Source organism: Medicago sativa, chromosome 1, assembly GCF_051527215.1.
Source record: "Medicago sativa cultivar Bolivia chromosome 1, Bolivia_mono, whole genome shotgun sequence".
Taxonomy (NCBI): Eukaryota; Viridiplantae; Streptophyta; class Magnoliopsida; order Fabales; family Fabaceae; genus Medicago; species Medicago sativa.
The window spans coordinates 71479428-71547393 of record NC_140749.1 but is presented as its reverse complement, the minus strand read 5'-3'; the positions used below and the strand labels follow the sequence as shown (position 1 = coordinate 71547393).

Sequence of the window (67966 nt, the reverse complement as noted above, 5' to 3'; positions counted from 1 at the left end):
TATCAAACAAAATAAATGTTGTCGACCCAGTATTATCTATCACTTGTACGTGAACTTTGAACCTGAAATAACATTGAAAGAACTCGCGGAAATCAAATTATATGAATGATCCACACATACAACGTAACTAACAACCAGCGATGGTTACTTGCCTAGGAACAGCTGTTCTGGGCATCCGGCATTTATCACAATACATGTTCCCCCCAGCAACGGTCACCCTTGATGCACATTTGGTGCATGCTTGATAGAACCATCCAAGGTCAGTTTCAATTTCACATGTTCTTGCAAGCACAGACCCAGCACATTTCTAAAGAATCATCATTACATAGGTATTAGTTAAAACCTGCGGAATTATCCCTTTAATAAGCTACGACAAAACTGGAAGCATATAGTGTTATCTAAACAAAATGTAACCTCATTGGCTTCTATGAGATCTTCAATTGTCATTCTTTGTGTCTGCAACAAATCTTGAGCTAGAGTTAGCAAGGTCGGAGCAGTCATTTGACTGACAACTTGTGTTAATGCAACATCAGTTTCATTCAACCTGCAAAAGGATGAAAATGTTATTCACTTTCCATATGAAAGGGTAATTCAATTAATACTTCTTTTTATATTCTTCAACATCCGGTAAATCAGCATTCAACAACAACTTAGTACCATAAAACGCATTAGACACTCCCATAGCACCTAATGAAGACAATCAAATGGTCAGCTACCTAACATAGGCTTCAATGATTAAAACTACATTGACATAATATCACTCCCCTCCTTCCTTCCATACAATGCATAAACAAAAACGCACCAAAAAACTTTTTCAGCTTGCATAGTTGAAGTATCATGATGACAGGCTGTGCTGAATCATGTGTGTCCAGAAACTGTTGCATCCTTTCTGCATAGTTAGCCCATAAGGTACAGTGCACTCTATTACTCCTGAATGGACATTCATTGTGTTCTCATTAGTGACTCTTTTACAGATCAAATAACTATACTAAATAATGTACTAATTCTGTCCAAACAACTTAGCGTACTCCAAATCTTCGAGGGTGATGTCCATGACTTTACTCTTTTTGCCATTCTTCTCTGTTTCTTTGATTGAGTCCTTCTCAACTACATGTCCAATGACATCTACATTGCCCAACAATACATTTATGCATAGTCAGCAATTCAAGATATACACATGCTTCTGACATGAAAGTTAAATTGTTTGTTTACCAAGCAACCTGTCCTCTCTGGTAGCAGACTGAATCTCCAAGAAGGGTACAAAGCTGAAATGGGCTTTAGGGATGGTGCCAGATGAGACCCTCCAGACCTTTGTACATCCCATGAAATTAAGCTTATACTTGTGATTAGTACTCTTATAAGCATGATCATTAGATCCAACCATAAACTGCTCAAAAACATAGGTTGAACCCTCCTCTAGATCCTCCTTGAACTGGCTTATAAGGTTCTTCCTTATGCTAGCATGAATCTTCCCACACTATATAAGACGACAACAAATTTCCACAACCAACATAGTAAATTTATATTAAGAATCGTTAAAACATAAATCTAGTAGTGGTAGCTCCTGCTCCCAGCAATGGTTTATAAGGTTTTAACTAAATACCATGAGTCTTCACACACTATATAATATGTTGTAAAATTTAAGCACTATTGTTAAAATGTGAATCTAACATGCTATGTTTGAATAATCTACAGTTATGTCAATCTAGCATATAAGTGTAAACAGAACATATCACAACCAATTCAATTATCATGGTCAATCACAAACAGACTTTACATTATAGTAAACAATAATCAGTAGTAACTACTCTGTACATCTTTTATTCAGGCTCAAAAACATGATTGACAATAACAAAATTCAAAATCATTCACATCCTGTTTATATCAATCGTTATTAATGGTAGGAGAAATAATACTTCCATTCTCTAGATCTGATTAACCTAACACTAAACAATTAATTACATCATAGTGACTGAAATTATGCAGTTAAAGGTATGGTTTAGAAACTAAAAGCACCTTTTCATCCAGAAGCAGCATGTGAAGACTACCTTCCTCTGCAGCATTACCTCGATCAGGTACACTCCATAAGTGAATGATCCTAGCAGTCACCGCCAACTCAATCTTCCCACACTTGATATTCGAAATTGCGGTCATCTTAGGTGCAACCACTGAAAGAGCTAAAGATAACATGTACAATTAAAAAATTGAAAGAGAAAAAGCATATGTTAAGTGGTTATAAAACGCTGAACATTGCTGGGACGAACACGCAAACCAACGTGTTCTTTCAAATTGTGAACTAAGATGTTCTCACCTCTGTTAGCCATGATGATGAAGAGTTAATACTAAACAATGTTATAATGTTTTTATAGAAGTCCTCAAGTCTCACTGAAATCAGGGGTAAACACATTTATAGGGAACTAAGTAGAAACGGCTGGTTTTCGTTGTTTATGCACAATTAGTTTAACTCCCCATCTTAACTATATGCTTAGATTAATGTTAATTTCAAAAACCATAGTCAAAGTTCAGTGGTTGAGTGCATGAGTTGATGAAGTCATAAAAACAGAGAACATAATCATGACACAATTTTTTTCTTACAAATGGCAGCAGGTTTGGTGATGCTATCACACCAAAAGCACCCTTGGTCGGTCAAGTTTGACATCCCAATACACGCTATGAAGACAATTGGATAGCTGCTTGTGTGTGACAACATAAGGAAATGGTGTCCACATGCTAACAGAATCCAAAGGCAACTATTTTTCAACGACATGTATATTGCTGGAAGGCTTAGATAGGATGGCAATGTATTAAGTTTCAAGTAACTCTGTTTACTCTATGTATCAGAGACCAAAATTTCAAAAAAAATCATGAAGGGAATTGATATACACAATATTCATTCATTCCATGGTGACAAAGTAATCCAAACTTAGTACTTGTATAAACCCTTCTACCACATGTTTGATAATGATGCAGGCAAGTTGCACAATTCGCCAAACCAAATTGATATGTATTGTGTGTAAATTGGCCCTTAATAAGTTTAAATTCATGTGACTCAATGTTATTAAAGTGTTGAGGTCGTGAAAATCTATTGAGGTCGTGAAAATCTGTTTAAATTCATCTCCTAAAAATTCTTGGTGTTATTGATCAATGTTATTAAAGTTTAAATTCCATGGTGACACAATTCTGTTGAGGTCGTGAGCTGCAAACAGGCAACAACTTGTGCAATAAGAATACTGATATCAATCAATTAGAGTGCTAATAAGAGCTTTATCTACACTTTAATAACTTCAATAAGTTATTAAAGTGTACATAATATGGTTTTCTATGATGTGCATCTTATCACAACATGTGAAAATAACTATAACTGCCATAATTTTTCCTCTATTGATAAGGGTCAAACACATCTTATGAAAGCATAGATAAGAGCATGTTACATTTTATAGATATATGGTTAGATAGCATCAATTAATAGACCATTTACAGCACATTTGATCAGCCAACCCTTACAAAACACCAGCGATTATAAATAGCTCAGATGACTATGAAAGAAGTCCAATACTTGAGCACTAACATAAAAAGCAGTATGAATTTTTAGAAAAGATGTCACTGCACTAATCAAACAAAACAGTTTGGAAAATAGGATACATCTACTTCTGCACCATTCCTTTTTTAGGAACCACAATAACAAAAGCATGGCATATTTGAGAAGGCGATGAACTTAACAAAGAAACTAACATTCCATAACTTAATCCATTGATAATGACAACATACTAAAGTGCATTTGGATTTCCTCCTACCAACAAACACTCCCAACTATTACTAAATAATAAGCATACGACCAATAACCTCCAACTTACACACACAAAGAACCATACAAACTAAATTACCTACAAATACAAACACATTGTCCACATAAATCAAACAACATAAACACATTAAACGAAAGGGCTGCAAGCTCAATCATTTAGTAGTCCAATTTTGCTTCCACAACAATCACCAGAATCACTAATCAGAAGATGCAGTTGTTGACGGGAGTCCGAGTAAAATAGTGGTTAATCTGATACACATATCGCTCATTAATAGTTGCCCTCGCAGGCCGAATGTATGTCGCATAAATGTTTTGCAGAGGAACATATTTGAGGTACATAACACAACTGCCCTTTTCACCTAATAGGCCAAGCTTCACAGCATGACCGGCCTGAAACTTACGCAATGCACAAATTGCTCTCCAATCACCGCCGATCTTACAGACCATCCGATTTTCTTCCTCCACACACTGTATAGTGCACCTCCAATTGAATCTGCTCTGGTCTACAACAGTTATGATAGCATTGTTTTCCACGAATGCAGCGCGGCAAAGATTACTCCATGGCATCGTCTGAATGACATTGAAACACATCAAACAATAAGTCTCTTAACATTTATTCATCCACTCAACTAAAACCAATCAATTACTAAAATTAGCATACCAGATATCCAGCTTGAATATCTGCAGAACTCAGAACATGAACAGCACTACAACGAAACCTGAATAGCTTTTGTTCATCGCGCAAATGCATCAGCCTTCTTATATACGGTGGGTTGCTTGCAGGGCAAGGAATCTCTACTCCTGATCGGTTTCGTATGCTCGTGAGCATAAGGTTTGGCTCTACATATGTAAGTTTAATCCATGCAACCTTATCAATCTTGTACATATTTACCAACTCCATCCAACCATCCCTGATATAAACCTTGCCATTCTTCCTTTCCACACGTACCTCGATCATATTGTTGTTGCCATCGCGCAACATAACTGCGTCATCAATGTGCAGTCCATACTCTTTCACAAAACACGTTGGCATCCTTGCCTTTTCCTATTAAACACAACGATCCAATCATTTCATAATTATATGCAAAATAATTTCATGAAAATAATAGACAACACAACATTAAAATAACATTCGTAATTTCAATACCTTTTTTTTGATAAAATGACTCATTTGTCACCACGAAATAATATCCGATACAGTATTCTTAGAAAAGGGATATAAGATATACGGTCTCATAAATCATACAACTCTGTTTCATTTAAACTGGTGAGATTATATAGTTCATCATCATCTATGGGAACTCAGCGCTTTTACAATTGTTTACTGCTGATTAGAATTTGTTATGATAATATAGTACTATAATTATTGTACATAGTTTTAATATCTAAGAATCAATTGCTCATTTGTGAAATTTGAAAAGGTTGATACCAATTTGCAAAAGTTTATCTTACAAACATATGCACAACAACCTTGTTGCAATAAAATGCTAGGACAATGATGGCAGAATTTTTTTTGCAATTACAAAGATGATTAAACATGACTATCTTATAAAACCCACTAACATTTCAGTTTTTTTTAATAATCAGACGCAGATAACACAATTTACTACCATGTCAAATAAACTAAAACAAATCATACAAAATGATGTCAATTACTTCGGGAAAACTAATTGAAACTGTTAACAACTTCAAATATTGCTTACAGTTGTGATCTCAAATTCCACATTATAGGTGTTGAGCTTCAACATGTCCCTCCGCACACGCTCAACTTCAACGCTAATTGCAGTTCCTATGCAACATTGGATATTTTAAATTTTAGTAAAACACATATGAAAAAAAATTACAACTTCATGGCATTGTAAACTTTTTGCTACAAAACTTTACCTCTTAGACAGAACAACGCTTCCCCAGACTTCTTGGAGATAACTCTTGTCATGGGAGTGAGTATCTCCTTTGGCTTTGTAGGTCCAGAAACTAGCCTCACATAGACAGTCTTATTGTCTGACTCGTGAGCAACCAAAATCTCCAATGTTTGTCCAACAACATAATTCCTTGCCCTGCACATCGTCCCCCACTCCCCTCCTATCGTGCAAACTTGATTATGCTCTCTAGGACCTATCTTCAAAGTACACCTCCAATAAAAACCCACGTAATCAACAAAAGTTATAGCTGTATCATAAGCAGGCATTGTGTCCTTACAAAACCCTGTCCAAGGCAAAACCTGCATGCAAATATGAACCAATGTCAATCATAAATTTTGTTCTTAAATGAAACGTCTACAATTTTTTTGATGACATATACCATATAACCACAGTGAACATCAGATGCAGTCAAAGTCCACATCATTGAGTTGCAAAAAGGCCTTGCTTGATTCTCGCATAGACGACGATCCAATCTTGCTCTGATGGGGAGATTGTGTTTAGGGTAGTCAATCTCTTCATCAAGTCTATCATATAATGCCATGGACATAAGTTTTGGATTCTCAACAGTTATAATCACCCATGCACCAAGATCAATTCTGTAAAAGTCTTTCAACCCATACCATCCACTCTTAAAATACAACTTGTTTTTTGGTCGTCTTTCCACATGAACCTCAAACTCATTAAAATTTGGATCGCGCAGAACAATATAATCAGCAAGATGCATTCCAAACTCCTTAGCCATGCATGTTGGCATCCTTCCTGCAGCCTGCATGATAAAAAAGGAGAAGTCAAACCTAAACAAAGCAAAACTATATACATGCATGCCAAATACACATCACTTTATCAAATGTGTTAACGACAAATACACAACTCATACATTTGTTACATCAAATTCACATAGGTATGTCCTCATCACAGCAGAATCACTCCTCAAAGAGTCACTTGAACAGCCAATATCTGTAAATAATCATTAACAAACATTATAATCAACCATGCAGATTTGTCTATAACTTAACAAATATATAGCAAAATTGTTTTGGGAGAAAATGTTTCACCACCTCTCAAATTCAACATAGCTTCAGCTGCAGCCAAGCCAGTGCCTCTCAACACAAAACCTTGATAGTTGCTCATTGCAAGAAGATAAATGTCTTTTAAGTTTTTTGGGATGGGTAAGTTATCTAAGAGGTGAAGTTATCATCAAAGAACATACTATATATAATGGTTAATGTTAAGGTATAGACCTAATGGAACCCTTGGGTGTGCTTCTCGATAGAAGTTTCAACATAACTTGTCATCATTAACATATTTATCTTATAACTACCAATGCCACACGCTTAAACTTCATTTAAATTTTTCTTAATTATATATTGGTTATTCAGATAAGCAATTATCCTAGACTATAATTAGCATCTAGTTCATTTAGTGAGATAGATATGCACCTAATCCATCTGTTGGATTCCCAATGCCAATTAAAAGTTATACTAACCACCTTACAAAATGCACACTGCAGCTTTTAAAAAGCAAATGAAGTCACTTGAGAAAGTTAACTATGAATTGCCCAATGGCATGTAAATCCAATTTTGCCTTGCCTAAATAGCTACAGAAGTCACTTAATTTTCCATTAATGTAAGTAATTCATAGTTTTCATTTAATTATAGACTTTAACATTAGCTTGCTATGGCAATTATTTCAACTTGTGTGTAGAACACATCACCTATATGCCTGATCAAGTCTGCATTGAACTGTTACATTAACGTGTGAATACAATGGGCATGATGAAGAAAATCTTTTGAGTGGTAAAGCAGATTGTAACATCACTGTGAAGTTCAGTTCATTGGGCAGCAGATGGCAAAATCCTGGCTTCCCCAAGTGCTGTAATGATGATTTTGCACCCATAGAAGTTTCTTCTAAAAGTTGATCAAGGCTTGTTCTCTATTGGATATCAAGCTCATATCATCAATACTCTATTCCTAACCCTGTTATCTCTGTCCAAATGTAAGTGTAGCTGGCAAGCAAAATTTACAATGGGAAATTGTTAACCACTCTCATTTACATTTGCATCTATACATTTGAATCGATCTTAGTAAATTGAAACTTGTTTTTACAGATTACAATGATTAACAATAGACAACAAAGAAAGTTGCACTTGTACTTTATCCAAACACTCTTCCAATATCTTAAACAATTTTAAGAGCTTTTATTATTTTTTTTTAACGCCAAAGTTTTGATAATTTCAAACAAAAGTCATGAGTTAACAACCTCATATATAGAAAATGATCAAACTGTAATCTTTTTGGTGGACAAATCTCTATATAAGATAAGTAAGGGGCAATGATATGTCATATTTGAAACATTAAAATTGTTCGGTAATTAACCAATTTATTCACTTAAAAATAATGCCTTCTAGATAGTTTTGTGAGTTAATTAACCAATTTATTCATGAAAAAATAGTTTATTGAAGCTAGTTTCATTTTTCAAAATCATAAGTGAGGGTGGGATTTTTATGTGAATAAATAACACCTTGTAATTGTTACTCCTCATAATCTTCAAGTTAAAATTGCGAGTTAATTACCCAATTTATTCACTTAAAAATAATTCCTTCTGGATAGTTTTGTGAGTTAATTAACCAATTTATTCATGTTAAAATAGTTGGTTGTGGATAGTTTCATTTTTCAAAATATGTTCATTTATTATATGAACCAATGGCGGGATATGCTTTGTTAATCATCCAACATCTGAACCAATAAATTTACGTTGTGCAACAATAAGTGGGACATAATATATATCACAACTCAACATACCACAATATAATCAACACACCATAACATTTTGAGAATCCACATTACATAATGACTGCACACATCAGGCATTTATTAGACAACACATAGACCATATAGATCCAACAAAAGGATCACATAACACTAAAACATTTTACAATAATAATACATTAAGAAGTTCAATTATTGTTCGTAAGATAGGAAGTTAAACTAAAGACAAACATCAAACACCAAACAGGACAGTAGATTGCCATATGTTGGACTGCAAGGAACATGGTCAAGGGTCTCAATTCCTCAAGAAATACTCAAGGAGACGATAAGTTGCACCACCTTGAGCAGCAGCTGACGAAGGAGGCACTTTGGTCCTAAGTACCAACATTGGAGGTGGACAGAGGTAAACAACACGGTTGTTGGCTGCACCAGTCACACCTAACTTGATACTTGTTCCTTTGGTAAGCCTACGGGCATCAGCTAATGCTTGCCACTGACCAGTGAAAACGCATGAGACGCCTTCGTCGTGGCAGAAGTCCATATACAATTTCCAAGTATAGCCAAGGTAATCAACTATGGTCAATTCGGTTCGCTGTGCCGGTAAGGCAGCTTGACAAAAACCAATCCAACCCAATTTCTGCGATTAATGGACCATAAACTATTTAATTAGTTCTAGTAAATATTAAAACATAAATTGCACCGCAAGATAAACAAACTCACCAGCATTCCAGTAGTAACATCAGCATGTGTTAATTCTTTAACCATTACATGGGAAAATTTGTTTGGAAGAAAATGAGCAGCAGTTCCATACCGAATGAATGAATTCCTGTAGTCATATGCAGTCTGGATCTGCAGCAACAACTTCTGAGGGGGGTTGAATTGAGGATACAGCAGCTCCTCACCATGCATGCTACGAAGCTCGAATAAAAATAGATGTCTATTTGCATACACAATTGTGATCCAACCAGCTGAATAAATCCTATAAAACCTCTGCAACACATCCCAGCCTTCAGTGAAATACACCTTACCATCCTTCTTCTCAACTGCAACTTCTATTTCATTCTGACTTGGATCACGAAGCATAACGAATGGTGCAACTTCCAAGCCAAATACACGTGAAAAGCATGCAGGGAGCTTTGCCCTTTTCTACAACACATTAAAAAATGGATTTCATAAGTTCCATTTCAACACAAAATAAGAAATTAACCTCCACTAACTAATGAAAGAGAAAAAAATCAGAACAATCTAATAGCAAACACATAACAACTCACACTGCAGAAATCATATTCCATGTGATAGGTCCTCAAGTTAACCAAGTCCTTCTTAACAGCGCAGTCAATCGCCGGGCCAGCATTTCCCTGAACTGTAAAGGTGTGATCACACATGCATACATTAAATCTGTGAACTCAATAAAAACCAACATAAAACTGCGGTATAAATGTATGCAACCTTACCTTTAACCGCTACCAAATGACCAGAACCTGATCTATCCTTGGCATACATTGTAAAATTTTGCAATGCCGCCATTGTAATATGCACCAACAACAACAAAGGAGAAAAGAAAGAAGATGGACGATGTGGTTCAGAGGTCTGCGTTCCAACCACTTATATAGAAAAAAATGATCTGCATGCAAAAGTAATCATGAACCCACATTGAACAAATCCTGCTGTGGGAGGTGTGTATTTTGAAATAGCAACATGGCGCCATTTTTTAGGTGCATGCCAGCTTGCTCCAAAAAGGGCATAACGGTCTTTGGCAAACTACAATGAATATTTTTGTGTTTTCCCGCTTCAATTCCATCAGTGTAAAATGGGTTACATTGCATATGGAATTCTAGGGCAAACATGCAGCCCTTTATTCCATGAATAAATTTTATGATAATGTTATTCCCCATTCATTAACAACTGATAATAATAATTTGGAGCTACTCGTTATGAAGAAACAATACAATTTACACAATTAGATCAAATGATTCAAATTGCACCCTTCAAGGTAACAACTTTAGTCAAACGTCACAATAGACACACGCAACGAAACACTCGTGAATGATGAAACAAAATGATGTAACCCCTGAGTAGCCATCCCATAAACCTTTTGGGCTTCCACCTCATCTTCGAGCTATAAGTCTAGGGGGTTAGAGAATATTGTGTATAGATAAGCATAATCAATTGTTGGATAACTATAAGATAGATGCCCCTGCCTATCTTGAGCTCAGTTATGATAAATGAACTACCATATATGCACCAAGTCCTACTTATACGAGGCTCACTCAAAGTGTACAGGTTCTTCCGCCTATCTCGGACGTGGTTGCTCCAAAATGACTTAAATACCCTCGTAACTAACTACACTAAACCGTAGGAGAGAATTTAACAACAGCCAGAGATCTTGTCACCAAAATCCATCACTGTAAACAGGGGTCTCACCCCTAGATATGATCGTATAAGAACCTAATAACGTGACTACCTTACTGCTACCTACTAACACCCATTAATACTTGGGTGTCAAAGTTTCTTTACATGCAACCCCTCAATTTGGAGAAGGAACCTATGATTAGCCGCGCTAACACAACTCACTGGCAAAGGAGGAACACCACATGCTCAGGAGGTGCACTTTATTCGTTCATACAAGAACACTTATCAAAGGAACTTGAGTTATTTATTTGGTTTAATTTCTAATTACATTACAAATGTCATAATAGGACTTTCCTTAAAAAAGAAAGTATGTTGATCAAAATCTTATTGTTTAATTTCTTTTTTTTTATGGTCAGGTAGCCTAGTGGCTAGAATTCACCTTATAAGGTGAATAAGTGGTGTGTTCGGTGTACGAACCCCGACCCCTGCATATAATAATGCATTGTCCTACCAACTGAGCTATGCTCACGGGACATCTTATTGTTTAATTTCTAATAATCATTTACTATTAATTAGGGACCATATATATAATTTTGGACAATATAAAAGATAACAATATATCCCTCAAAAAAAGAAGATAACAATATAATTTATTTTGAAGAGATGATCATTTAATTACCATATACTTAGGGTGTTACAATCATCATTAGCCACTCAACCTGAAATAAGATTTTGGAAGAGAATTGTTGGAGAGGGTGGAAGTCAAAGGAGGTTTTTTGAGAGATAGAAGAAGCGCGTGTGATAGTTGTATGCTATCAGGTTGCTAACCTACCAAAAACTAATGATAAAAATAAGGGTAAAATATGCATTTCATCCCTGTAATTAGGGGTCATTTGAAATTTCGTCCCTGAACTTACTAATCCTCCCATCATGCCCCTGCAAATATTAATCACTTTAAATTTGGTCCTAATTAAGAATTTTGCCCTTAATGAAATCTGAGACATGTGAAAATACTTATTTGCCCCTGTCTTTCTATTTCTTTCTTCCATCTTCTTTCCTCTTCTTTTCACGACATCTTCTCATCCTCTTCTTCTTCCTTCCTTCTTCCTCCATTATACCATTTCCTTCTTCTTCCTTCCACTACCACCAACACCATCGATGTATTCCATCACCACCAACACCATCAATCTCAATTATGAACCCAGCAACAACAACAACAACAAGATGAAATAAAATTCAGCAATTAAGATGATGAACAAAACACCTTCGAAGATGAATCCCTCACCGATTCCGAAATGGGAACAGAAATGTGTAAAAGAGAAATCATGTGGTATATGGACATAAATGGGAACAGGAACCCAGTTAAACAATTTTATGCAATCCATATTCTTTGATTTCATCATCATCGATTTGTTGTACAACTTTGAATGTTCAGTGTTAACTTCATATTTCACATAATCAGTCTCTTTTTAAATTCATTTCACAACCCATTAAACATTGTTTTCCCTGATTATAAAGCTCAGATACCTACAAACAATGAACAATTAAACAAAATCTGTTCTTCAAAACTAACACAAGGAATCAAACTCTCCAAAAACAAAAATCCACAAAATCAAAATCAATTAAAATAATTACAAAATTTGTAAATAAAAATGAAATTTTGAAACTGAAAGAAGTAAAAGAAAGAAGAGGGGAACGAAAAGAAGAAGAAAGCAGAGAGAAGGAGCTTCCCGTCGTCGTCGTCGCAGCCGTCAGAAGCCAGCTATCCGCAGTCAAACCCAACTATCACCACCATCACCTTCAACCTCTCTCACGATTTCTGCCTCTACCGTGACCACTCCCTCGTCTCTCACACGAACCACCACCACCACCACGATGTCCACCTGACAGCCACTTGCCATCATGATCGTCGTCTCCATCTTCGTCCTCCTAGCACAGATCTGAATCAACTTCTTTTCACGTTGTTCGATTGTTTTTCTGGTTTGGAGTTGAGGAGATATGTTTTATCTTGGTTTTCGGGTGTCAAACATTGATTACGTTTGAACCTTTTGAACCGGTGATATCTTATTTTTTCTTGGGAAAGGAAAAGGTAAGCAAAACCCTTGAGAATCGAGGTCCGGGAGTTGTTTTCGCTACGGGAAGGTGTTAGGCACCCATAACGACTATAGTATCCTATAGGAACCGTCTTCAATTTCTACGCGCGCGCTTTATTTTTAAATGCTATTTAAGAAAGTTATATTAAACCTAAGAATATTCTAAGTGAAGAATTGGAGGGAGAAGAATGTTTTTGGATTTTTATTTTAGTTGAATTGAAGGAACTTTGTTCCTTGCCTACGTACCCGTTTAAGGGATCAAATCCACCGTAGTTCTCTTCCAAAAAATGTTTTTTGTTTTTGTTGGTTGATTTTAAGTTTGAAAATGGGATTTTGAAGAATAAGAGAGAGAGGCCTCAAGGGCATGAGATTGTAAAAAATGTGAGGTGGAATTAGTCATTTGCAAAAGAAAGTCAAAGTATGATTAAAGTTCATTGAAATTTGATTAAGAAAATGAAAAGGAAAATCAATGGGGTTTTGACCCCAAGGTTTATTGAGAAAGACATTTGAGTGAAGTTTGTTCATATTTTTTGGAAAATGATTTTTCTAAGTATAAAGCCTAAACATTCATCTAAACATACAATCCTAAACATACATCTAAATATGCATATTCTAGCTATATATCTAAAGTGAAGTGTGTGCATGTGTCGGTGCTTGTGTCGGTGTACATTATTAGAGTCCATTGTCCTTTACATCATTTGGCCTAGATACACACTACTTCCTTGTGAGAATTTAACCCCACACAAATGAATTAAAGGCAAAAAAAATGTAAAGAAATGGGATGAGAAAGTGTGATAGGGAGTATGCTTATGATGTATGAGGCATGAAACACAAGAAAATGGTTAGTAGCACATGATAATATGGAGAAAAATAAGGCAAGAAAGGTACTATAATAAAAGCATGGAATCTAACGCAAAATAAACCAAACCAAGTGCAAAATATGACTAGGAATTCACTCATAGAGTGCAAGTATCATATAGCTCACAATCCTCATAGTCTTATACATTTTTAAAAGTATACATTCTATTTCAAAGAGTGAGAATTGAAACCACATGATGAGCCTCACATTCTTAAGTGAATTTAGACATATTTACACAAATTATTCACAAATGTGACTTGCAAGCCAAGCAACTAACTAAATTCCACACACAAGTAGAAAAAATCATGTTCAAACAGTGGCTAAAAATTTATAGAAACACATATCATGTATTACAAGTGTACATCAAGAATTAGAAACAAAATTAAACCAATTTTCACCAATTTTTGGCACAAAATTCAAGAAATAGCACTAAAATTGTCTATATGTTTTTTTTTATCAAATTTTCCAGTGTAAAAGTATTAGCAAGACACCAAAACATCAAGAGAACATGGAAAAAAGCTTGGGAATTTTTTGCAAAAGATTTTGATACACAGGAGGTGCAGGAAGTAAAGTCCAGGGGTGCACATAGCAAGAAATGAGCAAAAACGAGGGATCCAGTAAAAAGTGACCCAGGCCCAAGGTTCTTGATGGATCTTGGACTATCCAGATGCCTCAGAGGCGTTGGATTGATCCAAGTCCACCACAAACCTAGATCTAAGGGCTAGGGACGCAAGGCACACAATAAGGCACATCAAGACCACCACAACAATGCATCCACGCCGTCCACGTCATCCCTACTCACATCAAACGGTGAGAAACGAAAGAAGGACCGGTCTGAGGGTGAACCAGACTGGTTCAGGTGAACCGGTCTGGTTCACATTCTTATAAAATTGGTGAAACCGGTCCACCTTCATTCTAAACCTAGGTTTCTCTTTCCTCTCTTCAGACTCTCTCGTTCTCTCTCGTTCTCTCATGGCTTCTTTCATGATTTTCACACATCAAACATGATTTTTGGACTATAAACTATGAATCAACACTCAAGTTAACACTGAATGAACATGAATCACTTCGATCTTGCTATCTTTCTGAAGAAAGTGGTTCAAACCGTTCGATCTTGACATTTTTGAAGAGAAAGAGTTCGAAACGTTTCGATCTATGCGTTCTTTGAAGAAGGATGCTCAAAGCGTTTCGATCTACGTGTTTTACACAGGTTTGATTTTGGATCTTTACGGTTTTTAGGGTTTCAACTTTCCTTTTGAATTTTTCTGAAGCAAAACCCTAATTCGAACTACTTTCTTCACTGATTATGGATTTGAACCTCAATTGATGAAATAAACGGTGAATCTTGGACGATTCACATTTCTAGGGTTTCGTTCGAATTTCTTCGAATCTTTTTCAAAATCTTTCTTCGATTCACCGTTTATTCTTGATTCCAAACCTTCGATGATGAATATGAGCAAAAACGAGAAGGTTTTTCTTTAATATACCTGGATTTGTTTGGAGATTCGAACGGAAGATCCTGGAGCAAGCTTCGGCTTCTTCTGGTAAGCTTCGAGACCGAAAATAAATCGGTGTTTTGATCTTCCTCTTCTTCGAACTGTGATCTTGCTTCAATTTCCCCTTCTTCTCTCTTCTTCGGACTGTGATCGCACAATTTCTTTGAAATTGTGCTTGAGCTGCAGTTTTCAATTCGATGATGAAGATTCGAATATGAATCTCTGAGAATTGCAGTGAATTTACTTCAATTTGACTCAATCCTTTGTTCTGGAATTCTAGGGTTCTTCATTGTGTTCTTCGTGTTCTTGAGAAACAGTTATGATTTTGATCTGTTTGGGAGAAGAGAGAGAAATGAGAAAGTGTTTTTTGCTGATTTGGCACGTTGTGTATGGATTCTGTTACTGTATTGATGAATTGGCTCCTTTTATAGGCTGCCAAGTGGCCTTGGTGGCCAATGATTGCTTGCCACCTGTTCTGGACTTGTAACTAATTCGAAACTGGACTGAAAATTTGCCTGAGGACCTTTGTGCAATTTCTGGACTTTAAGGGACTAACCTGCAAAATTGTTAAGATTCTGGACTAAAGTGTAATTGACCAAAAAGAATTAAAAAGTTTGACTTTAAAAAAAAACGAATAAAGAAAAGGACCTAAAAGAAAATAAAGTGACTTAAGGGATTAAATGCAATTTTTGGAATTTTGAGGACTTAAAAGAAAATAAAAATAAAATTGGATAAAAAAATGATAAATTTGACCAAACGTAAAGTGAAACGATTAAAATTTGACAAAACGGACTAAAACGAACCAATGGCTTAAATGAGGTACTTTAAAGTAACCTCTCTCTGCCAAAATTTCGTGTGAAATGACCAAAATGCCCCTGGGGCTAAAACGACTGAAAATGACTCAGATGCAAATTTTAAAATGAATTTTCAACAAGGGATTAAAGCAAAACTCATCCAAGCAAAGTTAAAAGACTCAGAGACAATTTTAAGAGTTTAAACAGGGTTTTGACACATGAAAAGACCAAAATGCCCCCCAAGGGCAAAATTGACTCAAAATGACTAAAGTGCAGTTTTTGAAATAGACTTTGACATAGAATGAAACAGAGACTTATTCAAACTCCTTGAAAGGACTCAAACAAAATTTTAGAAGACTGGAAGAAATTTTGACATAGGAAATGACTAAAATACCCTTCCATGTGAATTTTGCAAATAAAATTGAAATAAAATGCAGAGAAAGATGCAATTGATCAGAGATAGTTCAAAATGACTTATAATGTAAGAAAGGAAGAATTGATTAGTATTTTTAGGTCCAAAATTAGGGTATAACAGCTGCCCCTATTTAAGTTTCTTTGTCCGGAGAGTCAAGAGACGCAGTCTTAGAGTTGACGGGACGAAGATACTTAAATATTAACATTTGCACTGCTTTTGGACATAAAAATACGCTTTCAGATTCTCAAAAATATGAATGCCATGCAATATTTTGATTATGAACGTGAGACAAACAACTGGAGTCCATGGAACCTGTCATGTCACTGGGGATTTAGGTGGACATTGACAAGGTAGACAAACCAGGGAGTAGAAAATAAGGTACAAGTTGTTCTTTGGGTCGAACTAGCCACTTGACCAAGGAATACAAAGCAAGAGATAGGTACAAGTTGTTCTTGGGGTCGAACTTGGCACTTGACCGGAAACATAGACATACGGGCAGATACAAGCTGCTCTTTTGGATCGAACTTGAAACTTGACTGAAAATACGAACAGATAGGCAGACACAAACTGTTCCTTTGGATCGAACTGGCTGTTTGGCTGGAGACATAGACAAAAGGGTAGATACAAACTGTTCTTTGGATCGAACTTGCTTGTTGGATTATCACCACGTCATGTGGGAAGGGGCAAACTGTTCTTTTAGATCGAACTTGTCGTTTGACCGATGACAAAGCATAAGCTAGGTACAAACTGTTCTTTGAATTGAACTTGTCGTTTGACCGATAACAAAGCATAAGCTGGGTACAAACTGTTCTTCAGATCGAACTTGTCGTTTGTCCGGAAGCATAGGTATGCAAGCAGGTACAAGTGGTTCCTTTTTGGATCGAACCTGGCACTTGACCAGTAACAAGATACAAATTGAAAGTCTGGTTTAACAAGATACCAATTGAGGGTAAATTGTTATTGACTTGATTTGAAGGTGGACATGACCATTTTGGTTGGCCCAAGAGTAAATTGAGAGTGGAATTGACATTGATTTGAATTGAATTGAAAGTTGACATTGAAGGAGAGATTGAAAGTTGAGATTGAGCAGAGACATAGACATTGATTGGAGAGTTGAAATTGAAAGAGACTTTGGAAATTGAAATTGGATTGAGACATAGACATTGACATTGACATTGGATATTGACATTGACATTGACATTGGATATTGACATTGGAGATTGACATTGAGGTTGAAATTGAGATTGAATTGAAATTGGAATTGAGATTGCTTCGAATTTGAGATTGAATTGAATTTTGACATTGGAGTTTGAGAGTTGAGATTGCATCGAATTTGACAATTGAAATGATTTGAAATTGAGAGTTGAGATTGCATCGAATTTGACAGTTGGAGTTGACAGTTGGAATTGGAATTTGAAATTGGAATTGAGTTTGACAGTTGCAATTTGGATTGAATTGAAATTGGAAGTTGAGTTGAATTGAAAGTTGAAATTGGAAATGCAGCATGTATGTATGGTACAACAAGATTATTGAATGTATGAGCACATAAAATGCATGATTATGCATGTATGAATGCTTGAAATGCATGATTGGCTTGTAACTTGACAAGGAAGTTTCACAAAGGCAGACAAGACATTGGAAGATTGGGCACGTAGTGGCTCGTGCTGCAACATATTCACAGGGGAAAACCTCTTTGGAGATACCGTCACTGAGACGTATCAAACCCATGGCTGAGGGCAATAAATCTTGTAAAGGAGAGACCCTTGGAAGGTTCTTGGATACAGGTCGCCGTTGCTAGGCGTGTCAGTGCTGGGTAAACATTGGATGTTCGCATCTGTGGTCAATGCTTTTATATTTCATTCTTTGATCATTTTTCATTTTCAAACCCCATTCTTGCCTGAACCGCCCTTTCGGGTTTTCGATTCACCGGGGAATAAACTCTTTTCATTGCCCCATTTTTGCCTGAATTGCCTTCATAGGTTGTCAATCAGCGGGGTGCTCATTTTTGCCTAAGCCGCCCTTTCGGGTTTTCAACTTAGCGAGCTTTTCATTTCCATTTTTTCCATTTTTCATTTTCATTCTGTTTTTTCATTCTTGCCATTGACCACAGATCATCCTGGGGAGTAACCTGCTTGCAACATGTATTGAAATGGACATTGACACTCATTCATTCATGCACGTTTCATTGAAATGTACCCTATTGCTCAGGTTTGCTTTCAAAATAGGCAAAAAAGATTTTTTCAATTTTCACAAATGTTTGTTTCAGACATTGACATTATCGAATAGCAAGAAAATGTTTTGTACATAGTATTGAAAGTGGAAAGAAAAATAGAGTTTCAAACGGTAGAAAGGCTCAAATTGATGTAAGAGAGTGAGAGTCAGCCAAAGGCATGACTTCACGGATTTACAAAGCTTGGAAAATGGTAATTTTATTGGTTGGTGATACATTGAACACGATGACCGCTACATTTCATAGAAATTTTGAATTCACAAGTACAGAAGCCTCTGATGAAGATGATCATTGACAGTTGCAGATGCCCCAAGGAGTGATGGTGATTTGCCAGATATAGTTACTTGTCTTTTATTGTCAACCTCATTTTTACATGAACCGCCCTTTCGGGTTTTCGGCTCATCGAGGCGCTCATTCTTGCCTGAGTTGCGTACAATCTTAGCGAGCTCTTTCATATTCATTTTTTTTCGTCCCTAACTTTTGCCTGGATCGCCCTTTCGGGTTTTCGATCCACCGGGAAGCGCATTTTTGCCTAGGCCGCCCTTTCGGGTTTTCGACCTACCACGCCGTTCTTTTCTTTTTAGACAAAGTATTTCTTGACTATATCGGCATTAACAGGATTTGGGAGTTCAACACCATCCATGTGTGTAAGAATCAAAGCACCACCAGAGAAAGCCTTCTTGACAACATAAGGACCTTCATAGTTAGGTGTCCACTTGCCCCTTGGGTCGGGTTGCTGGCTTATCCTTCTTTTCAACACAAGTTCGCCTTCCTTGAATTCTCGAGGTCGGACTTTCTTGTCAAAAGCATTCTTCATTCGCACTTGATACAACTGTCCATGAGCCATAGCATTCATACGTTTCTCTTCAATCAGATTCAATTGGTCATACCGACTTTGACACCATTCAGCCTCAGTTAATTTTGCTTCCATGATCACTCGAAGAGATGGAATCTCCACTTCCAGAGGAAGAACTGCTTCCATGCCATATACAAGAGAGAAAGGAGTTGCCCCGGTTGAACTGCGCACTGTAGTACGGTAACCATGTAAGGCGAATGGTAGCATTTCATGCCAGTCTTTGTAAGTAGTGACCATCTTCTGAACAATCTTCTTGATGTTCTTGTTAGCGGCCTCAACTGCACCATTCATCTGAGGTCTATAAGGAGAAGAGTTGTGATGTTCGATTTTGAATTCTTCACACAAAGCTTGCATCATGCTATTGTTCAGATTGGAACCATTGTCAGTGATGATCTTGTTGGGAACACCGTATCGACAGATGATATTATTCTTGATAAACTTGACAACCACTTGCTTAGTCACATTGGCATAGGAGGCAGCTTCAACCCACTTGGTGAAATAGTCAATTGCCACTAGAATGAAACGATGTCCATTGGAAGCCTTCAGTTCGATTCTTCCGATCATGTCAATGCCCCACATAGAGAAAGGCCATGGGGAAGATATAACATTGAGAGCATGTGGAGGCACATGAATCTTGTCAGCATAAATTTGACACTTGTGGCATCTTTTAGCATGTTTGTGGCAATCACGCTCCATAGTTATCCAGTAATAGCCGGCTCTTAACAGCTTTCTTGACATAGTGTGGCCCGAAGCATGGGTCCCAAAAGTACCGTCATGTACATCATGCATCAATTTCTCAGCTTCTTGTTTGTCAACACATCTCAACAAGACCATGTCATAGTTCCTCTTGTATAGGATTTCTCCGTCCAGAAGGAATTTGCTAGCCCATCTTCTCAAGGTCTTTTTATCCCTGTTGGAAGCACCAGGTGGATATTCACGATTCTGCAAGAATTGCTTGATGTTGTAATACCAAGGCTTTTTACCATTCACATCTTGATCAGCCTGATCTGGCATATTTTCAATAGTAAACACATGAGCGGGTCTATCAAGACGTTGTACTTTGATTACAGGCACATCATTCCAGTGATTGACACGAAACATGGAAGACAAGGTAGCAAGAGCATCAGCCATCTGATTTTCATCCCGAGGGATATGGTGCAGCTCAACCTTGGTAAAGTATGTCAACAGACGTCTTGCATAGTCACGGTAAGGGATCAGCTTCTCATGATGAGTCTCCCATTCACCCTTTATCTGATTAATAACAAGTGCAGAGTCTCCATAGATGTCCAGGTGCTTAATTCTCAGATCAAGGGCTTCTTCAATGCCCAAGATGCATGCTTCATACTCAGCTATGTTGTTTGTGCATTCAAAAGTTATTCGAGCGGTGAAAGGAATGTGGTGCCCCTGTGGAGTTACAATGATGGCTCCAATTCCTTTACCGTAAGCATTAACAGCACCATCAAACACCAATCCCCATTTGCTATTGGGGTCCGGCCCTTCATTGATTAGTGGTTCTTCACAGTCTTTTGCTTTTAGATACATAATCTCTTCATCAGGGAAATCAAATTTAATTGGCTGGTAATCATCAAGAGGTTGACAAGCAAGATGCTCAACAATGACACTTCCTTTGATTGCTTTCTGAGCTTTGTACACAATATCATATTCGGACAATAACATTTGCCAACGTGCGATCTTTCCAGTAACAGCAGGTTTTTCAAAGATGTACTTGATTGGGTCCATTCGGGATGTCAACCAAGTTGTATGATTCACCATATAATGACGCAGGCGTTTGGCAGCCCAAGCTAAAGCACAACATGTCTTTTCAAGCATTGTATACCGAGTCTCACAGTCGGTGAACTTCTTGCTCAGGTAGTAAATAGCATGCTCTTTCTTACCAGTCTCATCTTGCTGACCGAGAACACAGCCCACTGAATCATCTAACACTGACAGATACATAATCAAAGGCCTTCCTTCCACTGGCGGGACAAGGATAGGTGGCTTCAACAGGTATTCTTTAATGCTATCAAAAGCTTCCTGACATTCATCATTCCATACAACAGGCTGATTCTTTCTGAGCAATTTGAAAATTGGACCACAAGTAGTGGTCATGTGAGATATGAATCTTGAAATATAATTCAGACGTCCGAGGAAACCTCTGACTTGCTTCTCAGTTTGAGGGGCTGGCATCTCTCTGATGGCTCGGACTTTGTCTGGATCAACTTCAATGCCTCTTTGGCTGACAATGAAGCCTAACAACTTTCCAGATCTTACACCAAATGTGCACTTGTTAGGATTCAACCGCAGCTTATACTTTCTCAATCTTTCAAACATCTTTTTCAAATACACAACATGCTGCTCTTCATCACTTGACTTCACAATCATATCATCAACATATACTTCAATCTCTTTGTGAATCATATCATGAAACAGAGTGGTCATACCCCTTTGATAGGTAGCACCAGCATTTATCAAGCCAAACGGCATCACTTTATAACAGAACGTTCCCCACGGAGTGATGAAGGACGTCTTTTCTCTATCTTCAGGTGACATTCGTATCTGATTATAACCAGAGAAACCATCCATGAAGGAGAACACTTTGGATTGAGCGGTACTGTCAACAAGGACATCAATATGAGGCAATGGGAAGTTATCCTTTGGACTGGCTTTATTCATATCTCTGTAATCAACACACATTCGAACTTTCCCATCTTTCTTTGGTACTGGTACGATGTTGGCAATCCACTCAGGATATTCAGCTGTCATGAGGAAACCTGCATCAATCTGCTTTTGTACTTCAGCCTTGATCTTAAGAGCCATGTCTGGACGAGACCTTCTCAATTTCTGCTTGACAGGATGGCATTCAGGCCTTGTCGATATCCGATGTTCCACAATCTTGGGATCTAGTCCCGGCATATCTTCATAGGACCATGCAAAGACATCTGGATAATCATGGAGAAGCTGAATAATCTTCCTTCTCACCTCTGGCTCAAGTGCAGCACCAATCTTGATCTCTCGCTTGTTCTCTTCAGTACCCAGGTTGATAAGTTCAATCTCTTCCTGGTGAGGCTGAATGGCTCTTCTTTCTTGCTCAAGCAGTCGAGTGATCTCATACGGTATCTCTTCATCATCTTCCTCATCTTCAGCTTCATATACTGGGAATTCAAAATTTGGAGGAACCATAGGGTCATTGTGTTCAACGGGTTTATTATGGTTCAATCTGCATAATATGATTGGGATGATTTTTAGAAAAAATGTTTTTATGCAGATTTTTGAAATTAATAAGAAAATACAGATGTTTTGGTTTTTTCTGGCATTACCATTATTTCCAAGAAAAAGGCACTAAAAAGTAAAAAACAAAGAGTCGTGAGAAAAACGACAACTTTTATTGATAACGGCAATGCCGAAACAAACATGCCCTTACAATGATATCACTTTCGCCTTGGGCAGAGCGAAAGGTTTGTTATTTTGAAAACAAAAAAACATGAGCAACACGACACATTACATGGAAGCATGCATGACTAAGGGAACATCAATGGCCTCCCAATTTCTCACAATGCCTCCTGGTATAACAAATGTAGGCACGTGACTTCCTTCAGCATCATCTTCGGTAATAGCGTTGATGAACCCAGCACTGTAGAAAGTTCCTGTTGAAACACCCGATGTTGGGGAGAATCCAAGGCCTTCTTTGCGCCTGTTTTCCAAAATCTGAATTACTTTGCCCCAGCCAGCAGCTTGCCCTGCTTGAACAGCCTTCTGGGCGTCTTTCAGTGAAGCCATGCTAGTACCAGCCCTCCGGGGTTCTGCACCCTCAACGGTCAAACCTTGAAACGATGTCCCTTCAGCGGACCCTGCTTCAACACAAGAGAAAGATGATACTTGGCTAACCAGAAATGCCTCTTCACCATGTACAGTGACAATCTTACCGTTCCTCATGAACTTGAGCTTCTGATGCAAAGTAGAAGTGACTGCTCCAGCGTCATGAATCCACGGTCTTCCGAGGAGACAGCTGTAAGAAGCATTGATGTCCATGACTTGGAAAGTAATCTGAAATGTCTCAGGACCAATGGTAATTGGCAAGTCTACCTCCCCAAGAACATCCTTGCGGGATCCATCAAAAGCTTTAACCAGATAGCTGCTTCCCCTCAAGGAGATTCCATGATGGCTTAACTGCCTCAGTGTGGATTCGGGCATTACATTCAGAGACGATCCAGTGTCCACCAACACATTGGATATCATGTCAGATCCACAATGTACTGAGATATGCAGAGCCAAGTTGTGGTGTTTCCCTGCTTCGGGGAGTTCATCGTCATCAAACCCCAAGTTGTTGCAGGCAGTAATATTACTCACTATCCCATCAAACTGATCCATAGAGACTTCGTGGTCAACATAAGCTTGCTCGAGTATCTTCATTAACACTTTCCTATGAGCCTCTGAGCTCATGAGCAGAGACAGGATGGATATCTTTGACGGGGTCTGCAGCAGCTGGTCAACAATCTTGTAATCACTCTTCTTGATAAGCCTCAGAATTTCGTCCAGATTGGACTCTTCAATAGATTGGCCAGATGGGCCGGGGTTCTTGTCGACAGGAGGAGCAACTGGTGGTGTTATTGTGGCAATGGGTGTCACCACCTCCTTTTGAAACAAGGGTGGACGGACTTTTCCGCTTCTCAGAGTTGTAATTTCACCGGCAACGTTGTCAACTGCAGCTGGGGATACCAGAGGCACTTCCACTCCATTCTCGACCATGGTTGCATTGTATTTGTAAGGAATTGCTTTTGTAGAAGTATATGATACCGGACCAGGTAACCTGATCACCAAAGGTTCAACATTCCTTGTATGAGATGCAGTTTCAACAGGAGAATCATGGAACACTGGCACAATCACACATACATCACTGGCAATCAAGTGTTTGTTATCCATCAGACTCTGGATATCACCTTGCATAACACAACAGCCCATAGGATTCCGAAGACATTCTGGACAAGAAGCATGATCATGTTTGAACAGAGAAGCCTGGCAGAGCTTGACATGTAACGGCACCAAGGGGGTGACAACATTGCGAACGTCCAATATGGGCTTTTCCTGAGGAACAGGGATTCTTTCGAAGGCCTCGATCATGTTAACAGCAGCATGGTTTGGAAGCGGGTTGTCTAGAACATGAGGAACACTATTCTCAAAAGTCAACCGTCCCTTTTCTATCAGGTCTTTCACAATATATTTCAGAGCAAAGCAACCTTCAACATCGTGGCCTTGAGCACCCTGATGGAATTCACATGTTAGGTCCTGACGGAACCTGGGAGGTAATGGATTAGGCGGAGGCTTGCCTGGTCTGGTGATGCAATGTCCCTTAGCAAGTAGAGTTGGGAGCAGCTCACCATACCGCATTGGTATTGGTGGAAAAGAAGGTTTGGGTCGGGGACCCTGTTGTTGCTGCCGTTGCTGTTGAGCAGGAGGCTGTTGTTGTACTTGCTGAGGAATGGCATTGACGGGCATTGGTGGTTGACCTGGTGGCAGAGGATATTGCTGGTAGAATGGTGGGAAGAAAGGATGTTGAGAGTACTGCATGTATTGATAAGGCAGAGGTAATTGTGTAGCAGCTGCAGATGGGTTGCCGGACACCATCCCTATTTCAGATTCCTTCCTCTTATGGTGGCCATTACCGTACTTCTTTGGTGCACTGGTTGAAGATTCACCTTTCTCAAGAACAAGAATACCCTCTCGGACAGCCTCCTCTAGACGAGTTCCCATTGTGACCATATCAGAGAAGTTGTTTGGAGCGGAGATTATCATCCTTTCCTTATATTCTTTCTTCAGAGTCTTCAAGAATGTCTGCGTTAATTCTTCCTCATCAAGTCGAGGAGAAACACGGGCAGCTGCCCCCTCCATCTCTGAGCATACTCATGGAAGGTTTCATCTGATTTCTGAGATAGGGCTTTAAGAGAGTCCCTATTTGGCTTCAGACGGGTATTGAATTCATATTGACCTTCAAAAGCAGCAGCGAGTTCCTCAAAAGTATGGATGTTATCTTTGCTCAAACTAGTGTACCAATCTGCTGCATCATCTGTCAAGCTACTCTGAAAGCAGTGGATCATCAGTGCATCATTATCTGCGTAATTAGCCATCTTTCGGACATACCGGATGACATGGTTGTGTGGGCAAGAAGTCTCATTGTATTTGTCAAATTCTGGCTCTTTGAATTTCTTAGGAACCTCAAATCGGGATACCAAGCATAGATCACGAGCTTTAGCGGGAGCACCATTGCTTCCCCGGCTAGCCTTGACTTCACGGAGTTCTCCATCCAACTCCCTCAACTGTCTCTTCATAGCTTCCATTGCGGGATTTTGTCCACGCGGAGCGTCAACATCAATCACCTGTTGCACAGTGTGTACAATAGGGTCGGTAACAACAGTAGTTACTTGAGGCATAGCAGTGGATACAGGAATCTGTCCTTGACCAGCAAAACCAGAGACACCAGCAGCAGTATTAGGAGAGTAGTAAGCTGAGAGGCCATAGGGACGGCCGTTGGGCATAACAAAACGAGCATCAGTAGCCACAGTAGATAGTGGGATAGAGGGAATCACCTCAGCAGTAACTGGAACAGAAGTGGCTGGCTGTTCTTGTGCAGCCATCATAGCGGACATAGCGTCATGAGCCTTAGCCAAGTCTTCTTTCATAGCAGCCAATTCGGCACGGAGCTGAGCATTTTCTTCTTCAAAGTTAGCCATCATCCTTCTCTTGTGAAATCTTGTTTGATGAATTCTATCTGGTTGGTAGACTTTGCGAACACGAGCCACTTTTCAGACTGCGGCGGACAAAACCAGGAGGCAATGAGCACGAAAGAAGTTTTTTGTGACCAATGAATGCATATGATGCATGAAATGTGTTAATGCATATGCAAAAAAGACTCTTTTTGTGTTATCGAGGGGTTTTAGACAAATTAGAAACTTGTAAACATTACTAACAACAATTAACATAAACGGGAAACAAACAACCAACATATAGTTTTACAAGACAATTCCAATATAAACAAATGGAAATAACAACAGGAAATGGAAATCCTCAAGCATAGGAAGTGGAAGCATCATCCTCAGACTCAGACTCATAGCTGCAGTATCGTGCATAGAAGTCACGGGCACCCCTGGCCCTCTTAGAGTCTCTCATAAGCATCCTATCTTTCTCTTCAATCTCCCTCTTAGCCTTAGCTAACTCTTTCTTCAGTGTCAAGACCTCATGAGTCTGCTGCTCACCCTTTCCATCCAAAGTCGTGATCAAGTTCTCAGCCTCATAGTATCTGGCCCTCCACTGATGCTTCTCCCGACTCTCCATAGCTAGATGCTCCTGATACATCTCCTGGGTAGGTGGGAGTAGGGGTGTTCGCGGTCCGGTTTGGATCGGTTTTGAGGTAAAAATCCAACCGATCCAAAATAAAAATCATGTGCGGTTCGGTTCGGTTTGGATGATTATGTTAAAAAAATCTGAACCGATCCAATCCAAATATACGCGGTTTAATTTGGATCGGTTTTTGGATATCCAAAGTGTAACATGTAATTTTTTTTTATTAATATTAATATTACTCATACACAATAAAATAATAGGTTTGATACAAAATGTGACACAAATTTATTAAAAAAGTTAACATTACACAATGAAAATGATTGATTATATTTGAAATAGATGAAGTAGTAATAATATAGATTAAATTAATGCAATATATAAGATTAAAAATCAATAAGCAATATATTAATGCAATATATAATACTAATAAAATAATAAATAAGTATAAAAATTTACTTTTGCGGTTCGGTTTGGTTCGGTTCGGTTTTGAAAAGGCAATCCGAAAACCGATCCGATCATAGCGGTTTTTCCAAAACAACATCCAAACACATCCAAAAATATTCGGTTTTTTGCGGTTTTCGGTTTTTTTGGATTGGTTTGCGGTTTTATTTTGGATCGGTTTGGATTTGAACACCCCTAGGTGGGAGTAGAGGTAAAGGCATGGTAGGAACAGATGCAGACACATATCTCATAGAGGGGTAAGGCATACCGATCTCCTCAGCTTGGTTTATCACCCACTGTGTATAGGCCTCATGAGCAATACCGGACCTTACACCCATATGCTTCACCTCTTTCTTCCGAAGCTTAGACCAAGCTTCCATGAAATCCTCTTTTATGCCGGTGGGAGCATTGGAATAGTGAAAGAAGTAAGGAGCCGTAGCAAGATTGATGGGTTTATCTTTCATCGGGAAACCAAATTGTCGCAAAGCAAGCTCCGGGTTATAGTTGATTCCACCCCGGGTACCAAGAAGAGGTACATTAAGAAACTTCCCACCACCAAAGATAATTTCCTTAACTCTAGAAGCTGGAGTGAGCCAAACTACTTCATTAGGAGTGAGAGCCATAATCCTTTGTGAAATAGACCAATTCCCCGGATTGTCGTGGAAAGACTGCGGAAGGTGCGAAATAAACCACCTATAGAGGAGAGGCACACAACAAAGAATGTATCCACGACCTTTGTCGGAACGATCGTGAATAGCATGGTATGTGTCGGCTAGCAAAGTAGGGACCGGATTCTTGGAGTGGAAGATCATAATAGCATTCATGTCCACGAAGCCATCAAGATTCGGAAAGAGAATAAGCCCATAGATAAGAAGTGCAAGAATAGCCTCAAGAGTGTCCTGACAAGTGGTATTGAGGTTGGCTTTCCCAAGAAGATACTCTGAAGTGAACCCTCGGATGCGTGCCTTAGTGACAAGATTCTTGGAGACATCGGTGGTCTTGAGATAGAGATCTTTAGCAATAACCAATGGAGTAGGAGGATTTTCAGGCCCTGAGAAAGGTACCCCCTTAGCAATAGATAGACCCATCAAGGAAGAATAAGCCTCTAGAGTAGGCATCAACTGAAAGTCGGGGAAAGTAAAGCATCGACACTCCGGATCATAGAATTGCACTAGAGTGTGCACAAGTTTCTCATCCACGTTAGTCTGGAGAATAGTAAGTAAAGCCCCGTAACGGTGTCGGAAACCAGTCGGATTCTCAACCTTGAGTGCCAAATCTCTCAAACTAGCCAAATCCACTTCCTTGAACTTGTAGGACTTAGTCTTCTTCATTCCTACAATGTTTACAAATTCAACTTGTCTAAGCCCTTCGATAACAATGCATGACAAACGTTTATGCATGTATGCATGTATGCATGAATGCATGATTATGTTCAAGTTCGGAGAAAACATGGTGGGTTGAGGTTTCAAAGTCGAGGAGTCATGGGTGGACACGGTGTCCGGTGAATCTAGGGCTTTAGGAAATAGTAACCGGGTTCTAAAAAGGTTCCCAAGTTGCAACCTCTCCGACGTATATCATGGTGTCACGAGACAACACTCGTTCCATGATTATCCGTGGAAGGTCTAACTTGAGTGTAGTATCGCGTGACGACTAAAACTCGAGACGACACTCGGTTTAGCCTCCGCACTACGTCCTAGAAAATGGCCATGGATGGGTTTGGTTATCTACGGTTCATAGCGTCATAGAACAATTAGAAGTAAAGTGCCTAAACGCGACGACACGCGCCGACAACATCACCTCCAAAATGCCTCAGCTATGTGGGATTGATCGCATAATCCAAAACACGAGGCAACCCCCGGAATGAATTGTCGATTATATCCCTCCTAAATCCTAAGTTCACTCAGCCCGGGTGCAGGACTTTTGATATTCTCACCCCACACGTTTGCAAGAATTTAAACATTTATTCATATAGGAAGGCAAGTAAAAGAAACAAGTAAAAACGAAGCGCAAGCGCGGAAATAAAGACTAGGCGTAACTCTCGAATCTCCCCAGTGAAGTCGCCAGCTGTTTTATCTTGGTTTTCGGGTGTCAAACATTGATTACGTTTGAACCTTTTGAACCGGTGATATCTTATTTTTTCTTGGGAAGGGAAAAAGTAAGCAAAACCCTTGAGAATCGAGGTCCGGGAGTTGTTTTCGCTACGGGAAGGTGTTAGGCACCCATAACGACTATAGTATCCTATAGGAACCGTCTTCAATTTCTACGCGCGCGCTTTGTTTTTAAATGCTATTTAAGAAAGTTATATTAAACCTAAGAATATTCTAAGTGAAGAATTGGAGGGAGAAGAATGTTTTTGGATTTTTATTTTAGTTGAATTGAAGGAACTTTGTTCCTTGCCTACGTACCCGTTTAAGGGATCAAATCCACCGTAGTTCTCTTCCAAAAAATGTTTTTTGTTTTTGTTGGTTGATTTTAAGTTTGAAAATGGGATTTTGAAGAATAAGAGAGAGAGGCCTCAAGGGCATGAGATTGTAAAAAATGTGAGGTGGAATTAGTCATTTGCAAAAGAAAGTCAAAGTATGATTAAAGTTCATTGAAATTTGATTAAGAAAATGAAAAGGAAAATCAATGGGGTTTTGACCCCAAGGTTTATTGAGAAAGACATTTGAGTGAAGTTTGTTCATATTTTTTGGAAAATGATTTTTCTAAGTATAAAGCCTAAACATTCATCTAAACATACAATCCTAAACATACATCTAAACATGCATATTCTAGCTATATATCTAAAGTGAAGTGTGTGCATGTGTCGGTGCTTGTGTCGGTGTACATTATTAGAGTCCATTGTCCTTTACATCATTTGGCCTAGATACACACTACTTCCTTGTGAGAATTTAACCCCACACAAATGAATTAAAGGCAAAAAAAATGTAAAGAAATGGGATGAGAAAGTGTGATAGGGAGTATGCTTATGATGTATGAGGCATGAAACACAAGAAAATGGTTAGTAGCACATGATAATATGGAGAAAAATAAGGCAAGAAAGGTACTATAATAAAAGCATGGAATCTAACGCAAAATAAACCAAACCAAGTGCAAAATATGACTAGGAATTCACTCATAGAGTGCAAGTATCATATAGCTCACAATCCTCATAGTCTTATACATTTTTAAAAGTATACATTCTATTTCAAAGAGTGAGAATTGAAACCACATGATGAGCCTCACATTCTTAAGTGAATTTAGACATATTTACACAAATTATTCACAAATGTGACTTGCAAGCCAAGCAACTAACTAAATTCCACACATAAGTAGAAAAAATCATGTTCAAACAGTGGCTAAAAATTTATAGAAACACATATCATGTATTACAAGTGTACATCAAGAATTAGAAACAAAATTAAACCAATTTTCACCAATTTTTGGCACAAAATTCAAGAAATAGCACTAAAATTGTCTATATGTTTTTTTTTATTATCAAATTTTCCAGTGTAAAAGTATTAGCAAGACACCAAAACATCAAGAGAACATGGAAAAAAGCTTGGGAATTTTTTGCAAAAGATTTTGATACACAGGAGGTGCAGGAAGTAAAGTCCAGGGGTGCACATAGCAAGAAATGAGCAAAAACGAGGGATCCAGTAAAAAGTGACCCAGGCCCAAGGTTCTTGATGGATCTTGGACTATCCAGATGCCTCAGAGGCGTTGGATTGATCCAAGTCCACCACAAACCTAGATCTAAGGGCTAGGGACGCAAGGCACACAATAAGGCACATCAAGACCACCACAACAATGCATCCACGCCGTCCACGTCATCCCTACTCACATCAAACGGTGAGAAACGAAAGAAGGACCGGTCTGAGGGTGAACCAGACTGGTTCAGGTGAACCGGTCTGGTTCACATTCTTATAAAAATGGTGAAACCGGTCCACCTTCATTCTAAACCTAGGTTTCTCTTTCCTCTCTTCAGACTCTCTCGTTCTCTCTCGTTCTCTCATGGCTTCTTTCATGATTTTCACACATCAAACATGATTTTTGGATTATAAACTATGAATCAACACTCAAGTTAACACTGAATGAACATGAATCACTTCGATCTTGCTATCTTTCTGAAGAAAGTGGTTCAAACCGTTCGATCTTGACATTTTTGAAGAGAAAGAGTTCGAAACGTTTCGATCTATGCGTTCTTTGAAGAAGGATGCTCAAAGCGTTTCGATCTACGTGTTTTACACAGGTTTGATTTTGGATCTTTACGGTTTTTAGGGTTTCAACTTTCCTTTTGAATTTTTCTGAAGCAAAACCCTAATTCGAACTACTTTCTTCACTGATTATGGATTTGAACCTCAATTGATGAAATAAACGGTGAATCTTGGACGATTCACATTTCTAGGGTTTCGTTCGAATTTCTTCGAATCTTTTTCAAAATCTTTCTTCGATTCACCGTTTATTCTTGATTCCAAACCTTCGATGATGAATATGAGCAAAAACGAGAAGGTTTTTCTTTAATATACCTGGATTTGTTTGGAGATTCGAACGGAAGATCCTGGAGCAAGCTTCGGCTTCTTCTGGTAAGCTTCGAGACCAAAAATAAATCGGTGTTTTGATCTTCCTCTTCTTCGAACTGTGATCTTGCTTCAATTTCCCCTTCTTCTCTCTTCTTCGGACTGTGATCGCACAATTTCTTTGAAATTGTGCTTGAGCTGCAGTTTTCAATTCGATGATGAAGATTCGAATATGAATCTCTGAGAATTGCAGTGAATTTACTTCAATTTGACTCAATCCTTTGTTCTGGAATTCTAGGGTTCTTCATTGTGTTCTTCGTGTTCTTGAGAAACAGTTATGATTTTGATCTGTTTGGGAGAAGAGAGAGAAATGAGAAAGTGTTTTTTGCTGATTTGGCACGTTGTGTATGGATTCTGTTACTGTATTGATGAATTGGCTCCTTTTATAGGCTGCCAAGTGGCCTTGGTGGCCAATGATTGCTTGCCACCTGTTCTGGACTTGTAACTAATTCGAAACTGGACTGAAAATTTGCCTGAGGACCTTTGTGCAATTTCTGGACTTTAAGGGACTAACCTGCAAAATTGTTAAGATTCTGGACTAAAGTGTAATTGACCAAAAAGAATTAAAAAGTTTGACTTTAAAAAAAAACGAATAAAGAAAAGGACCTAAAAGAAAATAAAGTGACTTAAGGGATTAAATGCAATTTTTGGAATTTTGAGGACTTAAAAGAAAATAAAAATAAAATTGGATAAAAAAATGATAAATTTGACCAAACGTAAAGTGAAACGATTAAAATTTGACAAAACGGACTAAAACGAACCAATGGCTTAAATGAGGTACTTTAAAGTAACCTCTCTCTGCCAACATTTCGTGTGAAATGACCAAAATGCCCCTGGGGCTAAAACGACTGAAAATGACTCAGATGCAAATTTTAAAATGAATTTTCAACAAGGGATTAAAGCAAAACTCATACAAGCAAAGTTAAAAGACTCAGAGACAATTTTAAGAGTTTAAACAGGGTTTTGACACATGAAAAGACCAAAATGCCCCCCAAGGGCAAAATTGTCTCAAAATGACTAAAGTGCAGTTTTTGAAATAGACTTTGACATAGAATGAAACAGAGACTTATTCAAACTCCTTGAAAGGACTCAAACAAAATTTTAGAAGACTGGAAGAAATTTTGACATAGGAAATGACTAAAATACCCTTCCATGTGAATTTTGCAAATAAAATTGAAATAAAATGCAGAGAAAGATGCAATTGATCAGAGATAGTTCAAAATGACTTATAATGTAAGAAAGGAAGAATTGATTAGTATTTTTAGGTCCAAAATTAGGGTATAACAAGATATGTTAATCTTTAAGGTTGTTGGGTTTGATAATTCAATTTCTTCGGAAACGGTGGCGGAGACAACGGAGTGCGGCGGAGGAGACAACGGAGAGAGAATGGACGGTGTTGGTTGTGTTGATTGAAGAGTTCGATGGTGTTGGTGGTGGTGGACATGGAAGAGATCTGGTGTTGGTGGTGGTGGAAGAGAATGAAAAAGAGGAAAGAAGAAAAGAGGGAGGGAAAGAAGAAAAGAAGAAGACAGGGGCAAAAACGCAATTTCGCACGAGATTCATCCAATTAAACAGATGCCACGTCACTAATTACCCTCCACCTCAGCAAATTTTTGTAATTAGGATGAAATCTCAAATGATTAATAATTACAGGGACAAAATGAGAGGATTAGTAAGCTCAGGGACGAAAATTCAAATGACCTATAATTACAGGGACGGAAAACATATTTTACCCTAAAAATAATAAAGGATGAATAAAATATGATAGAAATAGTTTTAAATTATCATTTCCTATTGGTGCACAAAACAACGAATTGAATTAGGATAGGATAACTCCCTATCACGTGCACAAAACGAACCCTAAATAGAGATCAAGATGTTAGTCCATCTACCATGATATCAAATTCAAGTTAACGGCGATATTGCGAGGACCGTACATATTTTTTTTTGAGGGACTGTACGAATGTTATTATCAACTAACTTATTAATTTTGAAAAATTATATTTATACAATCAACTCATTCTCACATTATGTTATTACTTTTTCTTACTATCTCTTCCTTTTTATCTCTTTAATATTTTTAATTAATAAAAAAAAGTTGTATTATCGCATCGCATGCACAAATATTATTACTTTATCACAAATGTTGTCCACAAATATATTTTTATTTTGTGTTTATTTTTTAGGCTTAATTGCACTTTTTGCCCCCTATCTTTCCAAAACTTGCGGTTACTGCCCCTTAACTAATTTAAATACAAAACAGCCCCCTAAGTTTGGATTCTATGGCAGTTTTGGCCCCCTGGTGCTTTTTTGACTTGGTCAGTGATGACGTGGCACCCAAACCCCTTATGTTTGGTGCCACGTGGATATTTGTTTAATTTTTTTTTAATATTGCAGGCTTTTTTTTGCTTTTTTAAATTGGAGGAAATTTAAAAAAAAAGGAAAAAGAAAATAGGGGTTGATCCCATCCAAAACGACGCCGTCTTCTTCTTTTTCCTCTCTCTTTTCTATCCTCCCTCAACCTAAATCATCATCTTCTTCCTCCTATTCCCTCTTCAATTCCCTCCCCCTCCCAAACAACAACCCTCCTCCGATACTCCAATCGACACACCTTTGCTATTCCATCAAATTTCGTCGAAATCTCTACCTTACCTGTTAGATTCGGCTTGCTTCTTCTTCAATTTGGAACTGCTCGATTATTGCTTGTCCTGCTCAATCCGGTTCCGATCTTCTTCTATTTCTTCAAAACCGATTCAGACACAACGGTTTTCACTTCCTCTTTCGCCATTTCAGTGAATCGGTGTTGTTGTTGTGGTTCAGTTCTATGAAGGTGAACGACGGATGTTGTTGATGCTTGAGGCAAATCCGAACCGAAAAATTGTTGTGATGAGAGTTGTTGAAGAATTCGGATTTGGCTGCTGTGCTTGTGTGAAATTTGAACGAAATGTGTTCGTTGATGATGGTGACGATGCGATTCGGTTTTGTTCGCTTCTGTATGGATTTTGGCCGAATCTGAGCTTTGGTGTTTTGATGTTATTGTTGGAATGGCATGGTGTTGGATCTGGATCTGAAATGGTTTGTGAAGAACTCGAAAATCACATGTTGAATGTTGAAGAGTTTGGGTTCAGATGATGATGATGTTGTTCTGTCACCAGTGAAAAATGAGAGTTGTCGTTGGTTTGTGCTATGAAATTGTTGCTGGAAAATGCTCTGTGTTCATAGTGTTCCGAAAGCTCTGGTTCTGGAAGAAGATCCATCCTTGAAACTAGTACACCGGCACCGGAGACAAGTTCCGGCGGTTCTGCCTCTGCTGCCTTGGAGAACAATGTTCCTGTTGAGCAAACTACTGGGGATCATGAGAATTACCAATATGCCACTGATCAGTATGATAGTTATGGGAATTACCAATATTCTGCGGATCAGTATGATAATTCTGGTGCAGCTTCTAATGGCGATGGTGCAACAATAGCTTTCTATTTTCTTTTTCCTTTTTTTTTTTTTTAAATTTCCTCCAATTTAAAAAAGCAAAAAAAACCTGCAATATTAAAAAAAAAAATTAAACAAATATCCACGTGGCACCAAATATAAGGGGTTTGGGTGCCATGTCATCACTGACCAAGTCAAAAAAGCACCCGGGGGCCAAAACTGCCATAAAATCCAAACTTAGGGGGTTGTTTTGTATTTAAATTAGTTAAGGGGCAGTAACCGCAAGTTTTGGAAAGATAGGGGGCAAAAAGTGCAATTAAGCATATTTTTTAATAGGGTTTATACCCCTTTTAGTCCCTGTAATTTGGGCGAATTCCAGTTTTAGTCCCTGTAAAAAAAAAAGTTTAGATTCTGTCCCTGTCATTTGAGATTCTTCCACTTTTGGTCCCTCCTTGAACCAGTTAGCAGAATCTGCCGACGTGGCAGGGGTGACTGTGTAATTTTTTTATTTTTTATTTTTTTATAGGGGTACACGTGGCATTTTCGATTTTTTTTAAAAAAAATAAAAAAAAAATTAAAAAATTCTGGAAAAATGAAAAAAATCCGAAAATTAATAAAAAAAATCTGGAAAAATGAAAAATTGAAAAAAATTATTAAAAAATTTTGGAAAATTGAAAAATTAATAAAAATGAAAAAAATCTAGAAATTTTTTTAAAAATCTTTAAAATTTTAAAACGAATAAAAAATCTTAAAAGATAAAAAAAAAATCTAGAAAATTTATAAAAAATCTTAAAAAATAATGAAAAAATTCTGAAATTTTTTGAAAAATATGTATCGAAATTCTGAAAAATTCTCGAAAAATATGTATCGAAATTTCTGAAAAATATGTATCGAAATTCTAAAAAATATGGATAGAAATTCTGAAAAATTTTCGAAAATTATGTATCGAAATTCTGAAAAATTCTCGAAAAATATGTATCGGAATTCTGAAATTTCTGAAAAGTATGGATAGAAATTCTGAAAATTCTGAAAAATTTTCGAAAATTATGTATCGAAATTCTGAAAAATTCTCGAAAAATATGTATCGGAATTCTGAAATTTCTGAAAAATATGGATAGAAATTCTGAAAAATTTTTGAAAATTATGTATCGAAATTCTGAAAAATTCTCGAAAAATATGTATCGAAAATCTGAAATTTCTGAAAAATATGTATCGAAATTCTGGAAATTTTGAAAAATCTGTATCAAAATTTTACGAGATTTTTTAAATTTTTCCAGTATTTTTTTTATTTTTCCATATTTTTTCAGAATTTTTATAAATTTTTTTGAGATTTTTTAAATTTTTTTATATTTTTTCATTATTTTTTAAGATTTTTTCAGAATTTTTTAAGATTTTTTATAAATTTTCTAGATTTTTTTTATTTTTTAAGATTTTTTATTTGTTTTAAATTTTTTTTCTAGATTTTTTTTCATTTTTATTAATTTTTCAATTTTCCAGAATTTTTTTATTAATTTTCCGATTTTTTTATTATTTTTCATTTTTCCAGATTTTTTTAATATTTTTTTTCAATTTTTCCAGATTTTTTTTTATTAATTTTCGGATTTTTTTTAATTTTTTTTTTATTTTTCCAGAATTTTATAATTTTTTTTAATTTTTTTTTAAAAAAAATCGAAAATGCCACGTGTACCCCTATAAAAAAATGAAAAATAAAAAAATTACACAGTCATCCCTGCCACGTCAGCAGATTCTGCTGACTGGTTCAAGGAGGGATCAAAAGTGGAAGAATCTCAAATGACAGGGACAGAATCTAAACTTTTTTTTTTACAGGGACTAAAACCGGAAAGTGCCCAAATTACAGGGACCAAAAGGGGTATTAACCATTTTTAATATTACAAGGTTTAAAAAGGCCTGTTCATGAATGAAATTGACCAAAGGAGTGGAGTGAGTTAGTCAGCCCAAACGAAAATCAAAGTTTCATTTTATAGCGCCGAACAAGAGAATCTTCCTTCGCGTTAATGGAAGCAGAGCGAGACATGGTGACACCAGGAGAAGTAATAGGCAAAACCCACGACGTTAAAGCCGGAAGAGGAACATACACAGCAACTCACAACAACACAGTCTACGCTTCCTTAACTGGTTTCCGTCACACCATACCCCCCGCTTCGGATTCTCCTGACCAGGTTCGGCAATAGCTTTGGACTCCCATTCCTAGGGTTTCGTTTTCTTGATTACAATTTCGTTATAATTGTTGCTGAGTTTTTTGTTGTTTGTGATGTTCAGAGACCGATTGTTGAAGTAACTGGTCATAAAGCTCATGGACCTGTTCCTGAACCTGGATCTGTTGTTATTGTTAGGGTTACTAAAGTGATGACTAAAATTGCTGAAGCTGATATTATGTGTGTTGGTCAGAAGTCTGTTCGTGAAAAATTTACTGGCGTCATTAGGTATGCTATAATTTTACCATTGTTATTGCTCTGGAAAAAGTAGCTGAGGATAAGTTAGTCGATAGCAAATGAACTTATAACCGATAGCGAATGAATTAGCTGGTAACTGACTAGGGGGTTGGGTAGCTCAAATGGTTTGAGTTAAGAGAAAAGGAGTTGGAGATCCTGGTTCAAACCCGGACATGGAGTAAATTATTAATCTAACAAACTAACTACTAAGATTTGCCATTAAAAAAAAAAGTTATTTGATAACTGACGGTTTTGTAACCGCTAGCGGATGAAGTAGCTGGTGGCAGGTAGTTTTAAGTTTATAGTGGATAAGTTAGCTGAAGTGTTCGGTAAAATAAAATTAGCGGGGAAATTATATAATAAGTCGCCAGTTGTAGCTTTTAATTTTGTTTTGTATGATACATAGAAGATTAGCATGGCTGACACACACAAAAATTTTGTTTTGTAAAAATTATTCTAGACAAATGCTGTCTCTGGTTATTAGAAAGTTTAAATTCAAGTGACTTCAATGAAGTAACCGTTGCATGTAAACCCGTTACGCTGTTATGTTCTAATTTTACGATTTACTATGCATGGTGTATCTTTACAATTTACCCACCATTAGCCTGCATTTGATTAGCATTGGTAAAGTTCACTTAAAGTGGCTGGCAAAGTGGTGGTGCCTGGTTTTGAGTGGCCTTGTCTCCGCATTACATCAAACAAAGGTGCATATAATGCTTCACTGCGTCCTCAATTTGCAAAAAACCTATGTAAAGAACAATAATTTTTTTTTTCCTGATACGTTAATCTCTATGGATGCACACAGAGTTGCTATTCTTTCATAGATAATCTCTAGATTTGAAATTATCATTTGTTGTTTTAGAGGGACTTTAGCAATTACATTGAAAAAAAGGGAAGAAAAGGGTCGTAGGAATGCATTCAGTTAAATCTTGTCTGTTTGGTTAAACACTTGAGCTCACTTTCCTATAACTGTGCATGACTATCCTTATATCACAAATTTCACGTGTTTCATCATTTGGAATTATAATAATTATTCCTGTTTTCTGGTTTAAAATATTAGAGTATTCATTATTCTTATTTTGGCAGGCAGCAAGACGTTAGGGCAACTGAGATTGATAAAGTAGACATGCACTTGTCTTTTCGTCCTGGTGACATTGTTAAAGCTCTTGTGGTACTATTACTGCTTTAATAGTTTAACAAGTTGATTTCAAAACCCAGTTGCCCTCAAGTCAATTGGTTGCTACTTGAGTAACACTCTAACTTAACTCAATCTTTTTTTATCAGCTTTCCCTTGGAAATGCACGGGCTTACTTTCTGACAACTGCAAAAAATGAGCTTGGTGTTGTTTCGGCAGAAAGCACCGCTGGTGAGATTGTGTTCATATTGCGGGAATTTCACCCTCGTATATAATATATTTTTTATTTTTTATTTTGTTGCCAGTTCCCATTTTTTGTTACTGCTTGTTTATATGGACTTCTGCATTCTCTTGTCTAGTTGGTACTTGGTTGTGAGGAAGCAATGTTGTTAAATAGCGGCTGTAGTGCTATCGCATAGCGGAATTTGAACGAATCAATATTGTTTCGCAATACGCTATTTAGTGCTGGTACAAAATATTGTCAAATAGTGGCGTAGCACTGTTGCATAGAGGAATTTGAGCAAACCACTATTCCCCCCCAAGTCGATTCGCTAAATATTTATCATATATCTCTTATGCGATTTGAATTTCATCAATTTATCAGATATCAGTTAGCACTTAGCACAACAACACTCATTGAGGGAATATGTTGGTGAGATTGGGGTAGGCTTTGGAGTTTGGGGATTGCTATTTTAATTATAGCTTTGGACTGATGTGCTAATTTAAATTGGAATTTCAATCAGTCATGAATGAAAGAATGTAACTAGAGAGAGATAAGCTTGGATTTGTTTTATATTTTATTTGTTGTTAAGACACTAGAACTGATGTAAACTAATTTTACAGAGTAAGTTATTAGAGTTACGTGTGTTCAAGGGAGAGTGAGTTTGTTAAAGTTTGTTACACATCCTGCTTATAAACATGTATCATTAATGAGATCAATGAGGGAGTGGATTAGTTTACATCAGTTGAAGTGTAACACTTGTACTTTGGTCTAGGGACCTGGTTTGAATTTTAGGCCCGTTTGTGAAAATATTTTTTATTTTCATTTTCTAAAATATGTGTTTGTTTTAACTTGCTAATAAGAAGATGCGAGACTCTTGAAGTGAACCATCGTGATGGAGACAAAATGAAATGCTAGCTAGGAGTGATGCATTTCTGGAACTAATGAAACTTTTTTTTGGCATTTTCATTCTTTCCAAAAAATTATACATTGTTCACTTTAATAGTCTATTATCTCTTTGTGCAAGTTAAATTAACACAAGTTTTAAAAAAAGAAAATAGAAAATGTTAACGGGGCCTTAGCATGCACTGACAGGTAGGGGATTTTTGTACATTGGCTTATCAGGAAACACAACTGTTTAGTTTTAAGCTTATCTGACTTTGACACTCAATACAATGAAGTTTTATTTATCTTTTTTTCTTTTCCTACAAAGTATATATGGTCAAATTCATTTGTGCCTCAACCTATTGTACTTTCTGTATTTAGGTGCAACTTTGGTTCCAATAAGTTGGACTGAGATGCAGTGTCCACTATCCGGTCAAATTGAACAAAGAAAGGTTGCAAAGGTTGCAAGCTGACAACATGACTAAAGATCAAGCTGGAATCTGTTATCCCCTTGGGCTGAGAAGGTCTTTGTAGTTGTAGAAATCTACTAACATGCCTTGTTGTTAGAGTGAGAAATTATATCTAAAGCAGTTTTGTAGCCATACAAGAACACAGGCTTGCATTTTTTATTTTATTTTTTAAATTGCAATTTGTTTTACGTACAAAATAGCATGGGGGCATGATTTGATTTCAGTCATGTGAGCAGGATTTCATTTTTCAATTCTCCATTAATGTCACACGCTAATATTGTTTAATAGCACTGTAAAACACATCTTTTTTTCCAACTTAGAATGGAATTAGTTTTGTTTTCGTTCTAATGTAGTTCTCGAATTCAATGTGTCACATGTGTACTTCCCAAAATGCTGTGCAAATGGGATACATGTGGTAATCGGGATTTGAAGAGCAAGTTCAAATGCTTACGAGTATATCATTTTTTGGTATGCTATGACTATGATGTGAATCTATCATTTCATATAAATTATTAAAATTCCCGTTGCTAGTTCAGTCTAAGCTTATTGCATAGGTGGTGTCACTGCTGTGTAATGTAGTTCAACTTGTATGCTTTGTGGTTTTCAATCGGAGACTGATTTGCAGTGGTAGTTTTATCAAACTTGAGGTGCACTGTTTCATATTTCCTTTTCTAACTCGATGGCCGAGAATGATGGGGACAATGATGAATTTCATGACAATTTAAAGGTAAGGTGTGAAACGGTGGAGGAAGATTCATACTCCGCGCCTGAGATTTTTTAAGACCACATTGCATTTAGAACCTACTTCATGTTTCTAATGCAATGTTTCTAACGGCGAATTCTGTAGTTTCCTTCATGTTTGGCTATGTTGAGATTGGAAAGCAAGCCAACACTGCGAGCCTTAGCCCAATGCCATCAATAAAGCTCCAAATGTAGAACATAATCACTTTTCACATAGAAGAAATTTATTTATTTTACTTTGTTCTTCTGCACATAGACTCAAGCAATCGATTAAAGAATCAAACATGAATCAATATTATTATTTTTTTTGACAAACAAGAACCAAATACATTGAAGTTACGCGTTAAGGAACTTTTTATTTAGGAAGTTTGATCTAAAGAGTGAAAGAACATATAGTTTAGTAAAAATAGAAGATCGAAGATAATATCCTGATTGATATGATGATAGTTAAACAAAGGCATCATAAAAATAAAATTCTTCTCTCAAAATAAAAAAAGTTCTGTGTTTTTTTTTTAAAAAAAGTTCTGTGTTTTTTTTTCCTTAATAATTAAAAAAACACGTTTATGAACAAAAATTAAAAAAACACGTTATCTAGATTGGGATAAGTGACATGCAAATTTAACATTTTCTGTCTGAGTTTCAGTGGCTGACACAGTTTGTTGCATTGCATACACAGCTTCAATCAATCATGGTTGGAATGAAGACAATAATGGCTTCACCTTCTCTTCATTGTTTTCCTTCTCTCTCCAAATTCTGCTCTTTAACACCCACTCTTTCCCAACATCACACCCAATCATTCCCTTCCACAACTTCACTCAGATTCCCCCATACTACCACTTCTACCAATTTCAATACCATTTTTCTTCACAAACCTAACTCTCTGCGTTTTGCTCTAACAGAGTCCAATTCGCCTAATTCTACAGAACCTGACCCCAAAACACTTCTCCAACAAATTGCTGTAAGCCATTCATTTCCCATGTTTCATTTTTTTTTCTTCAAGTTTCCCAATTCACGAGTTTATGTGGGTTTTTACGTTGCAGGACAGTTTTGATCTTCCTCCTGATTACTTTGGAAAGTTTCCCAACGATCTTCGATTGGACGTAAGTGTAGTGCAATCCTGTGCACATTGTAACTTACCACTCAACATTTTTATGTAATAAGTTTCCAATAGTAACAAATAGCTAATTAACAATGTTCTTTTGCTTTGTAATCATGTATGTGATCTGTAAAGCTGAATGATGCTGCATTCGACCTTTCAAATGGACCTGTTTTGGATGAGGTTAGTGCTTGTCATTTTCGTATCTAGCACTGATACTTCATGTTGAAGGTGTGTCCGGTAGACACGTGTCTGTGTATCGGACACAGGCACATCACCACGATACACGTGGTTTATATTCAACCACTTTCATTTTTAATTTGAAATTATTATCGGTGTCTAGGTGTTAGTGTCATATTCATTCGATGTGTCTGTGTCTATGTGTTAGTGTCATGTTTAGTGTCTATGTGTTAGTGTCATGTTTAGTGTCGTCTGTCAATGCTTCGTAGTTTGCTACTTCCGATGCAAGCAAAATTTAGATTCCACTTAAGATTAACTGTTACAACTTACAATGATAATGGTTTTCCCTCCTTGATTTCCTGTAGAACTATCCAATTTCTGATATGGCAAGCAGCTATTTGCATCAAAACTAATAACTGCATGTTAACCAAATTAGCACTCTTAACTAACTTAACTAACTCAATTATTAGTTGTTATGCACCGATAAGGTGGTTTCATTTTCATGTATAGTTTTTCCTTCATTTGCAATCAATATGTTCATGTAAAATTAAATTGAAGCATCTGTTTACATGGATGTAACTTTGTGCTAATCCATTGATTTGCTTCTTAAAATTGACTATGCTATGTTTGTATGCTGTATTTCCAATTCTAAAATAGAATGGGTGTATTTGTTTAATGGGAATGAATATACTTTCTTAGTGCGGTAAAGAGTTAGGAGAGACATTGCTAAACCTATCTCGAGCATGGGAGACTGCCGATACATCATCCTCCCGCTTTTTAGCAGCGAAACTTCCTTTGATGGAGGCTAATTTGACAGGCACTGCCAAATCAGGTAAATGTAAATCCATGAGAAAACTCTTCTTTGAAAATTATGTGGGATTTAGCTTGAAGATGTCTTTGTTACTTTTGCTTCTTAGCACTTGGAAGGCGTTTGGTATCTGCTGGAAAAAGGTTTCAGTCAATGGGACAGTATGGCCAAGGTGAGACACAAAAGGTATTTACACTACTTAATATGTGTTGGTGGTTCTCTAGCTTCTTTGAAGTTAATGAAATGAGAAAATGATTGACATTTTTGGGGAAATAACTAACTGATATCCGAATAGAGTGAAGGTGGATTCTGCTCTTTTGTTGTATTTCATTTTAATCATTTAACTAGAGTCGGTTTGAACAAATTTTTCAACAAGTGCATAGAGGAAAAGGAAAGTTAAATAATCATTCAATGACCACAAGTTTTCTAAATAGTAGCTTTTCACAGAAGTTGAAATAAGCTTCTATAATCAACTTTTTCAGAAGCTCTCTCATTTAGCTTTTCTGTACATTAAAGTTTTTTTTTTATTAGTTAAGAAATTTACTTAGCTTAGTTGAGAGCCACTTGTAAGTTAGAAACTAATTCAAACTAGGTCCTAATCTTGTTTGCTACAGGGTCATTTACCCTCTACGGTAAGAGTTTAGCATCTGTTACAACTTTTTTTCTTCTTTGAAAACATGTATTATAGTGAAACAAACTTACGATGTCAAGTTGTTATTAGGTTCAAACGCGGAAACTAATGAACCGTAAAAGTTGTGTATAATCACTTTTTTTTTGTTATCTTTTCTTTGTAGCTTAATGTGTGATTACTCAATTTTAGAACATCAACAAAAAAAATCCTAATTGAAGCGTATCGATTTCAGACTATGGTTAGTGGTTTCCAAAATGCACCCAAAAAAAACAGGGCTCGCAGTTTCTACATCCATACCAGCCTTTTATTTAATTGACGAGAAACATTTTACATTACTGGGCCATGAATGCCAAACATAACATGCTTCTGCAGTGACTAATTGTTAACACAGAGCAATCAATTTTCTGGCTATTCATTGGAATTTTCAAGTCAGTTGTTTTTATAATTACTATCACCTATTACCTTTGTGCACAATAAAACATGGCTAAAGAGTTAAATTTATTCGAAGAGTCAATGTTGCCATATTTGAAATGGTGATTTTTATCTAACATTGGCATGTGGAAATGTTTATAGATCGCAAAAGCAATGATTGAGGCTGGGAGAGCTCTATCTGCTAGTTCAACCTCTTCAGTAATAGATGAACAACCCAAAGAGAAAAATAAGACTCTGAAGGTTCGTAACTAATCTGTATCTGTTTAGCGGAAGTTTATTGTAGTGCAAAACTACTGTGATTCAGCAAAATCAGTAACCTGGTTGCCAATTGCAGTTTGGAGCACTGCAGGTTGAAATTACACCCACTAAAGCAAATATTGGGGCCGCAATTGCATTTGTTTTTGGGTATGTTTTCCATGTTAAATTTTTTTTTTTCAGTAAGGATTGAGACCGAGAAAACTTAATTTTTCGCTAAACTTTGAAATAGGATTCTTACATGGGAGATAGCTCAAGGAATTCAAAACACTCCGGAGAGTTCTTTGCAGTATGCAAATGACAATGCTTTGATGCTTGCTAAGGTGCTTTGAAATAACTTCTCACTCACAGCACCTCAACTTGCTTTTGTTAACTACCGATTTCTGATGCCTTAAATGTATAATTATTTGGCTGCAGTCTTTGAGGGGAACATTGCTTACTATTTTTTACGGCTCCACGTTGTTGTCCGCACTTACTTCAGGGGGGCTTGTTTTACTTGGTATACAGCTCAAATCAGAGAAAAATTGAGCTTTATGTCTGCTTCGTTTGCTCAATTTTGCTTGTAAATGGTGGAGTAGCTGCACAGTGTAAGTTTGTAAGTATTAGTATTCAACCATAATGAAGTACCAAACTCATGACATAATTGGCAATCAATGTTCGTAGTAGCAATATTTTTGTTTAATGTTGCTCTGATCATCCAGATTTGTCGAGTTTCTTTCATCTTTCCCGCCAATATTCTAATGTTAAAACTATGTCATGTAAATAGACAAATTCAGTTTTAAATTTCTTATGGATGGAGTGATGAGTGTAGTTCACGAGTTATGTTTTCTTTGTAAAGGGAGTTTTTATTTTTGAGGCAAGGGGAGTTGGGTTGTTTATTATCGGCAAGAAAAACAGACCCTTTATTGTATTATCATATTCTATGTTTGCCTAATTAGGAAAATTAGGAATACATAGTGTCTTGTATTTAGAGTTGAGCCTTCGCCCAATCCTCTCATTTCTCCAACTCAGAATTTAGCAGTCACAGTTAGGAATTCTGTTAGAAGTTGGTTACATCTAGCTGTACTATAAAGACACCACTGTACTCTTATGTAAATCAGAATGGAATATACAAAATTCTCTCAGATTCGACTCTCTTGAATCCTATCTCTTTCCTTGACTTTCTGTGCATTTCAGTTTCTATTAAGGAAATATCTGTATCCCTTTGCTGATTAATTCAATTGTCTCAAACACAAGTTATATCAGACAATTGAATTAATCAGCAAAGGGATACAGATATTTCCAAACATTCACAAGTAAAGGTTTGAGACATTTATAACTTTATCTAATTGAAGTACAGGTAAAAAAACTATAGGTGTTATGTTTAATTTACAAAACATTTTCATAATCAGTTATAAGTATAATGCTTTGCTTATAGTATGTTTGTATGCTTTCGGTTTAGCATTTACAATTTTTTTGAGTAAATTAGTTACTGCGCACAGAATTGTTTCTCTGTCGTCTCAAGTGTAATATATTCTGTTTAGATGATGACAGTACTATAGTAGGATCAATGTCGGTATCAAAAGATATCTGACTAAATAAATGGATGGGGTGCTGTAAAGATAAATAAATGGATGTGGAGCAGGTAATTTGTGGATCTTATATGAGGTAAATAGGTTCGATACTGTAATAAAATGTACAGGTAAATTAACGATAGCTCTAAGTTAGATAAATAATTATGAATACTGTTTAATTTTCCCCAATTTTGTCTTGCCATGTATGGAGCTATGATAGATTAGCAGTTAGGTTAAGGTGACACCATATTTTTGGAACTTACTGCAGTTTCTGCATTCATTAGGTGAAGACTTTTCCAGATGTTACACCTTACAATTGAATAATTGATGAATATTTTTCCTTTTCCTTGTTGCTGCATATTGTGGAATGGACCACACACTGCGGCAACTTGGCCATGCAATGCATCCCAAAATTGCTTTTATTTTATTTTTCATTCAAGTTTCTTATGCTTAATTTTCTGCAAAGTTATATAATACACTTGTAATGGTAGTTGTCATTTGATCAAGCTCGACGCAGCTATTTTCAAGATCCTTGTTTAAATTTTGGTCACATATTGATCCATGTTTATAATATATGAAAGTCTACTCTGCCTAAATGTACTATGTGCATTATTTTTAGGTTTGGGAGGTAGATAGGAATTTGAAAAAGGCATAAAAAAAGTAAGGGAGACATCAATACATGATTTTAACCAATCATCAAGAGTAGCGTACTCTTGTTTTTTAAGGGAATCTGCCAAATACACCAAAATAATGTAATAATAGTGACATAGTTCACAGTTTCCTACACATATAATTTAACGAAGAATCTTGAATTTGATGACGAGAGTCTAAAAAAACACTTTGTTTTTCAAGACTTACCAAACAAATAAGAATGTCAAGCTGATGTACGATTCCACAATTTATAAATTTGGATTTTTTTTTTGTTGAAATATAAGTAAGAAATACCTAATTATGGTTCGAGTTCAACCTCTCTTCTTCTGTAAGTTGGATATTTTAATGGTTCCAGTGTCCATAGCATCACAGAAAGGGCAATCCTGTAGTAAATAAATTATTTAATAATCACCAAAGGTTGCATATTTCCCTTTCACCTCCTTCTCTTTATTTTGTCAACTTCTAGAGTTTTTCCTATATGACTATATGTTATAGGTATAAAGTATCCACGTACCACCGTTTAGTAGTGATTAATTATTGTCGGAACTTGTTGGACACACAAGTTTAAGATCTTATTGCTACATTACTAATAGATAGTCCGCGGGTACGTGGTTGAGGAGTTTACCATGGCCATTCAGATAAATCATTGTTGACATATTTAAGCAGAAAACATATTTTTACTGTTTGTTGTAAGTGGTTAGAATGCACTCCTTGTTTTAAGCCGATTTTGTACGGATGAGTTAGACCCCAAATTTCAACATGGTATCCGAGCCTATCCTAGATATATCGTTGGACTTCCCACTCTAAATATAACTTTAAATTGATTTCAAAATAAATTTTTCTTTTGGTTAACGGATTTAAGCAGGTTCTCCATAACTATTTTGGAGGAGTAATTCTCTTTCACCGGTGGAAGATCTCAAATTAGAAATGTTTTACCTATGACATACAATACCCCAAGTAGAAATGGTAATATAGGAGCCTGAAGATTGACATAAGCAAAATACTTGTATATATAAATTCGATATATGATAGAGTTATTGGAACTTTCTAAAATAAAAATACTACATCCGACTAAGAGAAAGTTTGGTCAATAAAATTTGATGTATTACTTCTATGCATCACTTTCTAAAATACTGCCGTTGTATATTATATAGAAATTAGCGTCTTCAATTTGCCACAACTTAAACATTCATAAACACTTCTACATATGTGGACTAAACTTACACAACATGTGGTAAGCACTTTTCTTACTGGGGAGGAGATTGTCTCCAGTTTTTTTCTCTCATGTGTAATCTAAGCCCTCCATTAACCCTCTATTAAATAGGTGAGAGAGTGTTTTTGTAACAATAAAAAGGAGAGAGAGTATAATCAAAGGTGGATAGTTAAACACTGTAGAAAACTGGAGGTATCTCCACTGGAGAGGATCCACTCCCTTTCTTACTGTTACTCACAAAGAGTCTGTTCTATTTTACGAGATTTTAGTTTTTCATACCATTTAAAATTATTGGCCACACTTATATGCTAGAGTAGGAATGGTACTACAATTCTACCGAACGTTTATCCAAAATATTTGGTATTACAACCAAATATTTATTTAAAATAATATAACAACAATGATATGGTTGCATTTTAGTGGCATTATTGCACACAAGTAAACTATACAAAACTACACAAAGGTAGGACACAGAAATGAGGAAATGACAAGTAATGAGGAGGACAGAACAAGTTCTTTTAACCCCAAAAGTACTATCGATCATTGATGATTCATTCCACACTTAAAATATATTCTTTCTGTTGTTCTGAAAACCACTAAAAATAGGCACAAACAAACAAAACAAAAATAACCACAAAAAATAGTTGAGGCTATAAAGAGATAAAAACTTTGAACCCTACTCTATCATTATAAAATGGATGGCATAGAATAGATAGCTTCCACTCCACCATATCTGTTCATATTCACTTCAAAAATCACACTATACTCATCACTTGTGTCCATTTCTACATTCACTCTCACTCACTCTACGCATATGGCTTCTCTATCTTGCTCAGCCACAGACCTCGCCCCACTCCTCACCACCGCTGCAAACGCTACAGCCGTTGCAGACTACCTATGCACCCAATTCAACACCATCTCAAATAAACTCAGTGACACCACCTATGCAATAGACAACACCTACCTTCTCTTCTCAGCTTATTTAGTCTTCGCCATGCAGCTTGGTTTCGCCATGCTCTGTGCCGGCTCTGTTCGAGCCAAAAACACCATGAACATCATGCTCACCAATGTCCTTGACGCTGCCGCCGGTGGCCTCTCCTACTATCTCTTCGGCTTCGCTTTCGCCTTTGGAGCACCCTCCAACGGCTTCATCGGCCGCCACTTTTTTGGTCTAAGGGATTACCCTTCACCTTCCGGTGACTACAGCTTCTTTCTCTACCAATGGGCCTTCGCCATCGCAGCTGCCGGTATCACCAGTGGCTCCATTGCAGAGAGAACCCAATTCGTGGCATATCTCATATATTCTTCTTTCTTAACCGGTTTTGTTTACCCCATCGTTTCGCATTGGGTTTGGTCTGCCGATGGTTGGGCCAGCCCAACGCGAACCGATGGTGATGTTTTATTTGGGTCCGGTGTTATTGACTTTGCCGGTTCAGGTGTGGTTCATATGGTGGGTGGAATAGCAGGGTTATGGGGGGCATTTATAGAAGGTCCTAGAATAGGGCGGTTCGACCAGACAGGCCGGTCTGTTGCATTGAAAGGACATAGCGCGTCGTTGGTGGTGTTGGGTTCTTTTTTATTATGGTTCGGTTGGTACGGGTTCAACCCCGGTTCATTTTTAACAATTGCAAAAAGCTATGGAAATATGAGTAACAAAAGGAATTATTATGGTCAATGGAGTGCTATTGGAAGAACAGGTGTCACAACGACATTGGCTGGATGCACTGCAGCTTTAACAACTTTGTTCAGTAAACGGTTATTAGTTGGACATTGGAACGTGATTGACGTGTGTAACGGTTTACTTGGCGGTTTTGCTGCTATAACTGCAGGTTGTTCTGTTGTGGAACCATGGGCCGCGATTGTGTGTGGGTTTGTTGCGGCGTGGGTTTTGATTGGGCTTAATAAATTGGCGATTAAGGTGAAGTATGATGATCCATTAGAGGCTGCGCAGTTACATGGAGGGTGTGGCGCATGGGGGGTGTTGTTTACGGGATTGTTTGCAAAGGGGGAGTATGTTGATGAGATTTATGGGACCGGGAGGCCGTATGGATTGTTGATGGGTGGTGGAGGGAGGTTGTTTGCGGCGCAGGTGGTTGAGGTGTTGGTTATTTGTGGGTGGGTTACCGTCACAATGGTGCCGTTATTTTATGGGCTGAATAAGATGAAATTGTTGAGGATATCGAGGGATGATGAGACTGCAGGGATGGACTTGACAAGACATGGTGGGTTTGCTTATGCGTATCATGACGAGGAAGATGACGAGTCTATTAGGAAATTAGGGTTTATAATGGGTAGGATTGAGCCGGCCACGAGTGTGTCTCCCTCTGCCACCGGACACGATACACCGGTGCCAATCAGTGCACCTTCAGTGTGATATCATCACGATTCACTCCTATGATCATAGACTTTTATTTAGACACTTTTAAAATTTCTACATCTCATTTTATCTCTATCTCTCTTCTTATCACACCATTAACCAATCACATCTATCTATTTACACACCCTCCCTCTCTCAATGTGTAGATAATAGATTGGTTTTGGGGGTCTACAAATCATTTTGGGTTGTTCATGTAATCAGCTAGTACCTAGCTTGATAATATGTATATATTCGTAGACATGGTCCATTTATAATTTAAGCATGAAGGAATCATGGAAGAAACAAGTGTGGTCAACGCTCTGTTCTTGGTCATATCATATGAACTAGAATGGAATGCCTTTCTTATGTTAAACATAGTTTGGTGATTAAAATTGTGATAAAACAAGTGTACATGTGTGATAAATTATGCAACATATATAAGCGATGTCTGAAAATTTTGGCCGTTAGATCGATAGTGTAAAATGGAATTGGAATTAGAGTATCAAGTACTGTTTGGCCTTTTTTTTTTCTTCTTCTGCTTCTCTACATTTTTAAGGAGAAGGTATGCCAAACCAGAGTCACATAATTCGCTCTCCTCCCTGGAGAACCGCGAATCAGTTCGTCCGTACCAATTCGCGGTACTTTCACGTACCAATTCATCAAAATTTGTTGTTTAATTCTCCTGAATGGCGAACCGGTGTAAAGATGGAAGCCATGGCAGAACAAACGGTGGAAAGTAGGCTTTTTGAGTCAGGAAGATGAAGCGGTCCATAGAGTGATAGAAGAAAGGTCATTATAGCAATTAATGATGAGAAAAAGAATCAAAAAGTGTCTACACAACACACTTTCAAATGCTTTGGTAAAGGAAAAACTCTCTCCACGTGATCTTTACCTTGGGAAAGTAAAATAAAATTAAAAAATAGATAGCTATTTCTATTTCTTTTTATTGTTTAATACATTAATTTGTAATTTCATTGTTTAATTAAATAAAAAAATTGTTGATAGTATAATTATTAGTATAACATACTTATATTACGAACCCGAGCGTACCGACTCTGTATACCCTTTGACGTACCGAATACTTGGTAGATTGCGAACGCGTACCCGTATCACGTACCAAACGAATTGCGAATCTGGTGACTATGTGCCAAACACAATATCAATTAAGTACTTACTAAAAAAAGTATTTTTTTTTAGGATGCATAAAATTGAATGGAATGGGGTTTGACCAAAAGTTGTTGAATGCTACTTTAGAACTACTTGTTTGTAACAAACTATACATATCTTTTGGACAAGACATATTATAACAAACTATGCATATCTTTTTCTTATTAAAAAAAACAATACGTATATTTTTCATATTTTTCAATGATACCAACAATGTAACAAATATAATATTATATAATGTAAATTCTTATATTTTTGAATGACACAAAAAATGTAGTATTCTTATAACTAAATTTGTCATAGGGTATAATTGGAAATGAAAAAACCAACTATTAGATTCAAAGCCTTGTACAATATTTTGCCAAACAACTTTTAACTTAAAAATAGCTGTAAAACTAAAAATAATAAAGTAATCAAACAACTTTAACTTCTTTCTTAAAACCCTTAATTTTAACTTTGTTTTAAAGTAGCTTTTAGACTGTAAAAAAGCCGGGCCAAAAGATGTCTTAATAAAGGTGAGTTAGCTAACTAGTTAAGCTTGTGTGTATGGCATATAATTGTATTTTTCGCATACTTCTGTGCACCGGATGAAAGATGAAATTAGTCGAGGTTGGTTGACTTTTCTCAACTGCAATTTCCTTTATGGTAAGCGATTGATGTTGAAGGAGGAAAAATGTCCCTCAACTATGAGTTCTCCAACTTCTCAAATAGAGCGTTATGTACAGTTGTTTTTAGGTTTAAACTACACTATGGTAAGCGATTGTTTTTGAAATAAGCTTATATGATTGATTGTATGTGTTAATTATAATGTATAGACAGAGTGTTTGTAGTGTAACTATTTCCTACTAGCTAAATGATGTGACCTACAATGCTTAAACCCCTATTCAGCAAATTATGTGGGTGTTGCGTGATAACTCACTTGTCAGTGGGATCTTGACGCCTCACATTTGACTTCAATTTCCTCTCCTCGACATGATCTATTAACAATGTCCTTGGTGCGTAGCTCGACTAAAGATCATGTCTCCTTCCTCATTCCTCAAAAGTATAGTGTTTTTGAGAGTAAACATCATGGGTTTGTCACGTCAGTTCCAATATGTTTTGACTCAATTTTGAGCGCTTGACGACCCACATTCTGAGTTAGTGGCCTTGAGAAAGAATCAAATCCCTTGCTCGGCTGCTCTAGCATCACCCTTTCTTCACTCAGTTGAGATGGTTCATCGCATAATAGTCGAATCGCCTATTTGTGGAGTTTAAATAACATGATAGTTTTTTTTTTTTTTTTGTAAATATGTGCCTCATGCATTGTATCATCGATTGACCCTTGAGAAATGAGATGATGTGACATGATTAATGTTGGTGCGTGTGAACTGTAATCATTGAGTTGTAAAGTAGGAAATTGCTCGTTATAACCATACTTGGCTTACGATATGATATGTGGTTGCTAGTTATCTTCTGAATTAATGGAATTTTTCTTTTATGTGTAATGTTAATTATATTCATTTTTGACATTTGTTAGTTGATAGTTTTATTGGGGAAGGGATTGTCTCCCATGAATAATCTCTCCAGTTTTCTCCTGTGAGCAATCTCAACCATTCATTTTGTTTAATGACAAATCAATGGATATTAACAAAAACAATTACATCACATAGGCTTGGTATTTGTCTTTTCCTTCATTCCTCGTGAGATTCCTTTCACTCACAAACTCATCTGACTCAACCCACATTCCTAACAAACCCATCTCAACGGCAACCTGCACAAGTGGTGGCCGCGCGGTGGAGCTAAGAGACGGTGTACCACAGCAGCGGTGGTGTTCTCCCTTCCATCTCTATTTTCCATCTTTCTTTCTTCAACAAATTAAAAGACAAAACTCATTATCCTTCAAAAACATTAGCTTATAGGTTTTATTCTTTTCTTGATTGAGAGAGAGATAGAGTGAGAGAAGGAGATTTAAATTCTGAGTTTCGTAAAGAAGTTTGTTTTAGATTGATTGCTGGGAAATTGATTTCCATTGTTCATCTTTACTTCTACTTCTAATTCTTCCTTTTCATTCTCTTTTATTTTTTGTCGCCGAATCACCTAAGAAAATCGCAGATTGGATGAAAAACCACACAAAAATTGGAACCTGATGGGTTGGTGAGTTGTGAGTAAGAAAGATGATATTGTTCGTGAAGAAGGAATGAAAGAAAAAAGACAACCTATATGATTCAATTGTTTTATTAATAAATAGCCAATGATATGTTTCCACCAAAAAAAAAAAATAGCCAATGATATGTTATTAAAAGAAATGAATGGCTAAGATTTCTCACAGAAGAAAACTAGAAAAATAATTCACGGGAGACAATCCTTTTCCGTTTTATTGCATGACTTGTGACAGAGGCGATCCGATAACATGATAACCTTTATACAATGGTTTCAAAATTTTACACATTATCAGCTTATTCTACAAACAAGAATAAATAAATAAATAAATAAATAGCCGCCTCTTGCATTAATACTGAAAACAAAAATACACATTTTTTAATAAAAAAAAGGCAACCATAAAAAAATGAATGCAAAATAAACTAACAAGTCAGTTGTCTGACAACATATGTCCTATAACCATTAACCGATCAACAGTGGCGGAGACAGCGCCCGGCGACCCTGGGCGGTCGCCCGGGCTCGATCCGTAGTTTCCTCACTACCCATAGGCTCATTTACACACTTCAAACAAAAAAAATTGGGCAAACTGGGCAAAGACATCGCACGCGTACTCACTTCTCTGGCTCTCTCTCGCGGTGGTTGTATGGCAGCCAATTCGAGCAGCGGAGCGATCACTACCTTCGGGAAACGACTCATCAACCAGATCTGGAAGAACAACAACTCCATCTATTCCTCTGCTCCTCTCTCCCTCGCATCAAGGTATAATTTTGATTTTCATCATTTTTAGTATTTTACTCTGTTTTTTGCTAATTTCATTGTTTAATTACTATAAATTCAACTCTAATTAAGTAATTAAGTAGTACTGTTGCTAATTAATCTAGCTGCTATTTCAATTTATGAAATTATCATGAAGAAATTTTTGTGATCTGTTCGGTTTTGACTTTGATATTATGAAGAAGTTAATTTGTGATTAATAATAATAAGTCAAGATTCGTATGGTTTTCCAAACAGTGAATTTAATGAAGAGATTTATGGCACACTTTCTTTTGTTTTCTGGACTCTTACATTGATTCCACTCTTCAAATATGTGTTTGTTGTTCTTAGAGCTGATGATAATGGGGAAGGTAAGGATTTAAGTTTCAACAAATAAGAGAAACTAATATGATGATTTTCCTGATGATGATTTTCATGTATGTGTGATTATGCAGGTGGTACTTTTGCTCTTTATTCATTGATTTGTAGGCATGCAAAAGTTAGTCTTTTACCAAACAGACAGCATGCTGATGAAGCACTTTCTTCATATAAGATGGAAGAGCCTCCAGAGAAAGAATATTCTAAATTTAAGATGCTGCTTGAGAAGTATAAGACTTTGCATACTGCTCTTCTGATTGTGGTTCTTCTTGGTACTTGTATGGTAATTGGGGATGGAGTGCTTACCCCAACCATTTCCGGTAAGAATCCTATCCCCCTTATTTCACAATGTTTTACAAGTAAGTTGTAGCAAGTGATTGGGTTCAAGTAGTTAATGAACTTCAGTTTCGGTTGAATCGACCAGGAGTATATGAGTTCGAACTGTAATTGAAACAGTCAATGTTCAGACTTTACTTACTCCGGTTTATCGGTGTGGCCCTTCCCCCTGGTCAAGCTGCGTACTTGTCACAGCATCACAATGCTGATCTACGAATCAGCTACTATGTCTCCGTTCCAGGTATTCATTGCCATATATCACTTTTTATAGGAAATTACTAACTTGTAGTATAAATGAATTTATTTGCAATGCCTTTCCTGGTTTTCAAAACTCTTATGGTTGTTATTACCTGCTACAATAGCATATTATAGAAAACATTATACAAAATTTTGGCTGCAGAAAGCGTGAGATGGCCGGTGCTTATCTTAGCTATTCTAGCTTCTGTTGTGGGGAGCCAAGCAATCATCAGTGGAACATTTTCGATCATAAACCAGAGCCAATCTCTTGGCTGTTTCCCAAGAGTTAAGGTTGTTCATACATCAGAAAAAATACATGGTAGTATAAGACTCTGCAGCCTGTTTTTGACTCTTGTAAACAACTAAAGGTTAGACGAACCTCTCTTTTAAATTTTTTTGCATATATTTTTCGCCCAGGCTCTATGAGATTCCTGGCTCCGCCACTGCCGATCAATATACTTGGAATTATCAAAGAACAAAATAGAGGACTTCGTTAAAAGTCTGTAGATCAGCCTGGGATTTAAGTTGGAAACCTTCATTAGTGGGATTACATGATTCAAATGCTCCTTCTTCATACTCTGGTTCACGATCGCCTAACCCTGTTGTACCAGCAACCTTATCTACGATTGGTGGGATTTCCTCGACTGGCTTATTGTTGAGGACAACTCTTTGTTAGGAATGCTTTCAGCAATGGCCGGAAAAAATTTAACATAAAGCTTTAGACACTTCAGGCAATGAAACTTCCCATCTACCCACATTTTTGGATTTTGGCAATTAATCGCAGTGCTTGTAGCATCTTTAACAAAATGTGTTTCCTTTGTTGCCTTCGCTTTTGTTTCCTAGTAAGACGTTTAGTTTTATTACCTCGTAACCTTCGAGAGGGATCCACATGTCGGGCTATCATCTCTCCAATGCCCTTGATCGTGATCTCCAAAGAAGCATTCAGAGGCATCCCGCAGGGGAAATACTTCCCTGACATAGTTTTGGTGCCATTGGGGAAATCCTGGCCATTGATGTGTGTGGATGTGTGTGGGGATGTGTGTGTGATGTGTGTGTGTGTGGTGGAGATGCAAGCTATGACACCAAAGCTATGGCACCAAAGTGCTACTCATCCCGCAGGCGATCAACCAAGTGCGCTCCACATTCATGTATTTCTTTACATATACTTTTCTTTGTGTTTATATAGCATAAGTAACTAATTTTCTAGGTTAGGTCATGTAGATGAACCATGTAACCTATTGAGTTACCTTTGAATGCAATTTTTTGTTTGGTTTTATTCAATTATAATTTGTTCTTAATACCTTTCGTGCGTTTATGAATGTTCACGAAATGATCCAATCTACATGACTATTAATCGTGACTTTGAGATTTGCACTAATTATAATTGTTCAATCTATGGTAACTTTAGAAAATTCTGTTATGCTTTTGTGACAATAGTTTGGCGCTTCATTCAAACATTCAAAGAGTATATACTCACTTAAAACATTAGGGGGTTGTAACCGGAGAAGCGTGCTAGTAACCAATGCGTTGGCCTAACTATATTTTGTTCAAACGTCGTGAAACCATATAGGCAATTGTAGTCATTGGAGCCAGTTACCAAACATTGAAAGAAAGGGAAAGCAAACATGACATAATCATCGTTTTCTCTATTTCCTTTCGTTTTCCCAAGTTACATAATTCTAATCATATTCATTGTTGTAACATAGGATTTCACAATCAATGTGGAAACAAACTTTATAAGTTTTACTACTTGACGACAATTTAGTACACTAGCTAAAACAACCATCACTAGGGTTTTCTTCAATTTGAGTTGAAGCATTGCAATTTATAGTGGAAAAGGAAACAACTTTGCTTTGGGTTTGGGCTTTGGGAGAATTGAGCTTAGGAGAAAAATATGATAATGGTTCACTTCGATCACCGATGACCCCAAAATTCCTAAACGACCTATTCCACCCGTAACCCAATAAAACCCGCGCCGTGTGTGTAGTTTTCAGTTTGGTCGGTCGGTTGTAATCGGTTTGTCAGTAATTGCCCACCCCTAATTTGGATTATGAAATTCAGACATGAGTAATTTCGAGGGGATTACGAGTTAGGAGAATGGGGTGGAGTGGGGAAGAGAAATTCACTCATTAATGTTTAAAACCAACAACGTCAAGTAATGGATTAGGCATATTACGTGCAGCTATAGTTGAGGCCTTCTGCAATTTGCCAAACATTGCTATCCACCGGAAGATTGTATAAATTCTCCATGATACTAGTATGTTGTGATTATATATTTAAGAAAATTAAAGTGAAATAAAACATGATTCAAAATTGCCATTCCCTATCATGTTTTTGGGTTCAGAATTCACAATATCTTCCAAAGTAAACAAAACAAGGATGGAAACAGCACAAATAATTCTTTAATTACGTACAAGGAAAGAATGTAACAAGAAGACATTACTTAGACGTGGGACAAATTTGAAACCAAACTATACGTGTCCAATTGAATTTATATGTACGTCAACTAAAAATCATGGACACTTAGGATTATTCCCAGGCCCACCATAATAGAAGTATGTGCCCCATTCGTTGCTATAGGAGTTTTGAATATCATAACAATTTGTATTTTCAGCTAAGGTTGAGATGCTTTGCACTGAGCTAAGAGTGTTATCAATGTCCACAATCTCAAGGTTCCGAAAGTAGCTTGCTTTTCCGAAACCATCCTCGGCGAAGTGGCCCGAACCCATCTGGGTGGAGGTGTGTCGGCCGTCGGTCCGTGAGTTCACCACCTCGCCACCCCATTCTACCATGGTGGCGTGATCGGCTAAGTGTGTGAATAGCTCCGCTGGCCAATACCCTACCAATGTGTTGTCGCCAAAACTCATCCACCAATTCCCTACTCTTGGATCCTAATTCATATTGACAACAATAAAAAAATGTGAAAAAATTATCCTATAATTTATGCAATTTTATTCTTTTGATAAAAAGTGAGACATTTTTGTTTTAATGAATCTGCGCGTGACCATAAAGTATCAATTCAAAGGTAAAAATTTGATCTTATTCAATATTCAAATTTTCTTAGTAAACTAACTATTTGTGCCGTTTTAATAAATAATAATTTATATTTTTTCCATTTAAAAAAAAAATGAATTTGTATGTGGAAGAAATATTGACCTTCCAAATGAGGATTGAAATGTCATATTGGTTGCCAGCATAAGCAGAAACAGGAGAAATGGCAGCTCCAATAGCTATTTTACTATTGGTTTGAATAAAACCAGCACAAAGAAGATTGTAACATCCGGTTGCTTGATAAGAGTCACTCTGCATCACCAAATAAACAACTACTGTATGTAAGATTTATAAAGAACAAAAAATTTACAACTTAATTAACTGTAGCTAATTATAGCTTAAACCTAATCAACTCCACGTAGGTAGTTCGGTTGGTGAACAAAGGGACGTTGAAGGAGTTCAATCCCGAGAAACTAACATAACTACTAACATTGCTAACATTTCCCTATACAAAAAGTAGCTGAAACTTTTATCCTGATCTTACTATGCCCTCTTTTCTATCATTCCAATTTAAACCCCCTCCTCAAAAAAGATAAGATTTTTGCTCTCCACCCAGCACATTTTGCTCGCACCCTGCACTGCTTCCAAATATATCCTTGCGTTAGTTAAGTCACGCAGCGTGACTTAACTATCGCACGTTGTAAGCCATGCGTGACTTAACTAACGCAAGTTGTAAGCCATGCGTGACTTAAGTCACGCACCACTGGCCTATGCACGAGTTAACTCACGCACGTTGGCCGGTGGTCTATGCTCAAGAACACACGTTTTTGTGGACGGTGGTCACATTTTCAACCTTCAATCTACACGTTTTTTACAACCTTCACACATTTTTTTTACCACATTTATGGTAGTTACAACCTAGGCTCCCATTTCTACCTATAAATACCTCTCCATACTTCCCTAATTCCTCACACCATCTCACTTTCTCCCCCTCCTCACTCTCTCCCTCTATTTCTCTTCTTTCCTTTTTTTTTTCAATATTCTCTTTGGGGTAAAAAGTGATCAATTTTCGTGGGGTAAAATAGTGAGTAGCCGACTTGGGGAAGTGATCGACCCTTGGGATAATTTTAAACCTGTTTTTTTAACCGCAGGAACTTTTTACCGTGGGTAAAAAGAACTTCTTGTGGTAAAAAAAACATATTTAAATTTAGCCCAATGGTTGATGATGTATTTTCCCCAAGAAGGCTGCTCACTATTTTACCCCACGAAGATTGTTCACTTTTTACCCCAAGGAGAAAATAAGTAGATTTAGTGAATAAGTTCAAACTTATTGTATGAATTATTGTAATGTAATGTATGAATTATTAATAAAATGAGATATTATTTATGCCTCAATTTTGTTCCTTTGTTTTATATTTGCTTTTAGTTTCTAATGTTGTATTTACCTTTATTTATATTTGTATTAATTTAAAGAATAATATCGAATCAATAATTTAGAATAAAATTAAGAAAATAATTTAGATTAATGTAAACAAAATAATTTCAAAATAAAGTTAATAAAATAATTTAGAATAAAGTTAATAAAGTTAAGAAAATAACATAATTTGAATAAAGTTAATATAAACAAAATAATTTTGAATAAAGTTTATAACATAATTTGAAAATAGTAAATAAATTTAAAAAAAAGTAGCTTTGCGCCACTTAACTTGCGCAGCGTTACTTAACATGCGCATTAATTTACACTTGCGCAAGTTAACTAGCGCATAGGCATTTTGGGCATGGCTGCAGGGTGCGAGCAAAATGTGCTGGGTGGAGAGCAAAATTCAAAAGATAATCAAAGTATGATTTGGGCTAATAGAGAACAGTAACAAAGCTAGCATTTGGCCTAATAATTTTTGTGGGCCTAATTTTTTAGTTAAATAAGTTAGACTATTACTTTTCACACTCTAATAAACTACTTTAAAAACTAGCAATTTAAATATATAGACACATGCAGGAGAGAAGAAATCCTGACCGTCCAATATGTGAATAATCTGGGTCTGTTGTCACCATAAAGCTCCGGACTGACCTGACTAGTAGAATAAGCAAAGCTTCAGAGACCATTTCATTAAATAAAATTAGTATATTCCTGTTTCTACTTTCTATACATTGAATATAATATGTGCCGTGTTACCTAAGTATCACTTATAATTTAATTAATACATGAAATGTTGCTTCAAGGAACCAACTGAAAATGAGTGTGTCTATACTATATATACTAGTACTATAGTATAATATACACTGTCAGGCAATAAATTAATACCTGATTTTGTAAGTTGGAATTTAATCTTAATTATATGTAATGTAACTACATTAAAAAATTGAAATACTAGAAGTCAGAAGGAGTACCTGCCATCCAGCTTCGATGCTGTTAAGATCAGGACCATCAAAGGAACCTGAGAGGACCCAAATTTGGGAGAGACTGAACTCGTTCATCACTTCAATAGATGGATCCCACACACTTATTGATGCTTTTGCACCGTAGATCTCTTGTGATGATCCTGTGTACGCGATCGCATGCTGCACACGAACAATATATTTTTTTAATTATGAGTACATATAATTAGTGCAAAGTCTTCTTCCATTAGAAATAATAAATTACTACTATTATGATTAAAAAAACATTTGTTAAATCACAACAATGTTTAACAAAGTTTAAGAGTGTAAGAAAAGATAATATGACTTGAAGTACAAATAAAGCAATCTTGATTACATTCAATTCTAAAATTAAAAATTTATTAAGACGATTCGGTGTCTAGTTGAATTACAACTTTATTGAGTGATGAAAAGAAAAATTGATCTTGTTAACATTTTAATATAATGAGAAGATCACAACTTGAAGTTTAATTAATTAAGGATCAACTAGAATCATTTGATAGCAGCTAGATCTATCCGTGAAAATTACATTTTCCATCAAATTTTATACTATTTTAACCCTTGCATTCATGATTTAGTTATCATTACATCTAAATCTTTAATGTCATAAGGTAAAATTATATAAAGAGTGTATCAAACATATATTTTTTCTTCTTCATTACTATAGTTTTGAGTATATAAAGAGTAATCACACACTTTTTTAAATTGATGACATTTTTTTTAGCTAAAGTAAACTTATAACATTTCATTCAAAATAATAGGTCAATACAACGAGGAGGGAAGTAGAAAATATTTAGGCTTAGACCGAAATACCGATGCTCTAATAAGATTGTGAGCGAATTGATGACATTTATTAAATTATATTCACCTAAAGTTTATAGTAATCTAATCGTTTATTTCTTTTGAAAAAATGTAAGAATTTAATACTCAATTATTTGACATTTATTTGGTAATGATATTATTGGTGTTAAGTATTTAACGACTTTGGTGATTACTAATACTATTCCTTATGAACTGACCGACCAACTTTCAGCGGTTTTCCCTTCCAAGCCACATTTCTTCTCTTCATTACTAAATAAAGTTTAGGACTAATTTAGAAGCACCTAATGTCACACTATGATGGTTATATTTCCAAGACTATATAGATGCACCCCTAATTATGTATTAACCTATAGAAGTCACTATTCAATCCACATATCATTATTTTCATTCTATAGAAGTCATTATCCAAACCACGTAGCATTATTTTCCATAATATATCTAGATTGAAATCATCAAAGTATATAGCCATGTAATAATAGTAAGATCATTGTAGGGGAACCACATACATACCTCATGACCATTGCCAGAGAATACATCAGGTGCATCACTGCTCCGAGAGAGTGGAATTTGTGTTCGTTTTTTTCCATAATCATACAAAGATTTTGCTCTCAACACATCATGTACTGTACTCCTCCGAATAGGAACCGTTCCCTTTGGACACCTAGTCCCATTTCGATGCCACATTTGCCATGCGTTGTTTCTTACCCCCTCTTTTCCTTTTCCCACCTCCACATTATTACCATCACCATTCTCTATTTTCATACCTCTTGGCATTTCACTTGGCACTTTCTGTGTTGAAAAAAATTCAAGCCATACATTTAGAAGAGATAAAGTTTAAAAAAGTTTATAAACATTGACTTTCTTTATTTATCAAGTCCATTTTATAAAGACATGTTAAACACAATAAAAAAAGGGTCATGTTAACTTGTGCCCTTAGGGCACATGTTAAGCAACCTAAATAGAGCAATTTTGCATTGGAAAACACAATATAACAACTTTTAAGAAGTTGAATGCACGCCTTTTGATATGTGTATTTCTATAATGAGTATCTTAACATGTGCCTTGAGGGCACAAGTTAACATTAGCCTAAAAAAAAATATTATGTGTTACATTAATTATCAATTCATATTCAATAGTCAACTTCCAATAGTTGTACCTGGATCTTGTGACTCTTGAAAAGTGGGTGATCCAAAGCTAGTTGTTTTCTTTTGTGGACACAATCTATAAGATCTCCATCTGGGCTCTGAAATTAATAACACCAACCAAAAAAAGATAATTAAAAAAAAATTATAAACAAAAAAAAAAGGGAAGGAAAACAAAAACATTTATTTTGTGTGCATGGTCATTAAAATCTCAACCACTATAAACACATTATATGAAACATTAATGGCAATAAATAACATTACCTCAATGGTCAGAACAGGAGGCTTGTTAATCTTGTCTAAGTGCTTATTAATCCTTTCAAGCCTTAAGCTACTAATTTGTCTATACTTTGTGTAGTTTTGGATGCTGGATGATTCAGCCACAGTACCTCTTTGTAGAAGTATGGCAATGAAGAAAGTCAGAAGACGAAGAAGATGCAGAGTCTTTCTCCCAACAATATCCATATCTTTCAATGCAAGGAAAGAAAGACAAGAACAAGATAGAAAACTATTAGAAGCAAACACAGAAGACACAGAGGAAAAATGTGATTTTCATGTGCATTACCATGCTAAAACATCAACTCAAAAGAAGAAAATGAAAGGAAAAGTTGGAAAATGACTTGTTTGAAGTTTTCTGTGGTAATAGTATTAATGATAAAGAAGGGAAAGGTTGGTGAGAAGAATTAATTAAGGTGTTGCTCAGAGACTCTTTTGAACTTTCAGCATCAAATCATCATTGTCTGAATATGCATTTGATTCATATGTATTGATGATGGTGCATGATGAAGTACTGCTACATGCAGTTTGAACGATTTAATTTTTGGCTTTGTTTGGGTTTGAACAAAGGGAAAATTTGTGTGAGGAATAAGAGAGAAGAAGGGTGTGGGTTCATTCAAATGAGTAAGTTGAAACTTATTGAAAGCATTCCATTATGAAAAGGTAGACCTACCCAACTGAAACAATGCTCCTTTTATTGCACTTCTTCAATGTTGCATCTGCCACCATACACTTCGTCATTAATACTTCACAAATCTAATTTTTAGACTTACTTGTCCCATTTATTTTCTCTTTGTTTTTCATCCTATACTATTACTTGTATAATATAATATAATATAATATAATAATATACACACATGTACACTAACCTTCCTCCATTTTTATAAAACCATTTGCAAATTTTCACATATATTAAAAAAAAAACAGGTAAATGTGTCTATATATTAATGTGTATGTGTCGTCTATCTTGTGTATAGATGTTTCTAAATTACTTTTTTAAAAAGTTTCTAAAATATTTGAGTATATAAATGTGTGTAATATTCACCTTTTATCTTTCAAGATATTTGGTAATGTTAATTTATATTATATTTAGAATAATAAATAAATTTTATCTTTTTTTAGAGGAATAATAAATAAATATATCTAACTACTTAAAATGAAACTTATATTTATAGACACTTTTTCTACTAAATTGCGGTTTGACATATATGTTGGTTCTTCCGCTTACACCCTCTATAATTTAAATTATATTGTAAATCATTAACGAAGTTGAATCTCCCTAACTTGTATGCAGTATGTCTTCCCCCTTTTTATTAATTTTTTTTTTAACTTGTATATTGTATGTGTTCCCCCTTTTTATTTTTCAAAAAAAGAAGTCATTTTAAGATACGTGATTTAAACTTTGTTCTTTCTTCTCAAAAAAAACGTTATAATTAACGAATTGCATTGTATATCTTTTAACATGACTACACTTTTGGCCTTTTAAGTATAACGATTGTGCAATTTTGACCTCCATATTTTCTTCTTCATGTTTTGATCCCTTATATGTTTTATCATTTATTGATGCGGCATAACTAGCTATAATAGTTGGCGTGACTTTTTTTAAACATTAAAATCACCAAAAAAAGCTACAAAAAAAGAAGAAATTTTAATTAAGGACTTCATCCACTCTCACGTTTACATTTTTGACAAGTTTGTTTTTAATTTTAAATGAAAATTTTAATTAAAAATAAGAAAAACATAAAGAGGCAAAAATGGCTCATAAAAATCAAAGGATCAACATTGCATAGTTAAAATTACAAGTAAACCTTTTTCTATACTTCTCTTTTCTTTCCATTTCCACCTCCCTCCAATAAAAATATATTTTCCATTTCCACCTCCATCCAATAAAAATATAAAAAAAAAAGAGTATTTTCAAAATGGCTATGAAAAATAGAATTTTCCTTATTATTTCCTTGAAACAGCACATTTTCTCTCGCTCTCTAGTTTGCTTTCCTTCACAGTCTCTCCATCCTTTTGCTTAACCTTTTTCTTAAAATCTGACGAATTAAATGATACTTATTTGGTGGAGGTTACCTTTAACCTTTGGAAGTTTCCACGTGGGGCTGACCTGCTTTTCAATTTTATTTCATCACCTATACATAAAATTTACATAGGATATAAATTCAAATAGGTGATCTATGCACTATGCTGCCCTCTTAATATGTGAGCCTAATTCCACTAGACTTACCTCTCACGAGCCATGACCAAGTCCTCTCCTAATATTTACCTACGTATTTCCTTTTCCGTTCAATTACCAGAATAACAATTAAACAATGGAAAATATTAAGGATATGCATTTTTTTAGTTTGTTTTTAGCAAATGCATGAAGCGCTAGAGAAGGAAAAGTCACCTAAATTATATTGGTACGGTGGTACCGCTAACTCAAATTGACTTTAACGTGTTAAAATATTAATGAAAAAAGAATATAAATGGAAAATTCTATGGTGAAGTCGTGAGAATGACTTTTCTGGTGAAGTTAACCCTATAACATCAAAAATGTAGTGAGTAACACCCCACTCTTTGTACAATGACATCAAAAGTTCAATCCTCATAGTATCATCAATAGATTAGATTAACAAGATTACACTTAATCTAATTTTATCCTACCTTATTTTAAGTGTAACACTCCACAAAGTGTAACACTTAGATTTTATCATCAACTCTGTTTGCATGTTAAAGATTCCAACGATAAAATAGTAATTGTAATCCAAGATGTTGCAAACATTATTAGATGAATTACTATTGATAATTAATCATTAATCAACAATTTAAAAATGAATCAAACATTAAAATCAAAATTAACTTTTTCAAAAAGTCAGTTTACTGACTGCACCGTAGAAGCTCCCTAAAACTATACCCCGAAAAACAAAAGAAACATTAATTGAAATGAAATAAAATATAAGAAATCTCTAACGAAAGAAATCTGACCTAATAAATTAAGTTACGATAGAGCGTAACCCAATAACATGTCAAAACACAAGAATTACCTTCCTTTAAATATATAAAACCTTAAAGCGAAATAAAGAAATCAATTGCAAACAATTGAATCCTTTCTACAAGCGGAAACAACATAGTATGTTCATCAATGCTCAAAGAAAATGTCATATCTTAAATTACACTTGTCTAAATGAGGTCATATTCATGTTGTTTAAAAACTAAATTCAATCTCAAAATTAGTAAAAATGAAGAAATATCTCATTTAATTATGAAGCTTTTATCTGACTTCATTATTTAAGCCCCACATTAAAAAACTCTCTCTTCCAACGTCTTTTGTACAAGAGTGTAATAAGTTATCTTGTGGTTTGAGAAAATGGACTTATTTGTGTCAAAAAAGGATCAATGTGATTCTGATACGTAATGTTTTCTAATAAAATTGCAAAATCCTTCTTAAGTTGATGTTTTAATGATAACAAGCTTCATTGAATGTAGTGATCAAATTGATTCTGATACGTATTTTTTTTTTTAACAAGTTTTTTTAAGTGTTCTTTGAAACATACATGATATTACAAATGCACAAATATTCAAAGAAATATGAAAATCTTAACAACACCAAGTGCTAAGAAGGACTTCATAATGACCAGAAGTACTTCAGAACGAGTTAGAACCGTCTCATAGGTACTACAAAATTGAAGAGCAAGATTGAATAAGGAAATATGAGATGAAAATATTCATGTCAATCTCCTGAACAAAATTCTTCTATACAAAGGAACTTTAAATTAGACATTAAATTGTAGATCAAAAGAGCTTAACGACTAAACCAATAAGTTGGCAATTGGTGTTCAACATTGATTGTCATCTTAGAAGTCAAAATTAATTGCACCTGAGGTTGCAGATCAGGTAGATACGAATTGCAAGTCAAGGGATACAAAAGATTGAAATTCTCGAGATCAGAATGACATCAGAAGCAGAAATTCAGAAGCAAAGATTGAAATGGAATGATGAAAGAAACATAGCCAAAGGTGCACAAGAAGATTAGAATCAAAGATCATAAGCTGGAAATCAAATCTTATGGAATAATGGTTAGTTTCACGAGTGTACTTGCGAAAAGCACAATAGAGGATACTAGTGTCCAGTATCGTATTCTAGGGTTTAGATTGATTATTGGATGCCTTGAGGAAGCTCTCAAGGGTGATATTTATAGTCTCCTTGTGGGCTTGTTTTAGCGTGACTTCAGCCTCAAGAAAGCTGAGCTTTTGGTCTTTTTAGCTGACCTTAGGCGGTTTAAGTGTTTCAGGCGCTTTCTGGAAGTTTCTAGAAGCTAAGAAAGGCGGCGTCCTTTTGGAAAGACGCGCCTGGTGGCTCAAGAGCCCATCTGGAGGCGTCTGAGTCCTTCTAAAGGGTTTTTAAGCCTTTTTAAAGGGCTTTAGAGTTTTTAGGAATATTATGACGGTTCAACGAGTAACTTGGTTACCAAAATAAAACGGCTAGCTTTTGACTTGCACACCAAGACAAAACTCTATAAAGGGAACCATCATTCAAATGAAGACAATATTAATCTCTCTCGTACCCAACAACAATAATTTTGCATCAGAATCAAATCCCAAAAAGATCAGAAGCAAAAAATTAGATTGCTTGAAAAAGATCAGAATCATCTTAAAACTTGATATTCATTCTCAAACTATGGATAACAATCACAAAGACACTCAACCCTCCACTATATCTATGACACATATTTTAAAGTGTAATTGAAAAGTTTAGATTCATCGTAGTGTGATCAGATTGAACTTATAGAGAAACTTGTAAGGTCAAGTAAACCAAAAACGAAGAGAAAGTGTGCAACATAGGGTATCTCATGCATAGTTAAGGTGAGCCAAGATAACTTCATTGTGTCATATTCT

General features: G+C 36.2%; 7 protein-coding genes across 12 annotated transcripts in view; 4 read left to right on the top strand and 3 right to left on the bottom strand.

The window, feature by feature from the left end:
* The window catches only part of LOC146957029 (uncharacterized), a 10157-nt gene extending 7833 nt beyond the window's left edge, over positions 1 to 2324 (bottom strand). Inside the window, exons 1-9 of the mRNA XM_085749995.1 lie at positions 2273 to 2324; positions 2017 to 2177; positions 1213 to 1477; positions 1029 to 1125; positions 803 to 930; positions 603 to 687; positions 415 to 544; positions 153 to 307; positions 1 to 62 (exon numbers count right to left, since the gene is read on the bottom strand). The exon at positions 1 to 62 is cut by the window's left edge and continues 59 nt beyond it. Of these exons, the coding sequence (XP_085606121.1) occupies positions 1 to 62; positions 153 to 307; positions 415 to 544; positions 603 to 687; positions 803 to 930; positions 1029 to 1125; positions 1213 to 1477; positions 2017 to 2177; positions 2273 to 2324 (1135 nt within the window). The remainder of the gene's footprint in view (positions 63 to 152; positions 308 to 414; positions 545 to 602; positions 688 to 802; positions 931 to 1028; positions 1126 to 1212; positions 1478 to 2016; positions 2178 to 2272) is intronic.
* Positions 2325 to 8790: 6466 nt separating this feature from the next.
* Positions 8791 to 10022, bottom strand: LOC146957028 (uncharacterized). Its single transcript, XM_085749991.1, has 4 exons — positions 9950 to 10022; positions 9767 to 9858; positions 9216 to 9641; positions 8791 to 9132 (listed from the first exon to the last, which is right to left on the bottom strand). The coding sequence occupies exons 1-4, from the start codon at positions 10020 to 10022 to the stop codon at positions 8791 to 8793; spliced, it is 933 nt and encodes a 310-aa protein (XP_085606117.1).
* A 27259-nt stretch (positions 10023 to 37281) lies between these two features.
* Positions 37282 to 40799, top strand: LOC146957027 (Nucleic acid-binding, OB-fold-like protein). The gene is made up of 5 exons (XM_085733530.1): positions 37282 to 37531; positions 37632 to 37795; positions 38891 to 38975; positions 39089 to 39170; positions 40426 to 40799. Exons 1-5 carry the CDS (start codon positions 37367 to 37369, stop codon positions 40515 to 40517), a joined length of 588 nt encoding a protein of 195 aa, XP_085589656.1. The 5' UTR covers positions 37282 to 37366; the 3' UTR covers positions 40518 to 40799.
* Positions 40800 to 40939: 140 nt separating this feature from the next.
* LOC146957026 (LOW protein: ammonium transporter 1-like protein) lies at positions 40940 to 45479 on the top strand. Its single transcript, XM_085733525.1, has 10 exons — positions 40940 to 41241; positions 41932 to 42213; positions 42296 to 42355; positions 42487 to 42534; positions 43231 to 43363; positions 43449 to 43525; positions 44544 to 44642; positions 44737 to 44807; positions 44890 to 44980; positions 45075 to 45479. The coding sequence occupies exons 1-10, from the start codon at positions 41194 to 41196 to the stop codon at positions 45183 to 45185; spliced, it is 1020 nt and encodes a 339-aa protein (XP_085589651.1). The 5' UTR covers positions 40940 to 41193; the 3' UTR covers positions 45186 to 45479.
* A 3035-nt stretch (positions 45480 to 48514) lies between these two features.
* Positions 48515 to 50833, top strand: LOC146957025 (ammonium transporter 1 member 2-like). The gene has a single exon (XM_085733520.1). It carries the CDS (start codon positions 48889 to 48891, stop codon positions 50446 to 50448), a length of 1560 nt encoding a protein of 519 aa, XP_085589646.1. The 5' UTR covers positions 48515 to 48888; the 3' UTR covers positions 50449 to 50833.
* Positions 50834 to 54163: 3330 nt separating this feature from the next.
* LOC146957024 (potassium transporter 2-like) lies at positions 54164 to 55853 on the top strand. Of its 5 annotated transcripts, none has more exons than XM_085733509.1 (5): positions 54164 to 54495; positions 54748 to 54860; positions 54945 to 55187; positions 55292 to 55444; positions 55604 to 55853. In XM_085733509.1, the coding sequence occupies exons 1-4, from the start codon at positions 54380 to 54382 to the stop codon at positions 55312 to 55314; spliced, it is 495 nt and encodes a 164-aa protein (XP_085589635.1). In that variant the 5' UTR covers positions 54164 to 54379; the 3' UTR covers positions 55315 to 55444; positions 55604 to 55853. The 5 variants fall into 5 exon arrangements, 3 of the variants coding, with proteins under 3 accessions (XP_085589635.1, XP_085589630.1, XP_085589624.1); XM_085733504.1 differs by having other exon boundaries at positions 55273 to 55444; XR_015021791.1 differs by lacking the exon at positions 54748 to 54860.
* Positions 55854 to 57730: 1877 nt separating this feature from the next.
* LOC146957023 (protein neprosin-like) lies at positions 57731 to 63904 on the bottom strand. 2 transcript variants are annotated; one of them, XM_085733489.1, is made up of 8 exons: positions 63760 to 63904; positions 63075 to 63201; positions 62825 to 62911; positions 62179 to 62457; positions 60820 to 60990; positions 60446 to 60499; positions 58597 to 58743; positions 57731 to 58331 (listed from the first exon to the last, which is right to left on the bottom strand). In XM_085733489.1, the coding sequence occupies exons 1-8, from the start codon at positions 63825 to 63827 to the stop codon at positions 57954 to 57956; spliced, it is 1311 nt and encodes a 436-aa protein (XP_085589615.1). In that variant the 5' UTR covers positions 63828 to 63904; the 3' UTR covers positions 57731 to 57953. The 2 variants fall into 2 exon arrangements, with proteins under 2 accessions (XP_085589615.1, XP_085589607.1); XM_085733481.1 differs by lacking the exon at positions 63760 to 63904 and having other exon boundaries at positions 63075 to 63751.
* Positions 63905 to 67966: the final 4062 nt, after the last annotated feature.

Bases quoted from the DNA above. Each gene is read 5' to 3' on its own strand.
- LOC146957028 (XM_085749991.1), bottom strand. From the start codon at position 10,022: ATGGCGGCATTGCAAAATTTTACAATGTATGCCAAGGATAGATCAGGT. The intron at 9,859-9,949 runs GTAAGGTTGCAT...ACACCTTTACAG, and splicing joins TCATTTGGTAGCGGTTAAAG to TTCAGGGAAATGCTGGCCCG. The intron at 9,642-9,766 runs GTGAGTTGTTAT...AATGTGTTGTAG, and splicing joins TGGAATATGATTTCTGCAGT to AAAAGGGCAAAGCTCCCTGC.
- LOC146957027 (XM_085733530.1), top strand. From the start codon at position 37,367: ATGGAAGCAGAGCGAGACATGGTGACACCAGGAGAAGTAATAGGCAAA. The intron at 37,796-38,890 runs GTATGCTATAAT...TTATTTTGGCAG, and splicing joins AAATTTACTGGCGTCATTAG to GCAGCAAGACGTTAGGGCAA. The intron at 38,976-39,088 runs GTACTATTACTG...TTTTTTTATCAG, and splicing joins ACATTGTTAAAGCTCTTGTG to CTTTCCCTTGGAAATGCACG.
- LOC146957026 (XM_085733525.1), top strand. From the start codon at position 41,194: ATGGCCGAGAATGATGGGGACAATGATGAATTTCATGACAATTTAAAG. The intron at 43,364-43,448 runs GTAAATGTAAAT...TTTGCTTCTTAG, and splicing joins GACAGGCACTGCCAAATCAG to CACTTGGAAGGCGTTTGGTA. The intron at 44,808-44,889 runs GTATGTTTTCCA...ACTTTGAAATAG, and splicing joins GCAATTGCATTTGTTTTTGG to GATTCTTACATGGGAGATAG.
- LOC146957025 (XM_085733520.1), top strand. From the start codon at position 48,889: ATGGCTTCTCTATCTTGCTCAGCCACAGACCTCGCCCCACTCCTCACC.
- LOC146957024 (XM_085733498.1), top strand. From the start codon at position 54,380: ATGGCAGCCAATTCGAGCAGCGGAGCGATCACTACCTTCGGGAAACGA. The intron at 54,496-54,747 runs GTATAATTTTGA...TTTTCCAAACAG, and splicing joins CCTCTCTCCCTCGCATCAAG to TGAATTTAATGAAGAGATTT. The intron at 54,861-54,944 runs GTAAGGATTTAA...GTGATTATGCAG, and splicing joins AGCTGATGATAATGGGGAAG to GTGGTACTTTTGCTCTTTAT.
- LOC146957023 (XM_085733481.1), bottom strand. From the start codon at position 63,275: ATGGATATTGTTGGGAGAAAGACTCTGCATCTTCTTCGTCTTCTGACT. The intron at 60,500-60,819 runs GTACTCCTTCTG...TCTACTAGTCAG, and splicing joins GCATCGAAGCTGGATGGCAG to GTCAGTCCGGAGCTTTATGG. The intron at 58,332-58,596 runs GTCAATATTTCT...AATATGAATTAG, and splicing joins TTTCAATCCTCATTTGGAAG to GATCCAAGAGTAGGGAATTG.